The sequence below is a fragment of the Coffea arabica genome, chromosome 2e (assembly GCF_036785885.1).
Source record: "Coffea arabica cultivar ET-39 chromosome 2e, Coffea Arabica ET-39 HiFi, whole genome shotgun sequence".
NCBI lineage: Eukaryota > Viridiplantae > Streptophyta > Magnoliopsida > Gentianales > Rubiaceae > Coffea > Coffea arabica.
Genome location: NC_092313.1, coordinates 64,065,144 through 64,137,232, shown reverse-complemented (window position 1 = coordinate 64,137,232; position 72,089 = coordinate 64,065,144). Strand labels below are relative to the sequence as shown.

At 34.9% G+C, this 72,089-nt stretch overlaps 4 protein-coding genes, 2 long non-coding RNA genes and 2 pseudogenes across 6 annotated transcripts; 3 read left to right on the top strand and 5 right to left on the bottom strand.

The window, feature by feature from the left end:
* The first annotated feature begins 6,919 nt into the window (after positions 1-6,919).
* On the top strand, positions 6,920-7,429 carry LOC140036397 (uncharacterized). Its single transcript, XM_072077786.1, has one exon. The coding sequence runs from the start codon at positions 6,920-6,922 to the stop codon at positions 7,427-7,429; it is 510 nt and encodes a 169-aa protein (XP_071933887.1).
* A 13,138-nt stretch (positions 7,430-20,567) lies between these two features.
* On the top strand, positions 20,568-21,136 carry LOC140036396 (protein FAR1-RELATED SEQUENCE 5-like). Its single transcript, XM_072077785.1, has 2 exons — positions 20,568-20,689; positions 20,809-21,136. Exons 1-2 carry the CDS (start codon positions 20,568-20,570, stop codon positions 21,134-21,136), a joined length of 450 nt encoding a protein of 149 aa, XP_071933886.1.
* Positions 21,137-25,212: 4,076 nt separating this feature from the next.
* LOC140036395 (protein FAR1-RELATED SEQUENCE 5-like) lies at positions 25,213-28,857 on the top strand. Its single transcript, XM_072077784.1, has 7 exons — positions 25,213-25,512; positions 25,575-25,901; positions 26,064-26,403; positions 26,839-27,233; positions 28,342-28,407; positions 28,492-28,587; positions 28,771-28,857. Exons 1-7 carry the CDS (start codon positions 25,213-25,215, stop codon positions 28,855-28,857), a joined length of 1,611 nt encoding a protein of 536 aa, XP_071933885.1.
* A 2,722-nt stretch (positions 28,858-31,579) lies between these two features.
* On the bottom strand, positions 31,580-35,189 carry LOC140037333 (uncharacterized). The gene is made up of 5 exons (XM_072081466.1): positions 34,747-35,189; positions 33,227-33,364; positions 32,893-33,109; positions 31,954-32,768; positions 31,580-31,844 (listed from the first exon to the last, which is right to left on the bottom strand). Exons 2-4 carry the CDS (start codon positions 33,322-33,324, stop codon positions 32,163-32,165), a joined length of 921 nt encoding a protein of 306 aa, XP_071937567.1. The 5' UTR covers positions 33,325-33,364; positions 34,747-35,189; the 3' UTR covers positions 31,580-31,844; positions 31,954-32,162.
* Positions 35,190-36,654: 1,465 nt separating this feature from the next.
* LOC140037332 (uncharacterized) lies at positions 36,655-39,062 on the bottom strand. Its single transcript, XR_011841259.1, has 3 exons — positions 38,894-39,062; positions 37,460-37,549; positions 36,655-36,906 (listed from the first exon to the last, which is right to left on the bottom strand). It is a non-coding gene; the product is annotated as an uncharacterized lncRNA (long non-coding RNA).
* A 3,554-nt stretch (positions 39,063-42,616) lies between these two features.
* Positions 42,617-46,066, bottom strand: LOC113732649 (uncharacterized). The gene is made up of 3 exons (XR_011840879.1): positions 45,246-46,066; positions 44,648-44,723; positions 42,617-42,891 (listed from the first exon to the last, which is right to left on the bottom strand). It is a non-coding gene; the product is annotated as an uncharacterized lncRNA (long non-coding RNA).
* A 5,751-nt stretch (positions 46,067-51,817) lies between these two features.
* Positions 51,818-54,844, bottom strand: LOC113729290 (perakine reductase-like; annotated as a pseudogene).
* LOC113733600 (U2 spliceosomal RNA) lies at positions 52,275-52,385 on the bottom strand (annotated as a pseudogene).
* Positions 54,845-72,089: the final 17,245 nt, after the last annotated feature.

The following is a 72,089-nucleotide window of genomic DNA, read 5'->3' as shown; positions in this document are numbered from 1 at the left end:
AATTTAAAGTAGAACTATTGCCGGTTGAGGATCCTAGAAACTAGTGTGTTAGGACTACTCTCAACTCAAGATGGGGACACTTTGAACTTTCAATTATGCCCGTTGGGTTGACCAATGCACTAGTAGCAATGATGGCCTTAATGCGTCAAGGTTTTAAATCGTAATTGGATTAATCTGTGGCGGCATTTATTGATGATATATCGGAATAGTCTAATGTTTGAAAAGATCATGGAAAAACACTTGATGATAGTTTTACAAACTCCGAGAAAGCACCAACTTTCGTTAAATTCAATAAATGTGAGTTCGATTGGAAGGAAATAGCCTTTCTAGGTTATACAATATCTAAGGAAGGAATTGTTATTGACTCAGCTACAGTGGACGTTGTTTAAGAGGAAACGACTAGAAAATCCTACCGAAATTTGGAATTCTTAGAGGTAGTCGAACCTTTCCTTTGGTTTGATCAAGAAATTTTCCAAGAGTGCAAGACTTGGCAAGTTATTTGGGATTTTAAATGTGAGGAAGAATTTTAAAAGTGAAAGGTGTTTAACCGATGCACTTGTGTTAGTCTTACCGAGCGGAAAAGGTAGCTTTATGATTTATCCAGATGCTTTAAAGGGTGGATTAGAATGTATACTAACGATATAGGATGAGGCGATTGTGTATGTCTCTAGAAAGTTAATATATCACGAGAGAAAGTAGCCAACTCATAATTTGGAATTAGTGGCTGTAATAGTAGTATGAAGAGTGAAGACGTTACCTATGTGAGGTAGACATAAGGCCGATTATGTTGCCCTATGACCTGGAAATTAAAATATCTAATGAGAAAAATCAAGGTTTGATTGCTAGTTGAATGAATAGAAATTGTGAAGCATGGGTTGGAAAAACGTAAATTAGTGATTGATCTGGTAGACTTAACCATTAAGAGAATGATATTGTCCCAAGTGCGAATTTCGAGGACGAAATTCCTTTTAAGGAGGGGAGGATGTGAGAACCCGAAAATTTTCTTATTTATCAAATATTACTAGTTTACTTAAATATTTATTTACTCATTTTCTCCAAATTATTTATTTCGACTATTTAAAATCTATTTATATGGAACGATGCCTCTTTTATATTTTTAAAGCATTTTGTTGGAAAATTCACTTTTCGAAAATTCGTTTAGTTCGGAACAATGAATGCACATCTTTCGAGGCTATACTTGAATTGGGAGTGTATTAATATTAGAGAGTTAAGAATGATCAATGGTAGATTAAGAAAGGTTAATTGAGAAATTAATACTCGACTCATGTGAGGACTCGCAAAAATTTACCTATTTTAAACTCCTATTACAAGCTCATTTAATTATTTATTTGGCCAATTGCCCCGAATAATATTTTCTAACCTTTCTAGACCTAATTACATGGATCTATAGCTTAATTATATTTTTAAAGTGACTTGTTTCAAAATTTATTTTCTTGGAAGCTCGGTAAGTAAGAATAGTGAATACACGTTTGGAGACAATAGCCGATCTGAGAGTACAATGAGGTTGAAAAATTGGAAACATGTACATTAGTCTCAAAATAGGTATTTTTATGTTTAAGTACTCAATTATTAGTTAGTAATGCTATCGTTATAAGAATTCTTTAGAAATTTCGTTTCATCGCGCACAAATTGGAACTACGCATTTTTACGCGCGCGATTAATTGAAGGACTTTAGACTTTTATTTTGGGACTAGTAAGAGTGAATAATGATGATATGAATGTAAGTGCATTAAAGTTTTAGTGCACTAGTGCAACAAACTTAAGAGGAATCGAGTATAAAACGCGCGCGTACGCGCACTATTCGCGGTTGACTTTTGTGCACAAAATACTTAACCATTAAGCTTCCTTTAAGAAGCTAGCTTCATCAGATTTTTGCCCTCTCTCTCCTCACTCAAACAGCCGAACAACAAGGAAGAAAAACAGCTCCAATTTCTTCCTCATTTCTTCATCAATCTTCCACCAAATCACACCAAAATTCAACCACACTTAGCTAATCACTTGGAGACCACATCAAGCTAGGAAAGAGGGCTGCTTTCACGATTTTTCTTGGACTAAGAAGGGCCGAAAATTTCTGTCTTGATCATCTAGCAAAGCAAGTGATGATCAACCTTGGTAATCTTGATTTATGGAAGTTCTATTGTACATCTAAGCTTATGCATGCATGTGGGTAACCTTATTTATGTTGAAAAATGTTGTGTGGGCTCTATGCACTCCCACTATTGTTGGATGGAATGATTTGTTATATTTTGATGATATTAATGTTGGTTTAGTGCTTAATTTAGTGGAATAATGTTGTGTTGTTAGTGGAAACTCAAAGGGGAGTGAAGGTGAAAATTTTTCATTTCTGCCCCTGTGTTGTCTGTGACCTTTAGAGTGATTTTTCGTGGTTCTAATGACTTGGTTATGATATATATATGTTGTGTGGGTAGTGTAGAAATTTTTATCAAAAAATAACTTGATTTGGTTGGCCAAATGATGTGTTTTCGGAAATCAGCAAAACTGAAAATTTTTCCCATAACTGCGCTGGCAGTGTTCTTGTTTTGGCTATAACTTTTTACCCCGATGTCAAAATCGAATGTCCTTTGCTGCACTGGAAACTAGACATTCCCAGTTTTCCAACAGCATTACATTCGGATTCCACCTGAGCAGTCTGTACCAATCATTTAAACATGACTGTCCTGTTTCACGTCTACACTGAGAGCTCTGTTTTGAGCAGCGAATTGATGCTCAAATATGAGCTAGTTGTGAACAGATTTTGAAAATGATTTCTTCTAAAAAATTGAAGCCTTATGAATCTAGTTTTCAACGCCACTGACCATGCACAAATCCGAGTTGAATTGAGCGATTTGTGGCCGAAATCCAAAACTGACTTGGTGAATTCAAACCCTCTTTTGGTTAGTTTAAAGCTTTAATCTTTATTGGGACTTGTTGTTTTGAAATTCTTGGTGTTAATCATCTACCGAATGTATCTCGGACATCTCTTAGACATTACCTACTGAAATGGACCGTGTTTGAGGTGTTTTGTTGGCCAAACGTTTTAAAAATGGAAAAACGGAACGTATAAGGCAGATTTGTCTTGAAAATTTGGAAACTTTCGTGATTCGGATAACTATCTTCTCGTACGTATTTTTCTACAAAATTTTATAGAGGAATAACCCTTATATGGTAGTGTATTCCTAAAAAATTTGGTGCCATTCAAAGTCCCAAAACGAATGATTTAAACCTGGAAAACGGTCAAACGGGTTCAAATTTTCAGCAATTTTGAGCTATCATATCTTGTTGCTCAAAACTCTGATTCTTGATCCGCTTGTTGTGTTTTAAACCTTGTTTGCAATACTAATTGAGTTCCGAATCTTAGAGGTTGGTTCACATTGTGTAAATTCTACCGAATTTTTAAAGTTGGCCAAAAACCAACCCCGAAAACTGCCTTAGTGTTAAAACAACAACTTTGACCCAATTTTTGGATACCTTTCATTTGGAATCCTGGAAAGGTGTCTTCTAGGAACTTTTAGTACTTTGGAAAAGGATTCCAACGGTACCAAGTTTTCCAATTATGGACTTGTAAAAAGTGAGATACGATTTTTCAAAAATCTCATATCAAAACTGAAATTTTCAAAATTTAAGGAAATGGAGTTTTTCGAGTTCTCCTTTTTCCCTTGATATCATTTGAACGTTTTATACTTGATTTCGAAGATGAAAACTCGATTTCTCTTGTACTTTAAAACCCCTCTTTTGAGTCTTAATTCGCGAGTAATTTAGTCTCATTTTAGTGAAATTTTCTAGGATTGTACAAGCGTGCAATCTTTCTTGATAATTGGGGTTTATAAGTGATTGTTCACTATTAATTGCTCAACCTCGCCCGAGGACCTTCAAGAGGATCCTACGGTGGACGCTTAAACTTCAAATAACATTTCTCCTTGGTTGACTTGGTGAGTGTCAAGTGCATAATTACTTGAACTCCTGTGAATTTGATACATGCTTACTTGGTATCCATGACTTGAAATTTTGAAAATGGAGTCGAGTGTGCACTTTGTCGCACTCGTTCTCATTTGAAACCAATAACTCATGATTAACTTGCTTGACATGAAATGAATGATCTGCTGGACATGACATGAATGTTTAAATATATCACATGCTTGCTTGACTTGAAATAGTATGCTATGGCTGCATACGTCGCTGGAGTGAATCTCCTCGACACTCAAATGTACATGGGGGACGCCCAAACTCATAGGCAGACCTTGGAACTCGAGCCGACATTTTCTTGGTCGGGAACCTCGGTGAGTCATGAGAATCACATGATAAACTTGATTTATTGGAGAGATCTTGCTTGGCATACTCGTTGAATATCGCCTTATAAATGTCGTATGGGTTCGGAGTGGTATGTACGGTGGACGAACATGAGAAGTAAGTGAAGATCTACGGAATGGAAATACCGACCCGGTTAACGGAGAGTCATCGCGGGAAGGTATACGAATGACCGTGGCAAAGCAAGTGGAACTTAGCTCCTGAGAGCTACCATATCCTTGAATTGTTTCTGTTTACATTTTATTAGAATTGTCAATTACGTGTACTTTATCTATTGACCTGTTATTTGGGCTTGCTACTTGGATTATGTGCTTGCATGTGTGTTCTTGGTCTCACGAGCGTTTTTGCTCACCCTGTAGATTTGTTTTCCTTAACAGAATTGGTTTTGAAGTGAATTTGGAGAAACCATCTTTTGTACTTTTGGTTTAGGGTTCCTAATGTATTTTGGGTCAGACCTCTTCTTGGTTGTACTTTTGGGGATCTAATGTATGATTGGGACATTTGATGTATCTGAATGTCGTATATTTTGGTTATTGATGTAACTTTTGAAAATCCGATGTAAGGATTGAATGATTGATATATTTATTGTTAAGTTCAAACGTTTCCGCATTTGCTTACTTTATTTCGTGGTAACGACTAGTATTGTGTTAAGTTTGAATGGATATTGTCTTGAGTCCTGACGAGAGTTGGGCAGGCGTCCCGCGGATACCCTCTGGTTCGCCTTAGGGAGAAGTGGGGGCGTCACAGACTGGGCCCGCAATTGAAGAATTTAAAACCGCCCGTCCATGAGAGATTAGGCAGCAAAAAACAAGAGTACCAAGTCGTCAAGGAAGAAAATCTTACTCCAATGAAGAAGAATGGTCCGAGGAAACGAGTTTTCAATTTCTTTATGCATTATGAAAACTTGTTTAACGTAAAAATCGAAACCATCTTTGAAGAACTGGGTCAAGAAAGTATTGCTTCTTGCCATCATATTACGATCAGTGATCCTGAAAAAGAAGAAGAAGATGCGGATGACGCTCCTCCTGAACTTGAACAAGGAGTAAAAAATACAATTGATATGGTAAAAGAGATTTACCTTGACACAAGTGATGACCCTCGCCCAATTTACATAAGTTCTTGTATGACTCCTGAGGAAGAGAAAGAGTATGTTGATTTGCTGCTCGAGTTCCAGGATGTCTTTGCCTGGAATTATTCAGAAATGTTTGGTTTGGATCCAAGGATTGCTGTTCATAATTTGTCTGTCAAGCGAGGAACAAAACCTGTCAAGCAAACTCAAAGACGCTTTCGGCCCGAATTGATTCCTCTGATAGAAAATGAGATAAATAGATTGATTGAAACAGGATTCATACGGGAAGTGAAATATCTAATATGGATTTCAACCATTGTCCCTGTGAGAAAGAAGAATGGGCAAATTCGAATTTGTGTAGATTCTTGAAATTTAAATAAGGCTTGTCCCAAAGATGATTTTTCACTTCTCATCACAGAATTGATAATAGATGCTACAACAGGACATGAAGCATTATTGTTTCTCGATGGATCGTCTGGCTACAATCAAATACGCATGACAGTTGAAGACGAGGAGCTCACTGCCTTTCGCACTCCCAAGAGAATTTATTGCTATAAAGTGATGCCGTTCGATTTGAAAAATGCTGGAGCGACATATCAAAGGGCAATGCAAAGAATTTTTGATGATATGCTCCATAGAAATGTGGAGTGCTACGTTGACGATCTTGTGGTGAAATCAAAGAAAAGCGAATATCATATTCAAGACCTTTGAAAAATTTTTCAACGCCTTCGGAGATACCAACTGAAGATGAATCCTCTGAAATGTGTATTCGGAGTCACTTCTGGTAAGTTTCTCGGTTTCATCGTTCATCAATGGGGAATAGTGGTCGATCGATCTAAAATTGATGCCATTGTAAACATGCCTGAACCACGAAATATCTATGAATTGAAGAGCCTTCAAGGAAAGTTGACTTACATTCGGAGGTTTATCTCTAATTTGGCTGGGCGATGCCAATCTTTCAGTTGACTGATGAAAAAAGGGGTACCCTTCGAGTGGGATGAAACTTGTAGAAGTGCTTTTACAAGCATTAAAAAGTACCTGATGAATCCCCCTGTATTAACTGTGCCAATTCCAGGAAAATCATTGATCCTCTATATCTCTGCTCAAGAACGGTCGGTTGGGACCTTATTTGCTCAGGAAAATGATGAAGGTAAGGAGAATGCGCTGTATTATTTGAGTCGGATGATGACATCTAATGAGTTGAATTATTCACCCGTCGAGAAGTTGTGTTTGGCGCTTATATTTGCCATCTAGAAGTTGAAACATTATTTTCAAATACACACTGTTCGACTCATATCCAAGTTTAATCCCATTAAGTATGTCATGGCAAAACTTGTATTGTCTGACCGGCTTGCGAGATGGTACCTTCAGTTTCAATAATTCAAAATTATTTATGTACCTGCGAAAGCTGTCAAAGGACAAATATTGGCAGACTTTCCAGCCGATCATCCCATGCCTGTCGAATGGGAGTTGACTGATGAACTCCTCGATGAAGAAGTGTTTATGGTCGAATCTTCGTGATCGATGTATTTCGATGGAGCTGCTCACCGCGAAGGAGTTGGAGCGGGAATTGTCTTTTATACTCCTGAAACAAATATATTTCCGTATTCTTTCACTTTAACACGTCGGTGTTCAAATAATGTGGCCAAATATCAGGCATTAATTCTCAATTTTGAAACGGCTGTAGATATGAAGCAGTTGCATTTTAGAGTCTATGGTGATTCAAAATTAGTGATAAATCAACTTTTTGGTATTCATGGTGTCAAGAAACTTGAATTGATCCCATATTATAAGTATGCAAGACAACTCATGGGATATCTGGACAATGTCACTATAGAACACATCCCTAAAAATTTCAACCAACAAGCTGACTCTTTGGCAAGGGTGGCGTCCATGATCACTCTACCTTCTTACCGAAATCAAATTTCAATATGCCAAAATTGGGTCATACCTCCGATGTTCGATGAAGAAGATAATGGTGGAGAAAAAAATGCTTATCACATTTTTGTCCATGAGATTGAAAAGGAGGATTGACGTCATCTCATCATTGACTACCTTAATCATGAAAATTTACCCGAAGATCCCAAGAAAATAGTCGATATACGTCATCGAGCGCCACATTTTATTTACTACAAAGGGACGTTTTGCCAAAGATCATTCGATGGAGTGTTTTTACGATGTCTTGGAGAAGATGAGCCTATGCAAGCAATGGAAGAGACTCACTCCGGAATATGTGGTGCTCATCAATCTGGTCCAAAATTACACTTTCGCATTAAGAGAATGGGATATTACTGGCCAACGATAGTGAAGGACTGCATCAACTTTGTTGGAGATGTCAAGCTTGTCAATTCCATGGCAATTTCATCCATCAATCTCCTGAACCATTGCACCCAACTGTGACTTCTTGGCAATTCGATGTTTGGATATAATTGAACCGCTTCCAAAATCTTCTGGCGGACACATTTTCATTTTAGCGGCGACAGATTACTTCTCGAAGTGGGTTGAGGCAGTTCCTCTAAGGGAAGTCAAAAAGGAGAACGTAGTAGATTTCATCCGATTGCACATCATTTATCGGTATGGAGTCCCACATTATATCATCACTGATAATGGTAAACCTTTTTGCAATATAGTAATGAGTAAACTTTGCGAAAGTTTCATTTCAAACAGTACAACTCTTCCATGTACTATGCTGCTGCAAATGGACTCGCTGAAGCATTCAACAAGACATTATGTAATTTATTGAAGAAAATCGTGGATAAATCGAAAAGGGATTGACATCTTCAAATTAGAGAAGCGTTTTGGGCATACAGAACTACTTTTCGAACTTCCACACAAGTAACCCCATACGCGCTTGTTTACAGTGTTGAAACTGTTCTTCCACTTGAGTGTCAAATACTTTCACTAAAAATTACGATTCAAGAAGGGCTCAATGAAGAAGATAATGTTCGTTTTCGCCTTGAAGAGTTAGAAGAACTCGACGAAAAAAGATTTGGAAAGTCAATAACGTATTGAGTGCTATAAAGCCCGCCTTTCAAAAGCATTCAATAAGCATGTCCGGCCACGCTCTCTTCAAATTGGAGAGTTAGTACTCGTTGTTCGGAGATCGATCATTCTTACTCATGATGGACAAAAGAAGTTTACTTCTAAGTGGGATGGTCCATATGTTGTTCGAGAAGTGTATACGAATGGTTCATATAAATTGGTTGCTGAGGATGGATTAAGGGTTGGCCCCATAACGGCAAATACCTGAAAAGGTACTATGCATAATCGGAACAACTTATTGCTCCTGGCCCGCATGAGCTAAAACTGTGGATGGCAATCACCAATAGTGTAGTATGTGGTTAAACTGCTGAAACACTCCATCAAGTCTAAGGTGGTAAACAAATAGATACTCCTGCCCCGCAGAGGTCAAAATGTGAACAGCAGGAACTACGTGTGACTTGATTCCCTTGTTGGGATACGTAGGCAGTTTGGAGAGCAACTTCTAAGTTCAGTTACACCTCCTAAATCAAACCTTTTTTTTCCTTGCAAAAAAGTCTATTCTTTTTCTTTGAAGATAAAATGCTAAATTTAGAAGTTCTTTTCTCTTAAAAAAAATAATAACAAGAGATAAGGGACGAAAAACATTTTATTATTCATATAAAACAATTTCATTACATAAAAAAAATGAAAAAGGAATAAAAAAAAAAGGGACATGGTGGAAAGTCTAAATGTCAAATTTGTAGTCCACCATAGCTATTTTACATGATTCAAGTGCGGATTTCATGTTTTCAAGTTCCTTCACTGCGTCATCAGTCAAGATGCTAGTATTTTCAAGAGAAAAGAGCTCATCATGTGCTTGGCTTATCTCAGTCTGGATTTCCTTGAAAGTTTTATGGTTTTGATCGATAGTTGAGCTGATTTCCACGTTTTGTCTCTCCAACTCAATAAGTTCCTGTTGAAGAACTTTCTTCCTATCTTCAATAAATTGTAACTTTTCTTCCAGATTTTGCAGATGACAAGTTAGTTCTTCTTCCTTTGCCTTGGCTTTTCCATGTTGGGCAGTCACTTTGGAACGGAGTTTTGCATGTGTTTCTCTACTCATCTTTTTCCATGATGAAAATGGCAAAATATCATACGTCTCTGCTTTGACAAACAATTCTATCAAGTGATTTTTTAAAGGAAGACCATTGGTGGGATCCGTCCTTGTGATTTTTGCAATAATTTCCTCTGCACACTTTTTTAAAGAAGAGATTTGCTCAACAGGAGTGTCAAGAATCTGTCCGCGAAAATCCATCCACAAACTCTGTAAGTACTTTCTTCGATGCGCCTAGATCAATTTTTGGCCATGAAATTCTGAGACCAATGCTACCTTAGGTTTTTTTCGGATTTCGTGCGAATTAGTCAGCTCTTTCTTATGTATTGATGAGGTACCTCTATTGGAGGCAAGTTGTTTTGGAATGCTGATAATAATTTCGTCACTTTTCTTGTTTGAAATTGTAGCATCAGTTTGAAGTTCAATTGGTGAATTGGTTCCAACATCTTCTTGGTGGAATTCAAGAAATGGGGGTCGAAAAAAAAAAGAAAAAGGAAAAATATTACGAGAGTTAAAAAAAAAAGGGTTACCAAAAAAAAAGAAAAAGAAAAAAAATGGAGAGATGATTACCTTAAGTGGCGACACTCCAACCGATGGTGGTGTAAAGAAAATCTCCTCCAAATCAGAAAATGTCCTCTTCTTTAATCGGTTCCAATGACGATCTTGACTGCTACTGCCGCTCGCCAATAAATGGGTTTCTCCTTCGGTAGATCTGGTGCCTTGGGTTTGAGCTCCATCTTTTTCAATGGGCTTAATAGAATCGTAATCGTCCAACATTTCAATTTTAACGCCTTCTCCCATGGAAGTCATGGTTAAAGATTTTGGAATGGTGGATGGCACTTTCTTTATTGGAGTCGCTAGATTCATCTCTGTAGGAGCCGTTGAGAATTCTTTGAAAGTTTATTTTTTGTGACAACACTTTTCAGATGAGTGCCTGTCATTTTGCCTTCCTGCAAGGTAGATACAGTAAAACCTGTTCCAGTCTCTATGGCGCCATTGTGATGTATCAGCTCATTGGTAAAAGTAACCTTGCCCTTTTTCGATGACTGCTGGGGGATCTTAACCGTGAATTTAAAGGAAGTTGAAGAGACGCTATTTGACCGCGTCGACCACCAAGCATCATAGTCTTTTGTGATCAATGGATGCTTTCTATGCGTAGGTATAGTCATCCGAGATTGCGTCTGTGTGCGAACTAAAGAATCCTATAATTGAATAGTCTCACCAAAAGTATGAGTGTGAGTGATCTCTTTCAAGTTATTTGGAATATTCAGACAGAAGCCGAATTGTCTGTTAAACCTACAAGGATTATATTTTTCGATAATAATGGTATTATCCTTGCGTAGAGTTAAGTGGCAAGAGCGTTGACTGATAAAGTTGCTCGTAAACCTTGATGATAAGGATCTATCGTCGATCAATACCTTTTCTTCATTCTCAGTCCAACACAATTTGGGAAGCATTAAAGGATTCAATTCTTTGAAGATTTCCTCAACTTCTGATTTGTCATAAAATATTGCCATTTTCTCACCACTAAATCTTGTCATGCGCGCGTGGTGGCTACTCACTTGATTGTTTTCATAATATACATCGAAGTGTTGACCAATCCAAGCATAGACATAATGGATTGGAAAAGTTACCCCACATTCTCCAAGGTTAGGGGCGTGGACGATCTCCCTCAACTTGTGAATATGCTCGCAAGAACGGGAATTGCAAGGCAAGATCTTTTTTCTGTAGCCATTAAGCATGCAACCTTGAAGACACTTGGGCGAATACGATTGATCTTTTTGCTTGGCAAAAGGAACTTGCAAATCCAACACGCTATGAATGCCGCAATATAGGTTTCCTTTCTTAAAGACCCTGGAATATCCAGTGTGTTGAAAGGGACGTTGAAATCCTTCGATCAGCAAGGTCGTGAGGCTCTACGCTTCCAGAAGGGTTGTAAGTCATTTTCGGTTTAGATGTGATCGTTCTTCTATTCGCCCTATTCGGAGGAGCTCTATACCTAGCCTCTCCTTTGAACCAGAAGCGAATCCAGTTTTTCATCCATACCCCTTGGTCATTCATCCAAAGGTGATAGTAAGCGGAAAAGAGATGTCTGCAACTCTCAGGGAGAAGTGGCTTCCCTTCTTTGTCACGAGTGAGAAGCTCCTGCGCCGAAGGAACAACTTCATCAAATGATCCATCGATCGAAAAGCTGCCAAGTCGATAAAGGTCCCAAAGTGTGATGGACAACTCCCTAACGGGCGTATGGAGTGTATTTATCGAGAAACACCAATATTTGAAGAAGGCTCGTAAGATATTTTCACGGCGGTCTTAGGAGCATCTCGACGAGTAAACGGCTTCAAATACGCCAGCACGTGTGAGCACCTCTTTATACCTTCCGAGGATGTCTTCGACCCATTCCCAATAACGAGAAGTGAAGCACGCCTCGCTAAAGAAGGACGGAGGGATCTTCCATGTAGTTTTGTCAATATTGAATCCCACGAACGGAAGCGTGAATTTGGCTATTTCAGGATTTTCATTATGAAGTGACGAGTTTAACGCGACCACTTCTTCTTCTCTCGACGTAGTGGAGAAAGTCGACGGTGCCACGACTTCTTTGGTCCACTTGCTAGTCCAATCTTCAAGATGAAAGCATCCTTCAAGAGGTATAAAAGATTTAGCGAGCGCTCCAATTGCTGGTTTATGAACATGTAGTGACAAGCTCTTTAATTGATGTCCACCCCGTTCGTCCGTCAATAAAATATGTAGCAATGGCATGACGTAGTCCTTAATTTGCATGATTGCTGAAATTTTGTAAAAGAAAATATTAGATGATAAAGGGAACTTCTTGCAAAATTGTGATAATTAAATTACCTATTTGCTTGCACTTTTCTCAAATCCCTGAAATTGTTTCAAGCTCCTCTTTAAACACGGTTTTGGTTTTCTATGAAGAAGCAAGTTAATAAAGTTGAGATCGAAATCATGCATGATAGTAATATTTGGGACGCAAAACGACTGGTGCAATAATTGATATCAAATTTCCAACCATAAGGAATAGCTCAGAAATAATATTTTGAGCCAATCTTTGTTCTCAAATAATATTGAAAGGGCATACATGATTTCAAATAATATTTAAAGGGTATCTCAAATTATATTTTGAGCCAATCGTCATTCGGTCAATTTCAATCTTCCAGCCAAGACCCAAGCTTCATTCTCAAATAATATTTTGAGAATTTATTTGGTAAGGTTGTGAGGCTCTAAGCTTCTCAATTGACCGAAGCTCCTTGTAACAATTAAATATTGCGAGAAAAAAAAGGGGGCTTCAAGTACCTGGTAAGCGAAAAGAAAATTATTGGAGTGCAACCAATACATGATGATCGATGCTTGCGGCTCGGCAAAGGTGATAACCAGCTTCAAATTGTCTCTATTAATCAAAAGACAGCAAAGCGGACGAACTGGCAGATAACGAGTAGTGGCTGTAGCGAACAAAGAAAGCGGCAGTGAACAAAGAAAGCTGCAGAAACCTTTGTTGAATAGACTACAAAGTACCGGCGACAAGCAGTAACTAGAGCTTCACAATTTTGGGTGTTTGTGAAATCGCGGCCTTAGTCTTGAGTCTTTTATAGCAGGGGGTCTCACTGAAGGCTGACAGGAATTCAAGTCCAAACACAAGTAGAGTTATGGTCTGTTCATGGGTTTTCTTCAATCCCGAATCCTCTATTGATAAGAGTTTGTCGCGGGCAGGTCAAATAATTCTTTTAGTTCGCACAGGAAGATTTGGCTGCGGGAATTACACAGGCTTATTAGAACTCCAATAAATAGAATTCAAGTCCAACACGGAGTCCTCCTCACTTGCATAGAGAATCGAGTACTGATATAGCTTATATCTTTGAGGGATGAAGGAATACAAATTCCTTTTATAATTGAAAGTTTGCACCTTATCGGAGATAAGAATCCCGATCAAGCCTTGAGATGTCACGCGTGTATCCTAAGGAGCAAAGGAGAACCTGGCAGGTTAATATAAAAATATCATTTGGCCTTGGAAATTGACGCCACCAGATGATGCATGCATTTAATACCGTGGCCGTGGAAATTAAAATGCCTTGCATGACCATCTTATATTGATTCAAAAGCCACGGCATGCAAAGCTTTAAGTAAATCCATCCGTGGACTTTATTCCAACAGTAGACACAAGGCTTTGGTATGGATTAATCGGCTCTCGGGAAATTGAAAGCACTAGTGATCTTGGAAATTGAGGTTATTAAGGGATGTATTGGTGGTATGTCACGTGGAGTTTGGGGCCACTAAGTCATTGGACTTTATTTGAAGATCACTAAGCCACTAAAGCTCCAAGTTTAGTCTATTTATGGACTTATTTAAAAATTAATTCCGACCGTGCTCTCAAAAAAAAAAGTGTCGAAACTTGTTTACTCAAATCCCGCTTCAATTTTTAGCATTCATGAACAAGTTTCGAGGGGGCATTTGTAGACAATGGAATTCTAATTAATTCTCAAAATTACCATTGGTCTATAAATTATTTTTACGGCTTATTTTATCCAATTGGATATTGCCATGTGTCATGTATACTCGAAAAATTGGTTATTAAATGGCCAATTATATTTTGCCAAGTGTCAAGTTGAGGTGATTGCGGGGATGTCTCCACCAACCAAATCATATCTACATGACTTGGAAATTTTTGGATAGATATCTAAATATTTATTTCTTATTAAAGAGATAATATTTAGAGTCGTTTAGTCCATATATATTTCTTATATACTGCAACAGCTTGTCTAACCAAATGGCGCCACATCACGTGTCCCTACAAGTTTGGCTAATTAAGGAATTATTTACTAGTATTATTAGTAAATACAAAATAAAGATATAATATTTAAATTGCCACAGTCCTAATATGACTGCACGTCTTGCAAGACAAGTAGAGTGGCATACATGTTTTCAATCTCTACCTCATACTACAGCTATAAATAGAGGTCTCTTTACCAAGTCGGAGGACACACAGAAACACACACGAAGAGGCGTCTCATACATTCAAATATTGAAGCTCTAAGTTACAAAGGTCTGGATCTTCAAACTCTCCAAGTCTCCCATATATCAAGACTTGAGTCTTCAAATATCTTCCAAGTTCTTCAAATCTTCCATCTCAAGATTTGAAGGAATCAGTGGTGGATCCAAGAATAAGCTGCGAAGCCCTTGGATTGGCGTTCGAGGAGGAGAATCGAGGGAAACTCTCTACAAGTTCAAGAAAACCCCAGAGATTGTACTCACATATTTTCTTAAATTTATATATTGCATATTTGTCGTGTATTTTTCTTGTCATTTTGCAGACTTGAAATTTTATCGCGTACAGACACATCAATTTCAATGAGCACCCTTGTAATCGAAGGGCACCGAAGATCTCCAGTCGCTGCATCACTTTTCAACAGCCTCCCCAGCATTGAAGCCAATTTGGTAAGTTGCTTCTTCCCAAAAAAATGGTACTAGTAATTCAGGGGAACTCACCCAAACAAGTGCAATCAACACTTTCTTGGAAGCTTGAAAATCCAATGACCATTTTGAAATTAACATGGGCGAGCTCTGTATATACCAGGTTCTACGCACGAATAAACGAGTGGAATCTTCTTCAGCCGATGGACAAATCAAAACATGGTTTGCATCTAGTAGTCCTACCTTGCACCACCCCTTATGCCCTAGTGAAAGGAAAAATTTCCTAATAACGTCCATAGAGGGTCTACTAAATGAGAATCTACCAATCAAGACATTATGAAACGGTTGCGCTAATTGCATGATGTCTTGCTTGGACATCCGAAGTGCTGGTTCTCCACTGTGAGTCGATACAATACTTGAATCGAAATCCCTAATAGCGCTGCTCAAAGACAGAATTGCTGCAAAGCTTTTTGTTGGCATCAGTGTTGCACCGTCCATCAAAGGCTTGAGCGGCATACAAGCCGCCATGGCCGAGACCCAAGTCTTGTCATTGTGTTTTACTCTTGACTCAATTTCCTATCTGTCCCTGCTGATTAATAATATTGGTGGAGTAGATAATATTGGTACAGTGAAATTCGTGAGTCTGATTGATCTGCAAAGTGAGATGTTGGTTTCTAGCTTTCTTGAGGACCATGAATAGAGTTAGACGTTTTCAAGAGACCTTGAGCAGGAAAATTTGGAAGAGGGGGAAGGCTTTGAAACTGAGTCCTTTGAGGAACAGACTTTTGCAAATGTGTTTTTGGATGATTTTTATGAAAATGATTCAGAAGAAGTAAGTGAAATGGAAATTGAAGAATCACCACCTGCTCCAAGGGGAAGAAATAGGAGAAGAGAGGAGAAGGAAGGGGGAAAGGAGAGGCGATGATAGTGGAGAGGAAGGAAGGAAGGGATGGGAGGTGGTGGGTGGTGAAAGATTTTTTTAAATTTTAAAAGATGCCCCATTAAAATTTAAAATTTTAAAAATACCTCAAAATACATCCTTAAAAACACTCTAAAAAATATCTAAACATTTACAGTAATTTTTTTTATATACGTCGCTGTAATAAAATTTTTAAAATATACTTCCAAAAACACCTATTCATATGTGAAGCCGACAGTAGTATAATGGAGACCTTTTCACTTTTCTTAATGTTTGGGCAAGCATACAAGGAAATTTAAAGGGTTATTATTACTTTACCCCCTTAATATTTGGTGTCACTATCATTTTCCCCCTTAACGTTATCTTTTAGTCACTTTACCCCCAAAACTAACAGTCAAACTTAACGGAGTTTGTTAATTAAAGTGAAAAGACATGTTTAACTCTTAAAATTATTATCACTTTACCCCCATAAATTATAGTCTCATTATCAATTTACCCCATAGAGTTATTTTTTAGCCAATTTATCCTACCATTAAACCAACTTAGCAAGTTAAAAAACTTTAGAAGAAAATACCCTCCTCTTTGCATAATAAAAATAATAAAAAATTTAGAGTGACTCTTCTACTTTTTAGTATCAAGGAAAAATGTCAAAGTATTAATTTCTTTCTTCTTGACAATCTTATTAATATCAAAAAAGAATAGAAAGATGGAGAGGAGGAGGGGGAGAGGGAGAGAGCTCAATTCTTTTTTTAAAATTACAAATAAGAAAGAATTAAATATTTTATTATTTTAAAATTATTTCACTAACCTGTTTACTACCAAATTCCAATCCTAATCCCGACAATTTTAATGTAATACGATAATGTTAGACTTTTCTTTATTTTTTTTCTTTGCAAAATCTGATTTTCTTTCTTCTTCTTTTCTATCTTTTTTTCTTTTTCTAATATTAATAAGTGTGAAAAAAAATTGAGAAAACTCTTTTATTTTTATGTTTTTCGATTTCTTAAAGTGAAAACAAGAAGGAATAACCATTCCAACTTTTTTATTTTTAATTATATATAAAAAGGGTAAATATATTTAAATTTTTTTGACCATACTAGTTAGATTAACGATGAAGTAAAATGTATAGAAAATAATGTTAGGAACTAAAGTGACTGTATCACTATAATCTAAACGAATAAAGTGATAATAATAATGTAGTAATGCCATAAAATAAAAGGGAATTTTTGTCCAAAATTTCTTAACATGTTGAGTTGAACTAATTATGGGGGTAAAGTGATTGAAAGATAACGTTAGGGGGTAAACTGATAATAGTGATATAGTTTAAGGAGGTAAAATGATAATAACCCAAAATTTAAATAAGCAGAATAACTACCACATAAATGATGGGATCTGCACTAAGCATAGCCACCCAACAAATATGGCATATACCAGTTGAGGTCACCATCACTTAACAAAATATGGCATATAGTTGAGGTTGCGATCGTTAGGTGGTGCTTTTGATTTGTGTCCTTTGCAAATAAATTGGTGATCAAACTTTTTTTGAATTCGAAAAAGACGTAATGGTATAATAAACAAATCCAATTGGAGTATGTTTAGTAATTGAGTCAATTATGAATCTATTCACAAGCCACCCGAATAGATCCCTTAATTTCCATATAATTTATATTTATATGCATTAAATGGCATTTTTTTATGAGGAGTTTCCACAAACATTAGAAATCTGAATCCCTTTTTACTATAATTTTGGATTTATTTTAATTCAATAATCTTTATCGCCTCTCCTTATCCTTTCCCACTTTTCAATTTACTTGACTCACCAACCTACAAAATCAAAACTCCAAAAGTTTAACTAATGGATAAAAACCATCCTTGCAAAATCGCTTCTACAAATTTAAAAAATAATGGATATTTATCATGTCTGATCGTAATAACTAATTGATAATTGAAGAAACTCACTACTATGAAAATTACATATCCAAAATTTAGGAGCTTGTTTGAATTATAATTCCTATAATTCTATGTAGCTTACTGTCATAACGTATTTTACTCTCATAATTATTCACAAAACTGACGATCACTAACCCATTTTCATTTGTCATCTACACAAACCAAATGTAGTGAGAAAAAAAAAAGACTACGTATCATACTCTCACCATGGACGAATTTAATGAGGAGTCTCCAGAAGCGTTAGAAATCTGAATCCTTTTTTATTACAATTTTAGATTTATTTTAATTCAATAATCTTTATTGCTTCTCCTTATCCCTTCCCAGTTTTCAATTTATTTGACCCACTAACCCACAAAATTAAAACTCCAAAATTTTAACTAACAGATAATAATTACCCCTGCAAAATCACATCTGCAAATTTCATATCACATCTGACATTTGCCACTGACACTTACTACATGACTAATAGCAATAACTAATTGATAATTTAAGAAACTCACCACTATGAAAATCATATATTCAAAATTTAGGAGCTCGTTTGAATTACAATTCCCACAAGTCTATGTATTTTATTATTATAATGTATTTTATTCTCATAATCATTCACAAAACTGACAATCACTAATCCATTTTCAGTTGTAATCCACACAAATCAAATACAGTAAGGAAAAAAAGACTACATATCATACTCTCGCCATGGATAAATCTCACCTACATGCATTTCAAATTTTCAATGGTGCCTGAATTCCAAATTTGCAAGATTGCAAGGAAGAAAACAACTAATCACAAAATGAAACTTGCACCACAGTGATCCTACTGAAATACTTCAAAAGATTTAGCAAGTTCACTTTCAAGAAAAAGAAATCTGATTGAACATTCTTTTGTAATACAAACTTCACAAAATTCAACAGAGTCAATTAAATCAGTAATATTGGTTTTCATACTGAAGGTTGATTAGTATGAAAAATGTTTGCACCTTCGTACAAGATTATCAAATTGAATGCATAATGTTTGTAAGTATTTCATTTTGAAATCAAATAAAATATATGATTACATTCATTTCTATTCACATATCATTCATTTTCTAATATAAATTTCTATTATTATTTCAAGATCTATTTGTCACGAAACCGCAATTATTGAATGATGTACACATTTTATCATACTTTGAACTATTGTTAGACAAATCTTAGATTTTAATTATATTGGTACAATTTTTTTTCTTTTATTAATTCTCCTTTTCTTTTAATTTCTTTCAATAATGTCAGTATTGTGTGTAGCATGTGTGTTTACACTAATGATATAAAATAACACAGAAGCCTCCAGAGGGGGGAAATTCCCTATCAAGGACAAGTTGGAACAGGCTGACACTCGATGCAATGCTTCACAGGTGTTTCTTACAAAATTGAGGTTGTCTAGGTCTAGTGGGACAAGGGGCTGGAGCGGTTGTCAGGAGCGGTTGTCTGACAACCGCTCCCAAACTTTTCATGGTCAAGATGTGGTGGGCCCATCATCAACGGCCAAAACGAAACCGAACAAAATGGAGATGAGTATAGAGGATTGTTGCTTTAATACAAACTTGACTTTTAACTCCGTTTGGTTTGGTCGTTAAGGGTATGAAAAATTCAAAATCAAAATTTGAAAATCAACTTTTGGTACGATCGGCGGGCTTTAAAACTCTTTCAACTTAAAAGATGTGGGAAGAAAATGGCGGTAGTGGCTTTTGTCTAAATACAATACATTGTCGCTGTAGCTCATTTTGTTCTTCTCCTCTCAACAAGCTCCTTCTGTTCTTCTCCTCTCAACAAATTATTTCGCATAACATAGACATAAATTTTTGTCTTCTACTCTTCCAACTCTTAAATAAACCTTATCAAAACGGACATCTTGTCTGAGGTCTGCACAAGATAATTGTGAAAATCCGCTGCAGCAACAATACACGTCGATTTAACTTGTGGATGACTGAGATAGATATTCATCAAGTAACAAATGCATAGCCTAAACTTGTGAGCGGCCCATCTGAAATTCACTGCTTGGTGAACTCTGTCCAAGGTAAATGCTAATATTATATGTAATTTGATTGTAATAAATGTGTTATTTAGTGAAGCATGATTTAAAAATTATAAGAAGTATGCCATTATCCATCTAGAGAGAATACTTGGGTTCTCCCAATAACTAGAAAGTGTAGCATCCCTGAATCTAACTGGTTAACTTGTACAATAAAGATGTCGTACAGAATTTCAAAATATAAATGAGGATGTGTACAAATAAAATAACATAAGCGTAAAAATAACTTAACAATGTGACCAACTTGAATAACTACACAAACGGTATAAATGACAATGTATAGATTTTGAAAATTCTGTCAAATCTTACGCTATGTAAAAGTGTATTTTACATACATGAATTTGTTATGTTACAAGTTGATATAAAGGGTGTACACATTGTTATAAAGTGTGTACATATGATTGTAAAGTATGTAAATACTGATATTATACACAAATTGATTATATTATTTGTTTGAAATGTATATATTATATAGTGAAATATGCTTTGCAAATTATTAGAGTTATGTGATTACCTATTACAGAGAAGATACATATCCATATAAATTATTTTACAAAATGTTGTAAAGCGTGTACACCTTGTTATAAAGTATGTACATATGTGAATACAATTAATTAAGTGCTTATGATGTGAATAAGGAAATAAAAAATAAATATAATAGTTTGTCCTAAAAAACAATAACAAAAAATGCTTTTGTCGAATACAGCACAGTGGAGGAAGCATTGTGTCCTAAGATCGGCATGGAGTTTCAATCAGAAGATGAGGCATACAACTTCTACAATAGGTACGGATTAGTTGTTAGGTTTAATGTTCGGAAAGACTACTTGAACAAGGATAAAGACGGTGTAGTTACATTGAGAAGGTACACATGTTGCAAAGAAGGTTTCAAACGACGGTAAGAAGGAGATGTAAAACCAAAGAGAACTCGGGCTGAAACAAAAACCGGATGTGTGAAGCTAAAATTGGGATAATTTTGAACAGAGAAATAATGAAGTATCAGGTTCGAGATCTAGTAATCGAGCATAATCACACACTACGCATTTCAGAATGTGTTCATATGATGCGTTCGCAAAGAAAAGTAAGTATTTCTCAAGGAGCCCAAGCTGAGATTGCAAATGATGCAAGAATATTCTTGAAACAATTCCATGAAAAAGAGGCAGGTGGATTAGGCAATATTGGCTACACTCGTGATGACTTAGATCGCTATCTACGAACAAAAAGAGAGAGGGGATTAAAGTATGGTGAAACTGGTACAATGCTACGATACTTTGAAGAACTGGTGCATTATAGTTCACTATTCGTTATTTAGTTGTTACAAATTAATGTTTTACTTGTACACATTGGTTATTAAGGTGTACATATTAGTGATAGAATGTTCATCACATGTTATTTATTTTTGACATAGTAATATCACATTTTGTACATTTTTTTTACAGATTATTGATTTATTTGCTCACATTCATTTTTTAAATCGTACAAGTTACAATTATTTATCACCCATTGTTTAGTTTTGACATCGTGTTATTATTCTGGTACACGGTATATTTTAGTTGGTACACATTACGGCGATCTCTTGATTTAATAGCATTTACATGTTGTTGTTTTATGTGTACAAACTAATATATATGTTGTACACATTTATACATACCATGTACCACTGGTTACTTTGTTTTGAAATATCGTTATTGCATTTGAACACATGATTACACCTTTGGATAAAATTTTTTACAAATTATTAATTTATTTGTTCACATTCATTTTTTAAATCATACAAGTTACAATTATTTATCATCCGTTGTTTAGTTTTGACATCGTGTTATTATTCTGGTACACGGTGTATTTTAGTTGGTACACATTACGGCAGTCTCTTAATTTAATAGCATTTACATGTTGTTGTTTTATGTGTACAAACTGATATATATGTTGTACGCATTTATACATACCATGTACCACTGGTTACTTTGCTTTGAAACATCGTTATTGCATTTGGACACATGATTACATTTTCGGATAAAATTTTTTTACAGATTATTGATTTATTTGCTCATATTCATTTTTTAAATCATACAAATTACAATTATTTATCACCCATTGTTTAGTTTTGACATCGTGTTATTATTCTGGTACACGGTATATTTTAGTTGATACACATTACGGTAATCTCTTGATTTAATAGCATTTACATGTTGTTGTTTTATGTGTACAAACTGATATATATGTTGTACACATTTATACATATCATGTTCCAATGGTTATTTTGTATTGATATCATGTTATTATTCTGGTACACGGTGTATTTTATCTTGTACACACTACAAAAAGACCTTTGCAAATCCGTTGCATGGTTACTTTTCTGCGAGCTTTCAACCCAATACTTATTTGGCTTTGAAAACCTAGCACAGCATCACCATCCTGAAAATGATAGCAATGCAGCTTAAGTTCTCATTTTCATTCTCTTTCGGCATCTTCACTTATAATTTTGTGCTCAGGTCACGACGGTTTTAGATAGAGTTTAAGTTGATTTAATCTACTACTCGAAAAATTTAAAATTTAATGAACAAGACAACAACGGCAAAGGCAAAAGAAACTTTTCGAGCTTCTGGAAACCTTAAATTCAGCTTGCCCATCAACAGGCGAAAAAGCGAAATATTTTAGCATATCATGATTGCCAAAAGAAAAAAAAAACTTACAATTAGCTTGAACAGAATATAATGCAAAACTTAAACAGATTTTTTTTTTACAATTTCTCATCTTTTCCTTTCGTTCTTCTAATATTGCGGATTCTTTTGACTGATTACTAGATTTTCAATAATTTTGCAATTAAATAAATTAATTAAAATCAAAATTAAACCACAACAACTTAGGCAGAAAAGAATTGACATTAAAAATTGAAAAATTCAATCAACATAATTGAGAGAGGTAAAGAAAAACCCTAGTGAAAACGGAGACATTACAAGAGACATTATAGAGAAATTATTAGTTTGTTACAAGATAAAAATAAAAAAGCAGGAAGAAGACATTACGAACCTATAATTTCTAGTTAACAACGAAATTATTACTGATTACGAACTAGTAAGCAGAGACATTACTAGTTCGTAATCTAGTAACAATGAAATTACAGAGACATTACGAACCTCCTCAAAAGGTTTGTAAGCAGGAAGAAGACCCAAAAAATAAGTACTAAACTAACTAAGTTTGCAACCTAAAGAAGAAAAATAAAAAAGATAACTTTTTTACAAGCATAATTTCAACAATTTTGTCCTGCGCAACTGAGCTACCCAGCTCGAAATAAACAGAGCTCCAAAATTTCTTCAATCCATCCCACGAAAACTGATGTGAAACTTCAAGACTCACTAAAATAAGAAATTAACTAGAAAATCCCAGAAAATTTTGACCCCAATGAATTAAAAAAAATGTCAAAAAATGAAGAATATCAATGTTGCGGATAAACATTACAAGGGCAACATAGGTGCAGAGAGTGTAAAAGATCCCATCTTGCCTTGGATTATGCAATTTCTCCTCCTCCAAAAAACACCGTGGGTCTTTTTTAGGAGAAATTCAGGTAGTTATTTTAGAAATTAGCAGACAACGGGGAGTGAAATGGGAGTGATTTTGTGGAGTGAAATGGCAGTTCTTTCGTGGAGTGATTTTTTGCATTACCAGACAACGGGGAGAGGGTTTTGGAAATGAGGAAAGTGAAATGGGAATTTTTGATAAAAAGGAACTTTTCATTAATAATTTGGGCGGGATAAATTTGACACCGTTTGACGATGATGCTCCATCTGTTTCCAAAATTTTTATTTTTTTTATTTGCCACTCAATAAAACGACGCCATCTTATTCAGCTGATATAATTTGACGACGTGGCTTCGTTTTGTCCGTTGATGATGGCCCATTACATCTTAGCCATGAAAAGTTTGGGAGCGGTTGTCAGACAACCGCTCCGGCCCCTTGTCCGGTCTAGTGGGGACCAGGGGCCAGGCGGTTGCCAGGAACTTTTCATGGCAAAGATGTGATGGGCCCATCATCAACAGCCAAAAATATGGGGAACAAAATGGACATGAGTGTAGAGTATTGTAACTTTAATAGAAACTTGGCTTGTAACTCCGTGATGGCTGCCGTTAAGGTATGAAAAATTCAAAATCAAAATTTGAAAATCAACTTTTGGTAGGATTAGGCGGGCTTTAAAACTCTTCCAACTTAAAAGAGGTGGGAAGAAAATGGCGGTAGTGGGTTTTCTCTAAACACAATACATTGTCGTTGCAGCTCCTTATGTTCTCCTCCTCTCAACAAATTACTTCGCATAACATAGACATAAATCTTTGTCTTCTTCTCTTCCAACTCTTAAATAAACCCTATCAAAATGGGCATCTAGTCTGAGGTGTGCACAAGATAATTGTGAAGATCCGTTGCAGCAACAATACACGTCGATTTAACTTGTGGATGACTGAGATAGATATTCATCGAGTAACAAATCTATAGCCGAGACTTGTAAGCGGCCCATCTGAAATCCACTGCATGGTCAACTCTATCCAAGGTAAACGCTAATATTATAGGTAATTTGATTGTAATAAATGTGTTATCTAGTGAAGCATGATTTGAAAATTACAAGAGGTATGTTATTATCCGTTTACAGAGAACATACATATAGATGGTTAACTTGTATAATAAAGATCCCGTACAGAGTTTCAAAAAATAAATGAGGATGTGTACAAATAAAATAACATAAGAGTAAAAACAACTTAACAATGTGGCCAACTTAAATAACTACACAAACGGTATAAATGACAATGTATAGATTTTGAGAACTCTGTTGAACCTTATGCTATGTAAAAGTGTATTTTACATACATGCATTTGTTATATTACAAGTTGATATAAAGGGTGTACACATTGTTATAAAGTGTGTACATATGATTGTAAAGTATGTAAATACTGATATTATACACAAATTGGTTATAATATTTGTTTGAAATGTACATATTATATAGTGAAATATGCTTTGCAAAATATTAGAGTTATGTGATTACCTATTACAGAGAAGATACATATCCATAAAAATTATTTTACAAAATGTTGTAAAGTATGTACACGTCGTTATAAAGTATGTACATATGTGAATACAAATAATTAAGTGCTTATGATGTGAATAAGGAAATAAAAAACAAATATAATAGACATAATTTTTATAGAGAATATGAAAAATTACTTGAAATCACTTAAATAGGTATTTAAAAATAATAAGGTAATAAATCATATAACGAATCAGACCAGGTAATACCAAGATTTATAAGCTAATTATATGCTGTATGATAATATGCTACTAATTCACCTTGAGTTTGTCCTGAAAAACAATAGCAAAAAATGCTTTGGTCGAATACAACACAATGGAGGAAGCATTGTGTCCTAAGATCGGCATGGAGTTTCAGTCAGAAGATGAGACGTATAACTTCTACAATAGGTACGGATTAGTTGTTAGGTTCAATGTTCGGAAAGACTACTTGAACAAAGATAAAGACGGTGTAGTTACATCGAGAAGGTACACATGTTGCAAAGAAGGTTTCAAACGACGGTACGAAGGAGATGTAAAACCAAAGAGAACTAGGGCTGAAACAAAAATCGAATGTGAAGCTAAAATGGGGATAATTTTGAACAGAAAAACAATGAAGTATCAGGTTCGAGATTTGGTAATCGAGCATAATCACACACTACATATATCAGAATGTGCTCATATGATGCGTTCACAAAGAAAGTAAATATTTTTCAAGGAGCCCAAGCTGAGATTGCAAATGATGCAGGAATATCCTTGAAACAATCCCATGAACTCATGGGAAACGAGGCAGGTGGATTAGGCAATATTGGTTACACTCATGATGACTTAAAACGCTATCTACAAACAAAAAAAGAGAGGGGATTAAAGTATGGTGAAGCTGGTGCAATGCTACGATACTTTGAAGAACAAAAATTGGAGAATCTGTCATTCTTCCACGCTGAGCAGCTTGATTGTGAAGAACAAATTACAAATATGTTTTGGGCTGATGCATCAATGCTGATGGATTATCCCTATTTTGGGGATGTAGTTACATTTGACATCACATAAAAAACTAATAAGGAGTACAGACTATTGGGCGTATTTGTGGGATTCAATTAATTTAGACAATTGGTTATTTTTGGAGCAACCCTATTATATGATGAGACAATTGAATCATTCAAGTGGGTGTTTAGTACATTTATACAGGCAGTTTGTGGAAAGCACCTAAAAATCATCTTCACAGATCAGGATGTAGCCATGGCCGCTGCAATTTCAGCTGTTATGCCTTCAACATACTATGGTCTGTGCACTTTTCATATTAGAGTTAATTTCATGAAACACCTTGGAAACTATTACAAGGATGGTAGTAATCTCCCATATAGATTTACTAAATGTATGTATGAGATAGAAGATGAAAATGAGTTTATCATGGCCTGGGATGCAATGCTAAAAGAACACAAGGCCGAAACAAATGAATGGTTGCTTGGCATTTATGCGTATAGAAAGAAATGGGCAAAATACTTCATGAAAGGAGCTTGGACTGCAGGTATGCGTAGCAGCCAACTAATTGAGAGTCTAAATGCTTTCATAAAAAATTATCTGAAACTTGATCATGATTTGGTTCAATTCTTCAAACATTTTAATCGAGTAGTGGATGAAAAAAGATATAATGAACTAAGAGCAGAGTATCACAGTCGATAGAAGCTGCCAATGTTAGGATTGCAATAGACTCCCGTACTAATCCAGGCAGCTTCTATATACTCCCCATGCATGTTTGTTGCATTCTAGTATGAATGCGATCAATCCACTACAATGGTGATCTTGGATCAAAAGCATACTACAATGCATGTGGAATACAGTGTCAGTCAGTATGATGGAGGAAGGGAGAGAAGAGTGTCATTGAATCCAATAACTAAAGACATTACTTGTAGTTGTAATATTTTTAAGTAGGAAGGAATCCTATACTCACATGCTTTAAAAGTGTATGATATGGTTGGAACAAAGTTTATTCCTGATCAATATGTGACAAAGAGGTGGACAAAGACGGCAAGGTCCGGAGGCAGTGTCGATTACAAGGGTAGAGAAATATCATTAGGTCCGTCTCTCTCTATTTCCCATCGATATAGGCTAGTAGCACCCGAAATGGTAAGACTTGCTACGAGGGCTGCCATGTCAGAACCCGCTACAAAGTTAGTTAGTAGCGTAATGTCTGAATTGTTAAAAAGAGTCGAAATGCCATTTTGTGGAGAAATAGATGAAATAACACAGAATAGTGCATCAATGGATCTATGTGAGGAAATACAAGTGCAGAATGTAGCTGGCCACTTTGTGACTCCAACGGGCTTGAAGAAACAAAGTAGCAGAAAAACTAAGAAAGTATTGCATAGTTGGGTGGACAGGTTTCATAGGCAAAAGAAGAACTCTAGATTGTCTTAGGCAAGCACTCCTGAAATGGTTAGTACTGAATCTTTGATATGGACTTACATAACTATATCATTTCAATTGACTCTACTATCATAAGCCGACTCAGTTGTTGTATATTCTTCTCTTGTCAGTCATCATAATCCTATCAATCTATCCAAAGCCAAACATCAAGCAAATGTTTGTCATCAAATAATTCTGTGGTAGTAAGTAGCTATTTTTACACTTTACATAGTATGCATTATAGTTCACTGTTAGTTATTTAGTTGTTACAAATTAATGTTTTACTTATACACATTGGTTATTAAGATGTACATATTAGTGATAGGATGTCCACCACATGTTATTTATTTTTGACATAGTAATATCACATTTTGTACACATTAGTTGCTACACATTACGGCGATCTCTTGATTTAATAGCATTTACGTGTTATTGTCTTATATGTACAAACTGATATATATGTTGTACACATTGATTGATACCATGTACCACTGGTTACTTTGTTTTGAAATATCGTTATAGCATTTGGACACATGGTTACACCTTTGGATAAAATTTTTTGTCAAATTATTGTTTTATTTGCACACATTTATTTTTTGGAATCGTACAAGTTACAATTATTTATGAGTAATTGTTTAGATTTGACATCATGTTATTATTCTAGTACATGGTGTATTTTATCTTGTACACACTACAAAAAGACTTTTTCAAATCTTATGCATAGTTACTTGAATTTAAAGCATTGGTTATGTATTATATTTATAGTAGCCCATAAGTTTATAGTATAACTTTACAATGTATTCATTTAAAATGCTCACGCACAAACTGAATTTTGATTTTTTATAGATTACTTTCTGTTATTTTTTTTTTTACATATTGTTAATTCAGTTGAACACATTGTTATATATTACGTACACATTTGCATCTTAGTTTTCATACATCATAGCATCTTAAATTTTGGACACAATGTATATTTAATTTTGACATCTTATTATTTTGTTGTTATACACATTGTTAGTATGACGTTGCATCTAATGTAATGTGCTACTCATGATAACAGCCATTCAGTGAATCAAATTTTGGATCATCCCCAGTTATTCACTCAGATATGCAGTCTTGTAGGATGGTAAGTGAGTTTTCACACTTGTGTGGATAATCAAGATTTTGTTAAAATTTATAGTATCTTATTCAGTACAATATTGAAATCTAGTCTGGTGAACCTGTAATCACTTCTCAAATATTGGGTGTTAATAATATCCGTATTCAAGGTTGTAACAATCTCCCACTATTGATTCTTAACGATCCCGTGAGCAAGCCAAAGTACAACTCATTCACCGAATTCTTAATATTGAGTAATTGTTTAAATTTTTTTTTAAAGTTGTTGTTTAGAATTATTCTAACCTTGCTACAAGATTATTGGTAGGGCATGCTATTATGAACAATGAATATTTGATTTAAATAATTTAATAATTGTTTCAATGATTGCCAGACCCCCATTGTGGCTTCTGTGGAAAGGCCAAAAAGCAGTGCTCCCATACATATAAGCGACGAAGAAGTGGAACTACCTACAATATAAATGAAAATCTCCATCAAGTTTACAATATTTACCAATTTCAAAAGTCAATATTAGAATGATTATGGAATATGTATATAAAGATGATGTATCTGGTGACCCTTCGAAACTGGATTGGAACAATGTAAGACTAAAATCATGTGTTTGTCTTCTTTTTATATTAGATAGTAGTTTGAGAATTGCAAGTAATGTAGAATAGTTGAAGACCATTTACATCTCTTAAATTGATTACAACAATTCAAATATTAATCATGGTGTGCCAACCCTGTCTACCACAAACAAAAAATTATGATCACTAGTAGTAAAAACTTCATAACTAATGAACTTTGCTCCCAACAGTTACTCAAAAGGAGATAATTCTACACAACACAAGTACAAAATTACTGGGCATCTATGATGTTGGTTTGCACATAACTACAAATTACAAGATATTTGTCAATCATAAATTACAACTGATTTTTCTATCGGGGAAGGATATTTAACTTCTGAAGGATAGATTTGGCCTATTTGTTATGCTCAGTTGCAACCAACATAGAAGAATATTGCACTCGATACTTCCACATGTTATCCTATCCAAGCATTGAAATAATAAGTGACACATATACATAAGTCATCGTAAAAATACTATTTACCAAAAAAACTCTATAAATCAAAATAATATATATATACCTTCGTAATGCATATACCTAATCTTCCATTCCAGTGCTCAAGAAATTTCATTGTGAACACACCACAATCATAGCTGAAACACGATTTTTACATTGTGGTGAGTTGAAGTAATTGAACATACAAGTTTTACCTTACTATCATAATATTATAACTTAGTATACAATTATATTCCAAGAAAGAATATAAATAATGCATATTTACACTACATATACCTATTATGTGGAGACTGTTGAGGCACATCTGTGACTTGCAATATAAATTCCTTGAAATCCACCGACTTATCAAATTGTTTTGCCATTATTAATCCCAAGGTTCGCTTCTGCAGCATAAAAATATAATTTTAAAAATTACACTTTCACACTAGTTATTTAATAAAGGCATGGAACAGATGCATTAAATTTGCAACTTATAAATAGTATTTAGATTCCACCAGTCATCGTAGGATGTTAGTCTCTCGAACCCGTGACGAATCAACTCTTGAGTCAAGAAGATGAACAAGGCCTTGTGCAATATCAAATGAGTATACAAACCAGTGACTTTTGTTCAACACTGGAACAAGTATCTGAAGGATATGTCATGTGTTAGACTTTACAAATGCAATACGTTTGATATAAAGTAAAAGATATTTGTTTGAGGAGTTATAAGAGAATACTCACGATATCGGCATTTGCTAGACTTGAAGCATTATCTGTTCTTATTTTGAACCATTTGTTCAATTGTGAATATAGGTCATCATCAAGCATTTTCTCAAATCGATCTACTCATTGAATAGCAGCCTGTCCAAGAAATCAATGAAATTGGATCGAAAGTGATAGGATAGTTAGAAATTGCACGAGTAATACACACTATATATTAAACATTGGTACAAATTTTCTAACAAACTAACAATGAGTGAAACTGTATATGCATGGTGTTAGTTGGTGATAAAAAAACTTGGTCATTATACTTACAACAACACATGACTCGACAATATACCGCTTAACCTTCATCAATCTTTTACTCATATCCAAATTCAATAACCTTGCATACATAGTCAATGACCTAAAAGAGGAGTGAGTATAACAACAAAATTTTTTAGCATTCCAAAAGGTTAAACTATCTCCACAACTACAATAAGTAAATTAGTCAAATAAAAAAATTTTCCTTTCACTCATGGCTTACCCTATCTGATACCCAATGCTTCTCCAACAAGGATTGCATATCTTTCCGGTTAAGGCAAAATTCGAACATAGACACTAATATCTCACTACATTGAACATTTGAGTCAACAATGTTAAGTTGAATTATCAATGAATATGAATAAAAATAACATATAACTCCAAATATTATCGCACAAAAATGATTTTACCTCTCATCTCCCTCGTCTTGCCATGTGAAATTCGCAATCTTTCTTTGGCATTGTGTCAAAGTAGCCTGGATTTGGAGCTGATAATCAGTAGAGCTAATGAGGGTGTTGCGCCTTGTCGTCTGCAATGTCTTGTGCATTCGGCTATCTTCCGCATCTATATTAAGTCAAGAATAGCATATTTTTTGTAATGATTAATATCCATATCATTTACAAAGTGCAATAACAAATGAAAGATTAATTTCAACTACACCATATATAACTTGCCTTCGGACTTTCTTTTTTTATATCTAGACTGGCCTTTCCATTGTGTTGCAGCACATAGCAAATGTTGCTCGACTGCAGCTTCTGATGGAGAAGTTATGGCTGTGTCCAAGCAATGAACTTCTACAATTCTGCTATCCCCAACATGGGCTGCCACAACTGATGTGATGCTGTTGCAATTGCCATGCCATCATCTTTTTCTTCTTTATCTTCGGTTTCATTTGCCTCATCTTCACCAAAATCATCATTCCTATCCCTAGCACATTGTCTCGTCTTGGTTGTTTTCATATTCAGATTTGTCTGTATTAGACTCTATAACAACCTTTGTCTTCTCATCATGGATCATTCGCTTTTTAGCCTGTTTCCTTGTGGATCTAACAGCTGGCTAGGAAGATTATGGCATGGCACTACGTTGCGAGCAAAGTATATTTGATATATTCATTACACTTTGTTGACACTCGATTGCTATCCGCTCAGCATTTGCTGCTTTTGCATATCGAGTGGCTAGATGAACTTGAATATAAAAACTAAATGCAATTAATCCTCATATTGGTACAACTTGGGACATATTTGCATTCGTATTAGATTTAATTTGATATCTTACAGCAATTTCTCCATATCCATTATTCACCATCTAGCTAATCATATCCGCTGCAAGCTCAGTAGCTTCCTCTTCCTCATCTTCTTCTCTGTCCGTTTTGTTTGACCCTACCTTTGTATAAGAAAAAATATATTCTAAGTTTGACAAAGTAGTTAGCCGTATAATATAATGTCTTACTAATCCAAGGCCCACAAAATATCATTGTTTCAACAATACTTACTAGCTTTCCTTTGCCAAATTTTGCAAGACCATCCAATTCTAGTGTTTCTCTTTCCATTATATTGGCATCAGTTCATGCTTTTGCAATTGGGCAGGTCCTTTGAATACAATGATTGAGTATACTTACTTGATCATAATAATGTAGCTGCAAAATAATAACAACTTATCCTTATTAGATATAAGGTAAGATCATCCAATAATTGAGATTTCTTAACTTACCAGTAAAAATAAGATGCAACCTCCAACATTTTTTTGGGCATTGCTCTGCATATTCAACAATTTTTTACATAAATCAGCTCTAATGAACTTAGTCCAATTAAATTTAGCTATTTCCGAAGTTGATTGTAAACTCTCCCATAAATTGGCTTTAATTTCAGCTTGTGTTTTTGGAGCACGCAAGCACCCACATGCAAAAATAACAAACAACCTCTTGAATTCATCCCCGATCTCCACGGATATTAGCTCATCTACTATATCATGCCAATTATACTTCTTCTTCCTAGAATAATGTGGATCGCTTTCAATTACATCATCTCTAGTATCTTTAACTGGCACTGGCCCCTCACCAGGAATTTCAAGAGCCTTTACTATATCCTCTGATGTTACATGCAGCACACGTCCACTTTCAAGTTGTATATATGAGTGAGTTGGATTGAAATTATTCACCAACCACGTGCATATATCCTTTGGAAGGATGTGGCATTGGATCTCCAGTAATCCACCAAAGCCTATTTCTTTTATTGCAGCTATTTTCGCCCCATCAATACGACCCACAAACTTTAAGAATTTAGCTGGTGTGCACCTAAACCTGTATGCCTACAAAAAAAATATAACAATGTTGATAAAAATTAATAAATAACAGCCCAATAATTGCACTTGCGTTTTGAAACTTCTAAATCATTTAATTTATGCAAAATAAAATTCGATGCTACATCCTTACTTGTTTCGCTACATCACTCTCTATGCTTTCTCCCTTGTCCGCTGTAGATTGCTTGTAGATTTTCATCAGCTCCTTATATTTCTTCATATCTGCTTCATTCTTCCATACAAGTTTCTCCTTATCACTTAGTTTGTTCCATGCATTTCTAGCAGCTATGTTTAGCTTCTTCATTGTTAATGCCTTTCCTTTTGCTTTTTGCTTGCGTGCGAAGTCCATCCTAGCATGATTTAATATGATTAGATCCATCATATAGACTTTTGATTTTATCATGAGTTTTTTAACTAATGCAAAGCCCCAAATGTAGATAATAATCCTTCTAAAAAGCCATATTTACCTGTATGCAATGAAATCACTTGGTGGCTTAATCGGCTTTACTAGATTATTGTCACAATGTTCCTCAACCTGCTTGCATTTATCTTTTGTACGATTCATCTTCTTGGTTCACCGACGTCCCATAATGTATTCTTTCAAACTGCACCAAAATAAATGACATGACAAAAACATAAGAGATAATTTAAAAAACCTCCCCTGAGGTTTCTTCACAGAACTGTATTATCACACTTCTATTGTAAAGATGTACAAGAAATTTACATAGAGTTACAAAATGTTCAAAAAATGTTACACTATTTAGAGATAGTTGATCTAACAACTGTTCCTATCCCACTCCCTAATATTAAATAGTCATGGAGTTTCCAATGATGTTAACAACAACAATGGACATTATGCCATTGTCAAAATTGCAATTCCTAAGTAAACAATCAATTACCATCAATTGAATAATGAACATTATGCCATTACCTAATGAAAGGAACTCCTAGATAACCAGAAAATCATCAATTGAATAACCATACTTAGAGTTTGTTCTTTACCATGTACACTATACACAAGTGAAAGAACACTGTTTTTTTACCATGTTGTGGGTTTGTAAACTATAATAACTAATTTGTACAAGAAAAATATCAATTGATACAAACAACATAACAATATGTCATGCCAAATTTATTTTCCTAAACTCTCAATCCAAAATCATATAACAAATTAATAGCAATAACAGAAGAATTGCTGCTTAACTGTGAATATTGACAGTTATTGCATTCTCAGAATAGGTAGAGAAAAAAAGCAAGCAACTAATAAACTCTTTTGTCACCTTTCACATTATGTTCTTATACTCCCTATAAGAATTTCTTTTATATGCATTGAAATTTCTATTGTCCAAACAAATCGACAAATTGTAAGTCCAATTGCACCACTTGTAACTTAACCCTAACTATCAATCAATTTTGTGATTTCAAATAAGAGACATTCATGGTCACCTATATTCCATTCATGCCCAATTAACTAAGTATTCCATCACAAAATTTTAACTTTCATGTGAACAAAATATGATAATGAGAAACTTGTGTAGGATGAAATTTTCAACAAAAGAAAGAATATCTGTTCAACTGTGACTATTGACAGTCATCGTATTCTCAAAATAGGCAAAGAAAAGAAGTAAGCAACTAATAAAATCTTTTTTCACTTTTCACATGATTCTCTTATACTTACCACAAGAATTTCTTTTGTATGCATTGAAATTTCTGTTGTCCTAATAAAGCAATAAATTGTAAACCTAATTAAACTCCATGTAACTTAACCCGAACTACTAGTCATCTTTTTTTCAAATAACAGACATTCACTAAACTTATGTCCAAATCATGCCCAATTCATTGGGCATTCCATCTTTCTTTCTTTTTATTACTCAAAATTCCATATTAAATAGTGTGTATATTGTCTAAATAGTGTTTAGTTCATAGCTCGGTACATCTGACAAAAGATAAATTTGTTCGATCATTTCAACAAAATAGAGTTTCTTACCTCTATTAAATCTGAAATCTCCAACTATTGCAACACCCCAAGGCCTTGGATTATGCAGTTTCTCCCCCTCCAAAAAACACCGTGGATCTTCTCTAGGAGAAATTCAGGCAGTTGTTCATCCACCAGATAAGCATCCAGCTAAGATCCAAGGAGGTTTTTTGGAGTTGTCCTCTCTACCATCTCAAAGCAGTGTCGGTCTTGTGGAGTGATTTTGGCAATTAGCAAACAACGGGGAAAGGGTTTGGGAAATGGGGAAAGTGATAAAAGGAACTTTTCATTAATAATTTGGGCGGGATAAATTTGTACTATGCATACGCCGTTTGACGATAATGCTCCATCCGCTTCCATAATTTTTATTTTTTTAATTGGTACTCAATAAATCGATGCCGTTGTCTTTAGCTCATTTCACTTTGCGACGTGGCTTCGTTTTGTGCATTGAAATTAGCTCATCCAATTTGGGCCGTCAAAAGTTTCTGAAACGGTGGCCTGGTAACCGTCCTGGCCCCTGGTCTGTCTAGTGGATCCGAGTATAAGAGGTAACAATCCGGTCGCACACCACAAGCTGAAGTCGTAGCATGACTCTTGCACGCTTTTCTATGTTTTATTATTTTAATCTCAAACTTTAAACACATATCTTTTACATTATACATGCAAATCAAGTATATAATATGTCATCGGAAACCTTATTTAACATACTTTCAAATGAGATTCATATTTACACATTTTTGGATAACATATCAATGCAAAAATTTGGTTTAAAGAAATGAACTTAACTTGCAACTTGGAAAAAATATAGGGATAATTTAAAAAAAAACTCCCTCGACGTATGTAACAATTTCACTTAGCATTTCTAAGTTTTAAAAAATATCACTTATCTCCATTATTTTTAACTTTTTGTAATGTTGTCAGCCCATTTCAAAATATATTATTAAAAAATTCATTTGTGGATAGAGAATATATTTTCATTCCAATATTGCCCTTCTTATGAACCATTTTGTTTACATAACAAATACAGTTAATCTATTAATTTTTTATCACTTGGCCAATGTGATTTTTTAAGGAATTATAAAGTATTAACAAGATTGAAAGAAAGGCCTATTAATAATTTTCATGTCATTAGTCTACACAAGAAATACGATAAAAATTTAAAATTCTAAATCAATTTTAAAAAATTGGCCGAGAATTTTATAATGAAGATAATAACATTTTGCACTTTGAGAATATCTCTGGTGAGTTTTAAAATTTATAGGTAAGAATTTTATCTTATTCAATTTTTCAAGCCATTGATCCGGTCAAAGAATTAGAAAACTCAAAAAATTTGTACACAATTCATAAACCCTTAATTTCATCCATAAATACTTTTGAATTAAAAAATAAAATTTTGTCTTTGACAAAACCTCAAATGAGTTTGTGAACATAAACATTTTGTCTTTTTAATCATTTACAAGCCATCAATCCAGAAAAGAAAATTAGAAAATTTTTAAAAAGTTAAAAATTCGAAAAAATCCTCAAATTGACCAAAAACAGTTTACAATAAAGGAGTAATCTTTTTTGGTCTTGAAAAATCTTTGAATATATTATTCAAATAATATTTTTGTATGTTAAAATATCCACTATTATGTTATGCCCATCAAATTTATATATTTGAATAGTTTGTCTTTATTTTAACCTTTTATTACATGCTTATAAATTTGGAAAAAATGTAAGACAACAAAGGGCACTTTTGGAATGAAAACATCTCCTCTATACAACAAATGAGTTCTTAAAATGTATGTTTTGAAATAGGTTGACAAATATTACTATAAAAAGTTAAAAGTAAGGGAGATAAATTGTGACGACCCCACCTTCCCCTAAGACGAACCAGAGGGTTTAGCGAGTCGCTTGCCCAACTCGCGCCAGAACTCGAAGTCAAAAGCAAATAAAAGCTAAAAGTACCAAGTATTCACATTATATACATTGGCAAAAGAGTTCTATTTACATCCTCAAAAGTAACTACCCATACCATTACATCCTTATGATTATAACCAAAACCAAAGAGTAGACCTTAAGAAGGGTCCTTACACGGATCACTATAATAGGGGAAAACATATTAACTATTCGGTTATTACAAACAAAACCCAACTATACTAGTGATGGTGCCAAAATTTCCCGCGTCGGCCCCTGCTAAGGAAAACAAAAGAAAAGAAAAGGGGGTAAGCTATAAGTTTAGTGACTAACTAGGGGTAAAAATGTAATTTTTACATGTCAACACTTGCACAGTGAGAGCAAAGCAAAAGCAGAAAAGTAACACCACATGGTAAGGATACGGGTGGCTCCCAAGCCAACTCATTTGTCGAGCTTGATCACTGGTTGACCCTTGAGATCCTGAGCCACACAGCTCGCTTCTCTTAAAGGATCCCACATAGCGAGACCATGAGTCTCAGCTCAAGTCACGAGCAATAAATGCTCTAAAATATTATCAAGCAATAAATGCTCTAAAATCGTAGTTCAAGCAATAAATGCTCCCAAATTGCGTCACAAGCAATAAATGCTCCGTAAATGTTTCACAAGCAATAAATGCTCCATAACAAATCACAAAATCATATTTCACAGGTATCAATAGCAACTAATGGGGTTTAGATCGAGTGCGATAAAGTATACTTTCGCCTAAGTGCCCATTTTTCATAGTAAACTCATATTAGTATTGAGTTACACAGAAACCCTGATTACTCACCTAAAAAGCAAGTATAACGAGAGAAAATACGGAAATAAATTCAAGTCGTCAGCTAGTGGGCCCCACCGGCTCCGTCTAGCCCGTCACCACCTGTAGCAGAAGGTTGAGCCATATTATTACACAAACAACTACTAAAGTGCGTAAATTAAGTAAAACGGCAAAATTGGCACATGCATGTGCGGAATCGGCAAATGGAAATGGAAACGGCCGGCAAACGGAAATGGGCATAGTTACTGTCCCAAACTGTTTTGACCATAAGTTGGGCTAGGAATGTCGGATTAAAGTGTATGAGATACCGTTTCGAAGCTAAAAGAAAAGGCTACAACTTTTGTGAAGACACCTAATTCCGGATCTGAACAGAAATAGGTCGAAAGTATGGAAAACAGTGCCAGAAGTTCGCACTTTAGGGTGACGGACAGGGTATGTTTGCCGGACCATAACTCACAGCTCACAAACCCAAATCAAGAAATTCCAAAGGCATTGGAAAGATAAGACATAAATATAAAACTTTTATGTTATGGCCAAGACCTGGATCAACTCATAACAGAACAAAAAATGAGTGCCAAATTACCTGTCAGAACTGTCCAGTGTTCAAGGCAGTTCTGACTCACAATCTTGTTTTGGCTATAACGGGAGCTACGTAGCTCGGATTTGGACGCACTTTATGCCATTTTGGATCTGAAACAAAGCTCTACATTTCTCATGAAGACACCAACACCCAGTTCCATCGTTATCCATGCGAACTGAGCATGGTCAGAAGCTAATTTACAAAATGTGACCAAACCAGAATTTGAAAGCTGAGTGAGGGTTTTGGCTATAACTCAGCCTACACACCTCCATTTGACCTGAAATTTTTCAGGAATAACAAGGACTTAAGAAGCTACAACTTTCGTGTTTTGAGCGGCTTCCAAATCAGCACGCAGCATGAATAAAAACAGAGCCCAATTCGGATTTGTGGACTGCCCTGTTTCCAGTTTTGCCGGTTTTGTGTATTGCAACCGTGTGATCCGTTTCTCTAATTCTTATACAAGTCTTCTAACCAATTTCATACCAAATAATATTACATATATCAGATTCTAAAAGACCTAACAGTGGTCCGAAATTTGTTCCGCAAATTATCATAAAATTACCAGATACTAACCACCATTTAGATTCCAATTCCACTAGTTCTTTACTAACCAACCAAGGATATCAAGGATTCCATTTACAAGCTCAAAACCAACCAAATCAACTTAATAGCTCATGAGACCAAAAGCCCTAATTCTACATAGCTCAACCGAAATTTAAGCAACCAGAAATCAACAACATAAACCATTAAACCACACCATAAACACCATACAAACCATACAAGTTCATATCCTCAACAAGAAACATCACTTTCATGGCTTCACAACTCAAGCACCCAACTTTACCTTTCAAAGAGAGATGATTTACCTTTCAAATAAGCTTTGTGGATGATCAAACCACACCAATCAAGTTCCAAAGTTGTTGTTCTAGGCTCCAAGCTCAAGATTAATGGTGAAACTTGAAAAATTGTGGAAGAAATCTCCCCCCTCTCTTGCTCTCTCACTCTCTCGGCCTTCCCTCTCTCTCTCTCTTTAGTTTTTTATTTGGTTTATGTCTTGTGTTCTCTTGGATGTTCTAGAATTAATACTTAGTCAAGACCATTAGTAGATATTTTCCACCAACCAATCACATAAAAGATGATTATTCACTTCCTAGTCCTTGCAACTTCCTTTTTGTTTTCTCACACTCTTGCCCACAAATTTTTGGAACTCTTGCACTTAACTCCATAGGATACAACTTATTCTAATCCAAAATACTTTGCCACACTTAATCATTTCACTAATCACCTTATTATCTTAATCACCCATCCTTAATTATTCCTTATTCCACATAAAAGCAACTAAACCACAATCTTTTTACATTAGCTAGATTAAGGGTTTTAAACCCAACTTATGGTTGTTCAATTAGCAAAACACTAGGGAATTTACTAGTGTAAGACTTTTTAGCTTTCTAATCCTACTTAACTTTTATAAAAGAAATCGAATCCGGTATCTACTCATACGAAAACATACATTAGCATGCATAATATTTACTACCACATAAACTTATGATTAATACGTAAACTAGGGTTTTGTGTAAAAATATCAAAGGTGTAAATCCATTAGGGTTTTAATAAAATTCCAAATTAAGGTTTTTCGATTCTAAAAAGCAAAATCACATGTAAAGAATTACCATCATCCTTAAAATCAAATTTTATAGCAAAATTTAGCACTAATATTCCTTATTCAAAATTAAGGATGAATCGGGATCTCACATAAATGATACTTTTCAGAGTTAAAAGGTGCTAAGTAAAATTATTAGAAACCTCAAAGGAGGTTTCTGAAATTATCTCAAAAAATATGTCACATTAATTAATATGTGGTAGTTGCATTTCTATTTTTTTGGTTTTCAAGTGTATACATATTATACATTATTCATAAAATTGTGCTCATCAATTAAAAATTGAAATTACAAGCTCAAGAAAAGGATGTATATATATGCAATTGCAGGTATATTTTAAAGATCGATTGATGTACCTTGTAGAGTTGGAACTTCAAATTTAGGCCTTCCTATTGTTGTATGTTTTTCCTCACCATGCAATTTTCATATTTTGTTAAAAAAATAACAATTATTCTCAAATTTTGTTGCAAAATGAGTAAAAATGTGACAAAAAAATTAACATTGTAAATCACTATCAGAATGAGTAAAACTGTGACAAAATTAAACATTTTGTGGCAGATTAGCCGTAGAGTCGGTGGGCAAGCCAAACAATATGTCATCAAGGACGTTGCTCCAGAGAATGGCTCACAATCCCGCCCAAGTAGAGGAAAGTCAATGAAACAATGGAAACCGATAATTGACTTTAGGAACCTCTTGACACAGGATAGAGATGTTCCATTTTTTTTATCTTCTTTCATTTAGTTGTTGTACCATTATGTATTTTTAGGTGGTTATGAATAAGTGTATATATACAATTTAGTAAAGTTCACCATTACGTTGGAGGAAAATACTGACTTCACCTAAATTAGTCATTTAGTACAAGTTCAAAATGTTTAATGCCCTCTTTGTAATATCCCACATCGGAAGCCAAGAGCAGAAATGATATAAATATAACCTTTGACCCATGGGCTACTAAATAACTTGGATTTACTATTTTCAACTTCGTGATTTCATCTCAAAAGTTAATTAGACCAATCTCAGGATTTGGGACGTTACAAATGATATCAGAGCAAGCCTCGTGTGGTCTCTGCATGTCGGGTGAGACTAGGACCAAGTACCCTTGAGGTTTCAACTACACAAGGGAGAGCAAGGAGACAAGTGTTGTGCCAGAAAAAGTACTTCGTTCGATAGGGATCACATCTAGATCCTATTGGATTAAGTGCCATATTGGATGGGAGTTACCTTTAGACCCTGTATGAGCCATGTCTAAAGTCCATTCACAATAGAGTGGATAGTTTGGATTAGAGTTTGTGTTATTTTGGATTGTGATTAGATTTTGCGAGTATGCTAAGTGCTTAAGAGGGATGAGTGTGATATCCATCAACGGAAGTCAAGAGCAGAAATTATGAATATAACCTTGGACCCATGGGCTATTGAATAACTCGGGTTAACTATTTTGAACTCATGATTGCAATTCAAAATTTATTTAGGCTAGCTTGTGGACCTAGGGCATTACACTCTTGTTTATGCATGCGATTTACAATTGACCTTTTCACTAAAAATATATTATGAAGTTAGCTTAATTACTCATGTCAAAGAGTACCTTGTTGCATTTTACAATTATCTTATCTTCTTTTTGTTAGTTATACCATTTAGTTTCTTTTAGTAGATATGAATATTACTATGCCATACAGTCTATAAAATATATCACTATATTGAAGAAGGGCACCAACTGCGTTGATATGATTTATTCCCCAACTAATGAAAAAAAGTATTAAAAGTTTCTTGATTATGCATATGGTTGACCTTCTTACATTAAATCTATTATGGTATTAAGTCAGTTACTCATGAAAAAGAACGTGTTATTAAATTTCACACTCATCATATCCTCTTTCTTTTAATTATTGTAACAATTAGTAACTTTTAGTAAATATTACTATTAGTTCGACATACAATATAATAAAATACACCACTATGTTAAATAAGAACATCAACTTAGTTGATATGAATTGCACCCCATATTTGGGAGCAATTTAGTAAGAGTTTAAAGTTTTATGAAACTTGGTTATGCATCTAATTGACCTTTTCATATCAAATATGTTTGAAGTTGAGTTAGTTAATCATGCAAAAGAGTACCTTGTTGCATGTCTCATTTTTCTTATCTTCTTTCTTTTAGTTGTTGTATCAGTTAGTGTCACTTGACAGATATGAATAATAGTACACCGTACAGTATAGTAAAGTACACTATTATATTGGAACAATTAATATCAACTAATTCAGTGCTCCTTTCTAACATAGTGGCGTATTCTATTAGATTGTATGATGTACAAATATTCATATCCACCAGAATCACTACAAGAAAATTGTTCATTAGTGACAACACAAAGTTATCACAAAACATACAAATATCGTCACAAATACCTTTTATTGACGACTTTTTGATCGTCACAAAGTCGTCACTAAATCCCCGTCGGTAAAAGTAAACAGTGACGACCTAAAATGTCGTCACTAAATAGTTCTCATTAGTGACGACTTTAAGTAGAGCATTTTTGACAAAAGATCAAGTCGTCAATAAAACACTTCCAGATTGTCGTCACTAATGACAACTATTTAGTGACGACCTGTCGTCACTAAATAGTTGTCATTAGTGACAACAATCCGGAAGTGTTTTATTGACGAATTGACCTTTTGTCAAAAATGCTCTACTTAAAGTCGTCACTAAAAAGCACCGAAAGCCATTGTATATAACTATTTTACTGACAACAATTGTCGTCACAAATTTAGCTTAGATTTAGTGACAGTCTCTGTTGTGACAAGGAGTTTTTATTTTCTATTTTGTGACAACTTTTTTTGTCATTAGATAATTTCTCAATAGCTTAATAGTCATAATTTGACCTGTAATCATTGCTAAATCATTGATTTTAAACAAACCATACAAATAAATATGAACGATTGATAACCAAAAGTATTTGCATTAGATTACATGGTAATAATATAGCATTCTCAAATGCCAAATTCAAGTGTACATTACCCAACTAATGCCTACAAAAATAACATTTGTCCAAAATATCACTTGTACATAAGGTACATTTACAAAAGCAATCACAGTTTAAGAAATTGAAGAACATCTAAATGAACCACTCCATGAGCAAAAGGCAATTTTGTCTTCAACATTCTTCAACCATAACCATAGATATCTTCCAAAAGCTAGTATGAATAGCATTTATCTGTCATAAAAGAGTAAAAGAAGTAGGTAAGAGGAGGAGTATAATAATAAAGAACAAGTAATGAGACTTAGATTATTAAGACAAAAATTACAATTCATTAAGAACCTCATATAATTTGGGCCCACATATTACAGCACCAGCAAGAAGTTAGAAATGAGACTTAGTAATGAGACTTAGTTGTTTCACTCGAATAACGAAGAGGAGGCAATTGCATTCTGCGAGTCTTCATCCGTTGAAAACGCTGCAATATTTGCTCAATATTTGAAAACGCTACAATTATGGTCTAAATTCCAGAATTAATCTGTCCAAAAAACCACATAAAATATGCAAACAGAGGACTAAGCTTAAAAGAGTGAAATTAGTTTGATTTTTCCAGATTTTGGGCCACGGTGAACAAAGGGAGACTTGGGGGGCCAGAGTGCAATTTTAGAAAGTTATTTTTGCAAAGCACATTTCTACAATCTGTTCATGCAAGGCTACGGTGAGAATTTATGCAACATCAACCTGCTACCTTCTCTAGTTCACTATCAATTCGAATATGTCACTCACAAACATCAGCTTTTTGAATCAAACAATCGCAAGACACACTCCTAATCACCACCCAAGCCAAATATTACCCTTTTGTTGCAAGATCAAATCAGAAAATCTGGTTTGGTGACAGCTAGCAAAAACAAAGGGGTAGCAGTGGTTTTCAAAATAACAAAACAAAAATGCAGCGAAAATGTTTAACTCTTGTTTGAAGTGCCGAACCAAAACATTCAAGAAAACATGCTAAAGATCAGATCTTGAATTTGAACAAAATACTAAACATGCTAATCCAACACCACTTATCTAATCCACCTTTTCAATATAAGACCAATCAGCAGGTTGGATGGCTGAAACTTGGTGAGCAATTGCAGAAAAAAGAAAACAGCAAAGAGGACTGCAAAAATTTTATTCTGCTGCAGATTTGATGCTCATCAAAATGCAACCAAAATGGCTTAGAGCTCTGCCATAACTTCAAACAAACTCACAAGATAAAAATCTTAGGCACAACCATAATCTTGCAATAAAAACTCAGTATTCACAGCAAAACAGCCTCGCAGATCATCGGATGAAGGAAACTAACAGCTTTCATTCAAAAATGGCAGAAATGAAACAACAATAGCCAAACTGAAAAACATATTCTACTAAAGGGAAATTGATACGGGTCAACTTATTCACATGCTAAGTGTAGAATCCTTTGAAAAGAACATACAAAGCCATGAGAAACTTTTCTTTTGAGCAACAAATATTCTCTGCAATAATTTTATTCCCAACCGTGGCTTTCTTCTAATTCATCATTTCAAATCTATTGCACAACCACAAGGGAAAAGCAGGGAGCTACAGCATACCATCAAAACCCAACCTCTTGCATAATTGCCAAAAACGTCAACTACCCAACTCTAGTAAACAAAATTTCTGGGATAAGAACACGCAAAATGCAAGCAAAATCGTCTTCAAGCAAGACTGTCGGTTAGGTATTTCGTCAAACACCACATGAGCATAAGAAATTTTAGCTAATCTCTCGCTCAATTGATGTAAAGCAGCACCCAAAATTATCAGAAATCCCAAGAAAATCCAACCAAATCAACACATAAAACACGTATAATCATAAAATTATGGGCCATCAACAGGGGAAACGCAACAACCAAGTCATGGCAGACCCATTTGAAAAACTTTCCAAAACTTGTGATCAAGGAAAAAAAATGAAATACAAATGAAAGGGATAACTTACGGTGGACTGCTAGCGGCGGTGCTCTTCTGGCAGCAGGACTGGAGGCAGTCGGGGATGGCGGTGTCCTTGAGATCGACTGAGATAGGCAGAGTAAGCCTTAGCGTTTGATTATAGGGGGTTTTCCGGCGGCTTGGGGGGGGGCTTAAGCCCCCACCAGCCCCCCCTTAAATCCGTGGCTGATTGCACAACCACAAGGGAAAAGCAGGGATCTACAGCATGCCATCTTAGCAAAAACAAAACCCAACCTCTAGGATAATTACCAAAAACTTCAACTACCCAACTCTGGTAAACAAAATTTCTGGGATAAGAACAACGCAAAACGCAAGCAAAAATCATCTTCAAAGCAGGACTTTCGGTTAGGCATTTCGTCGAACAGCAAATAGGCACTAAAATTTCACCGACTTTTTTTGCTCAATTAAGGTCATTTTCAGCCCCAAAAGTTTGCCAGAAACACAGCAAACAGTCCAATTAACACATATAGCATGCGTATTAAAAAATCATGAACAAACAACCGAAAATTGCAACCAAACACAGTCACGGCAGCCTGTTTCAAAGGCTTGAACAAAACTGAAGTTTTAAAGAAGAAAAGACAGCTTACCGTGCTCTTGCTTGATGAAAATTGGCCGGTGATGATGGTGGATTCGGTGAAGTGGCGGCGCTGGCGGTGGTCGACGGCAGTGGTGATTCTGGTTCTTACTCTCCTCTGCCTCCGTTTTGATTTTTCCCTAGCCCGAAGCTTCTTTCTTCCTCTTGTTCTGGTTCCTGCTCTTGTCTTCCTCTCAGAAACTCCCCGAAGTTCTCCCTTTCACTTTCGCGTCTCCCTTTTCTCTAACCCTAGCAGTCCATTTTCCTCTTAGTTTTCTGCTTTGTTCCGCCGCCCGTTGTCTTTCCTTTGCTTTGTTCTTTTTAGCCCAAACCTCTCTCGGCCTTCTCTGTTTTTCCCCACCGAAGCCCCCCTCTCGGTTCTCTCCTTTTTCTTCTCCTTGTTCTCAGCCCCTCTGTTTTCCCCTTGCGTTTTTGCTCTTTTTTCCTCCTCTGCCCGTCAGCCGCCACCCTCTTTTCCTTTTCTCTGTTTTTTGTTTTCGTTGAGCTTCCCTCTCCGTCCTTTTCCCTTCACTCAGCCGAAGCCTCTCCTCAGCCTTCAGCCGCTAAACTTCCCATTTTTTCCTTTCAATCTTTCTCTTTCTTTTTCTTTAGCCTCCGATGAAGCACCTCCTTTTTTTCCTTTTCGTTTTCCACGGTTCCTTTTCATCCGCCACCCCCTTGGTTTTTCTTTTACTCTATTTTTTCCAGCCGTCCTCCCCTCCCGGTTCTCTCCTTTCTTTTTTCTCTTTTCGGCCACCAACCAGGGTCCCCCCCTACTCAGCCGCCAAACCCTCCTCTTTGTCTTGCCTTTTTTTTCAAGCCCCGTTGCCCTTTTCTTCTCTTTCTTTTCCTTTTCAAAATATCTATCCTACAAGTGTCTAGAGACCTCACCATCTAGGTGAGGTGAGGTGTTGTCAAATGCAAAAAGGGACACTTGTCTCTATCCATGATCCCCATTTGTCATTTTTTTTTTTTGCTTTTTCTTTTTCTCTTTTTTTTTAGTACGAGACAAAAATAAATAATAAAATAAAATGAATTAGAACAAAATAAAATAAAATAAAATAAAAATAAAAATAAAAGCCCTAGAATTGAAACAAATAAACCTATTAAATTAATTAAACAAAATAAAATTAAAAAAACAAAAATTTGGTGTCTACACATAGTTTCAATAAAAATAATCATTTTCCCAACATTTGAGACCAATCATCATGTTTTTTTTTTATTTTTAATTTGGTTTGAAGCATAGATTTTATTGCTATAGTATTATTCTTTATTTTTTAGTACAAAAACACAAATTTTCGTCAATATAGGTGGCAAAATTTGTTAATTACATATAAGTGAAAATATACTTTTATAATTTGCAAATATTTTAGCCCTGCAATTTTTTATAATTGCAGCACTAAAGTACATCATTAATTGAAAATAACGAAAGTCAAATTCTATGGTTATAACAGACTTTCATTAAAAATAATCAAATGCTATTAATAAGACATTATTGTTAAGTCAAAATCAAAGAAAATTTAGTGATGACATAATGTTATCACTAATTTATTCAAGATTATAATGACAAGAAAAGTCATCACTAATTAAATTGCTAGTTTTTAATATTGTCAATTGCTAGTTTTTAATACTTTTGTGAAAATATTGATAATGGTTGAGAAAATTTTGTTACATTACTGCAAGTGATAAATGTACTTTTGTTCTTTTTCAAACATTTATTTTAATGTTTAATTTTGTTTAAAATTATTGTACTAGTATAGATTTGCAAGACAAAACTTAAGTTCTCAATAGTTAAAAAATTCATTACAGAGAAAACACAAAGTAGTAGTTGCAAAATGTGTATAAATTACAGATATTTTGTTAATTGCTTTGTAGTACTTTGTTATTCCTTTGCTAATACTACTTGGCATGTAGCACAAAGGATAAATCTGCCATAAATTTCTTATTCCATTGATAAAAAGACCTGCCTGCCTTATAACTATTGTAATGAAAGATATATCTTTAGAATTTATAACAAATTATTACTTAAGTTTGAGAAAATTATAAAATATTTATGCATAGTTTATCAAGATACCATTCGCAATTTCCTAATAAAAAAATAGGGGCTAAATTGTAAAAGCTAGGGTGCCATAATAGAAATAATAAAATTGGTGTATTACATATGGGGGTTAAATTGCAAAAGTTAGAGTGCCATAGTAGAATTAATAAAATTGGTGAATTACATATGGGGCTAAATTACAAAAGTTAGGGAGTAATAATAGAATTAATGAAATCGGTGTACTACATATGGGGCTAAATTGAAAAAATTAAGGTATCATAATGGAATTAATGAAATTTATTACAACATTTGGGGCTAAATCGCAAAAGTTAGGGTGGCACAGTAGAATTAATGAAAGTGACTTAGAAATAAGTACTTTAAACAGTGACGATTAATTCTTATCACTAAATCCGAATCGGTAGAGTGACAGTGACGATATTAGAAGTTGTCACTATATAGATCATTTTAGTGACAACTTTTTCAAGGTCGTCACTGAAGACTTAGTTGCTTTGAGCAATTATGACAACTTTCCTTGTCGTCACTAAATAACCACTTTTTGTGACGACTTTTGTCGTCACTACAAAATGTTGTCACTAATGACCATATTTCTTGCAGTGTAGTTTGTGACGAAAATAACGGGTCGTCACTAAACATTTAGTTGCTTTGATACAATTGTGACAACTTTAGGTGTCGCGACTAAAGAAGCCCCTTTTGTGACGACTTATTGTCATCACTAGAGAATGTTGTCACTAATAACCTTTTTTTTAGTGATCAGTGACGACAACAAAAAGTTGTCCGTAACTAGGCCAAGCAATAGTGATGATGTTTTTAATGTCGTCACTATTGTGTGTTCCAAACACTCCCGCGCTCTTGCTAAATCTTGGCGGGAATTTACTAGTGACGACTTTTCTAAGTTGTCACAAATGAGTTGGCTCCCATTAGAGGTTTGTGACGAGTTAGAAAGTCGTCAATAAAGGATCCACTTTTGTGACAACTTTTTTTCGTCACAGAGAAAAGTTGTCACTGATGACCAATTTTCTTGTAGTGAATATACTAAACGGTACAACTAAAAAAATAAATATAAGATGCGTGAGAAATGCAACAAGGTACTTTTTTATGAGTAATTAATTCAGTTTCATAATATATTCTATGAAAGAACGTCAACCACATGCATAATCAAGAGATCTCTAAATACTTTTAAAATCACACTAATATGAGTCACAATTTATATCACTTAAGTCTGTGTTATCCTCCAGCATACTATATACTCCGTACCTAGTAAATAATATTATGTGACATAACAACTAAAAGAAAGAAGATAAAAAAAGTGTGAAATGCAACATGGTACTTTTTTACATGAGTAACTAACTCAACTTTAAATATGTTTGATATAAGAAGGTCAACCACACACATAACCAAACTCCATAATTCTTTGAACACTTACTAAATTACTCCTTGAGTTGGGTGTAATTCATATCAACAAGTTGGTATTCTTGTCCAACATAGTATTGTATTTTATTGCATTGTATGTTGTACCAATAATCATAGCCACCAAAAATACTATATGTTACGATAACTAAAAGAAAGATGATATGATGAGTGTGAAATTCAATAAGACACTATTTTTTATGAGTAATTGATTTAATGTAAGAAGGTCAACCATACATATAACTAAGAGACTTATAAATACTATAACTAAAAGTAAGTTGGAGTGACTCCTTACCCAAGGTAAGTTTCACTTTCGACTTTCCGAGAGGGACCTTATTGGGATAGGTTCTCTATTCATGTTATTATGAAATCTTTTGAGATGTTTTCAAATTTCTTTAGTAGCATAAAATGTTACTTTCTTATAATAGAGTATTGGGTATACCATCTGTACAGAAATGTACATGATATTTTCGAAACTTTAACGCCATGCCCTAAGAAATAATCAAAGTAGGTTACGGCAATTGTCAAACTATGAAATTTGGACATTTGTCTTTCGTAGAAATATCTTAGCAAATTATTTCCTTACCTATTCCTCATATCGACTCTTTTGAAATATTTTAGCATACATTTTTAAGAGAAAAAAGGTCACTTTTTTTTTCACCAAGGTTTGATATGCCTTCTATGTGTACCAAAGTATACCAAATCTATCATATGCGTACATCTATGGCTAGAAAAAAACTAAAAGTAAGTTATAATGACTCCTTATCTAAGTAAGTTTGACTTTTGACTTTTCGAGAGGGCTGTGGTGGGGTTGGCCCTCTAGTTACACTGCATATCAAATCTATTGAAAAGTTTTCAAATCTTTTTTCTAGTACAGAAGTTATTCTCTTAAAATATGTTTTTGAGCATATCCCTTGTATGGCAACATCCACTATATTCTTTAAACTCATAATTCATGACCTAAAATGGAACCAAAGTAAGCAAGTGAAATTGTCCAACTATGTAATTTAAACTTTTCTCTATCTTAGAGGAATTTTAGGAGATTAGTCCCTAATCTACTCTACATATATGCTATTCTAAAGTTGTTTGACATTCATTTTCTAAAGAAAATGTATCAATTTTTTATACCAAGGTACCGTATGCTAAATTGTATCAAATCATTTTAAAAGTATACATTTGATTTTAAGAGAAAACTAAAAGTAAGTTAAAATGACTCTTTATGCAAGTAAGTTTGACCTTCGACTTTTTGAAAAAGACGTCACTAGGCTTAGTCCCTTACTCATATTATTTATCCAATCTCTTGAGATGTTTTCAAGTCTCTTTTCTAACACAAAAAGTTTTCTCTTTCTTGTGATAGGGTATTGTTACACTATTTGCATGGCAAATGCACTCCATATTTCTAAAACTCATATGCCACTCGAAAAGAAACCAAAGCAAGTTAAGAGTAATTATCCTACTATAAAATTTGGACATTTGTCTTCCTTTGAGGGACCCTAGGAGATTAGCCTCTTACATACTCCTCAAATCCAAGTTTAGAGAGTACTTCAAACGTGAAACAAAACATAATAAATTGGTTCTATGAGTTTCTTAAAAAGTACCATGAGTCTTTCTATTTTTTGGATACAAGTAAATTAAGTCTTAGGAGCATCTTTTTAATATGTGCATATTAGTATTGAGTCAAAAAACTTTAATACAAAATATAATAGGAAATGGAGTACCAAGGTAGGCAAAGAGTTTTATGTTGGGAATTGTTTATTTAAATTGCAATAAATATTAAATTTAATGAACTTTATCAATCATATTCTTGTAGCAACTAATAGTCTTAAACTACAATTAATGAATATTTTATTCATCAATGCCAATCATAATAATAATAACAAAGGTGAAACATCCCTTTGAGTTATGGTGAATTAAGCCAAAACATATTTTTTGTATAAAATATCAATTTCAAGGAGTACTTCAAAGATGAATAAAAATATATCCAAGTTCAGTTTGACTATTAATAAATAATCTTAACGCCTTACAATTTTTAATCATATAAATTCTACAACCATAAGGTATGTCATCAGTGAGAAATACAAATAAGTTTCACCAAATCAAAACATTTCTCTTCAAAGTTAAGCTATTTAAATTCGAACAATGAAATTTTATTATATTTGGATAGTATTATAATTGCAATAGCACTATAGATTATTTTACAATCCACTGTTACCAAAAAATAATAATAATTAGAAAATGTCACTAAAACTAATGAACAATTCATAGAACAACTTAAAGGGGAGCAACAAATTATTCAAAAAATAAAAATTTAAACTCAAATGGCATAAAAAAAGAACATTTAGGTCATCTAAATTTAACCAAAAGACAAAAATATTGATACTATTACAAAATAAAAGTGCTCTTGAAACAGAGAAAAATTTATTGCTTGTGCATTTGTATTGGTTAGGGCAAACTAAGTTCAGAAAAAATATAAAATTGTATAAATATTAAATAGCACATTTGTTTGTCTCAATTGCATTTATTACTTCAAAATAATTGATTTCCTAAAAAATTTAAAGAAAAAAAATTTAAAAGCATTATGTTCACGTGCAAATCACATAATCCATTACTAGTGTTTTAATGGAGATGAATTTTGTTACACATCTTGACTAATCTAGGTCAATGCGTTTTAGCTCAAACTGGTGAGTGAATCGGATGAGCTTTTGGTTCACGATTCAATTGACTTGTATCGGATCAATATGTAAAATTTTCTAATTATAATATTAATCATCTGAGATAATACTGAAATATATGTGTAAAAGTGTGGCAACTCGTTCAACCATCCAATTTTTTTAGGTTTTGATTATCTCAACTGGTTTCTGGCTGTGTTTGACCTAATTGTATAATTTTCTGGGTTTAATAGAGACCAAATTAAACTATTCTGTGGCTAGTTCATGGTTTAACCAATTGAACTGTTCGGTTCAATATAGTTCTAAAAAACATTGGTCTAGGCAGCTCCTAAGAAAGAATGGAGGACTATTTTGATCATTGCATTACCTCATTTTTTGGTGGTTTCATACCTATCTTGTGAGTTGTTATCTTTAGTAATAAAACTGGGCAATTTCAAGATGTCTTCTATGTTATGCGAAAGAAAAGGGTACTGGCAAGAAAACAAAAGAATCAGCACTTACTGTTTCTTCAATAGGCACTGTTGTGTCGATTCGATGGATGTAGTCCAACATCTAGGCATTTGAGGCTGCCTTCGCAGCACGAGCGGGCATATTCCGGAGTACCTTTGACTATAACATGATCGTGACAATATCCGAGTATGCCGAACTTGGTTGCTAATTGAATCTTTTCTCGGGGTAACTGCTTCAATGCCTCCAATATAACAGTTGTTTGACTATTTCACAAGTAAATGGAAACAAATCATTTTCTGTAATATTTCTATGCAATGATGATGAATGATGAATCTGAAGGGAAAGGTAATTCCATTTAAAGGTTAGAGCAGGTGACTGCATTATTCAACAGCTTATGGTACTTTTCAAGTTGCCTACCAACAGCAATTGCTATTTCGAAGCCTTCTCTTACTAGTTGAGAAGCTCCTATTGATTTAATATCATGCGGGCCGATGGCTCACGTATCAGATATTAAACTGATAAGAACATATACTACACTTGATCTTAGCCAAAAGGCCGAAGAAGGTATAAAACATGTCTGAGCGTGGGTTCAAATCGGGGAGCTCTAGTGTGAGAGACTAGAAAAAATAGCATGATTACCTCTCCGATGAAGTATTCATTAGCATTGTCAATCCCATATCTATTTGAGGTATCAAAAAATGTAACTCCCTTATTGAAGGCTTCCTTGAGGATTGCAATTCCGTCTTCTTCAGGGATTGGATCATTCAGAATTCCAGAAAGCCCCATGCATCCGAATCCTAATTTTGAAACCTAAGGATGAAAAAGAAAATTAATATAATTTAGAAAGTGGGACAGGTACCGACAAATTCAATAGGCCTGTTCAAGTTTTAGCCTGCTACACAAGGACAAAATGAATTAATTTGCACACTCTAGGATGTCTCCTTAGAATATCTGAATATTGTTTCCACTAGAAGTGACAAAATGGATGTATAGTTGATAAATGGTTTTAGTTAAATGAATAGTAGATCAAATTGATCCAATTCAATTAAAGCAATTTAATAAATGAATCTAAATGGATGCCATTTAAATGGATAGTGTAAAACCATGATCCATCCATTTATCAATTCACTCTCCCAAGTTCTAAATTTAAGATTCAAATGTTTTTTCTCAAATAATACAAATCCCAGAAGTTCTATGTTCAAATCACCTAAAAATCTTTTGGTACTAACAAATGCTTGTGCTTTTACTCTATTTCAATTCTTTGTAAAGCAGTTTCAAATTATTATTTTCAAGAAAATCTAGCTATTGTGGTCAGTTTAGCCTTTCATCATTACTTTAAGTATCATCCTACAAAGTAATGAACAATTAAAAACTTGGCTACATTATTATAACTTTTGGATGAATGAATATAGTTTGGGTAAATTTTTTATACACTTACAGTGTATACACTAGCGGGTCTAGATGTATGACACATATACAAAATTTGATATTTAAATTCAAATTCAAATGATGTGGCATTTATCCAACCCCTTTAATGTATACACTGATAGAGTTGGAAAAATTAATTCATATAATTTTACAGTGGAAAGGTGCCATTATGTATCTTAACTAGTGTCATGGGGACACTCGTTAGAAAAATCCTTTATATAAACAAAAGAATAAAAAAAATTACTTTGATATTGTATGATGCATTTTGCTTTTTCCTTACTTAAGAATGTGCAAGTTCGTGGCCATTACTATATGAGAGTTTAAACAAAAAGAAAAGAAAATGAGTAGGGACTAAAATATATTTTGAAAAAGGTCGAAAAAGTCTAGAAACTAGAAACAAAGAAAATACAATTAACGCCATTAGCAACTTGGCATATGACGAAATTATGAAGGAAAAAATAGGTGGTCTCACCAAATTCGATTCCACTTTTCTATAAATATTTGGAGTCACAATGTTCTTTTTTTCTTTTTAAGTTAAGTGGATGTATACGGATGATATGGATAATCCATTTAAATCTACCAATATAATTGAATTTAGATAGTTATCCATTTAAAACCATTGAATTTATATGGATTATCCAAATCCATTTAAGGTTGGTTTATATGGATGGATTCGTGGATATGAATCCATTTTGCCGCTTCTAGTATCCACCACCATTGACTAGTAATATGCCTGATAACTCTTCTGGATTGAAAATCAAGGTCCATAAAAATAACTACCTGGATTTACAGTGGAGTATGAGTACTATTGTCTGAACATACTACCCCATCCACTGAATTACATCATTAGAGTTTTATGTAGTTGAAATTGAGGAACAAATATGTGGTTCCTGTTAAAATGTAATAGCAGATGAGGGGCCTTTGTGGAATTGCATATGCAATTACAGAGTGCAATTCATTGTAGGAATTAAGTTGTTTCTACATAAGCTCAATTCTTGAAACTGAATTTAAAACACAATTCCTACAAATTGTTTCACACTCGTTGTTTAAGTGTGTACATTTGTTATACCTGTAAATACACTTGCTGTGTATATCCATATATTTGACTTTTCCAAAACAGAGCACATTTGGATTATTTTATTTGGGCTGGCTTTCTAAAAGATGCACCAAGAGCTCACACCCAACCATCCCATTTTGCTGAAAATAAATAAATAAATAAAAAGAGGCAACTTTCCCAAACAATTTGCAACACTTATCTTCTTTTTTTCTTTTTCTAATTGTACATCTAGAAAACACAATTCCTGATCATTTTCATTCCTACAATTAAAAAAAAAAAAAGAATGAAAACAAAAGTCACCAGTAAAATACATTTGAAAACATGAGAAAGAAAACTGAACACAACTCAAAGGGGACAAACACAAACAAGAATGGCAATGTAAATAAAATTGCTCAACTCAATTCTGCTAGAACGTTGTCCTGAGAAGCCAGGGAAAAATTCGAAGAGCCAACGCTTTTTTATTGTCTTTCCGAATCCTCATAAATTACCTCAAGTCCTTGGCTGCCCAGCTTCACTCTTGGAATTTCTACTGGCTCAGCCATTGTTAAAAATACCACCACTTGAACCTTTGCTAGAAGCTACAGTAGCACTAGATGAAGTAGCAAAGGGAAGACAATAGATTCTAGTTTATGCGCTCTTAAACTTGGAAGACAGTTCAAAGAAATGGTTGCTACATTGAAGATCCTAACACCAACTTACAGTACGATTAGTTGAGCCTAGCTGTGCGTAGCATTAATAAACTAGGTGTTGGCACGAAAAATCTCCGTGCACACAGCGAAAGCAATTCTAACACATATAAAAAAGGGTTAATTCCACTTTGTCTCCCTAAACTTTGGATGATTACCCACTTTAGTCCTTAAACTTCAAAATGGGACACTTAAATCCCTAAACTTATAAATACCTCCCACTTAAGTCCCTAAACCCTTATAAAACGGGACACTTAAATCCCTAAACCCTTATAAAACGGGACACTTCGACCACCAACGACATTCAGGATTTGTTAACAATTTTCCTTAAGTGGGAGGTATTATAAGTTTAGGGACTTAAGTGTCCTATTTTGAAGTTTAAGGACTGAAATAGATAATCGTCCAAAGTTTGGGGGGACAAAGTGGAATTAACCCTATAAAAAATATGTGAGAAGAGGAGGAGAACAAACACTCAATAATTTATTTAACTCAAAACAAATATTAAGTCGTAACCTTTTACTTACGACAACTCACAAATCTCAATTTTGAGATTTTCTTTCAAGTCTAATCTTTAGACTCAACTCAACTCAACTCTACACACCACTTCTCTTCACTTCTCTTCACCTAATAACCTACTAGACTAGTAGTATTTATAGGTTCTAAAACTTTCTAAAATAAATATAATTGTAAACCAAAACTTATTTGGAAATTGACTTGAAATTTCCTAATCTAATGTGGAAACTAAACAAACAAGACACCAAAAAAAATTAGGAAACTAATACTAAAATAACTTGGTTTAATTTCCTACATTGCCTCCCTTAAACCAAGCTCTTGATGTTGTCATCTCCAATGCCATCACGAGCTTGAATCTCCATGAAAAATTGAGTCACAGTATAAATGACATGGAGCTCTAACTTGCAATTGACCTTCAATTTCATCTTCACACGTGGTAGTGGATGAAACTTGTACTTCTCAAACAGTTTCTTGGCTTGATCACTCTTGTCAAAAAATTCAAATATATTCACCCATACTCAATTAGATACTCCATAATTTAATTCATCCATGTCACCAAGAAAATTTCCCAGAACCAGAAAGTCATAGTTGACGCTACCAATGTTTTTAACATTGCCATGTTTTTCCTTTACTTTTTCAATACTAACAACTGCATCAACTTTAGCAGTATCACAACCTTCAATTAATTTGTCCATCTCACAATTAATTTCAATCAAGTCCATCACTTGATTTTTTTCTTCGAAAAATTCATCAACCTCGATAAAGTCAACAATTTCTCTATCATCATGATTTTCAATCACATCTTTAATTTGATCAATGATTTCACTTTCTTTCTCAACTACTTGCGAAATTTCTTCTTCAATCACAATTTCTTCATCTTTATGTGGATCCACAATTGCTTCAATTTCTTCTTTCTTTGCCTCATCAAAAACTTCTTTTTCTTCTTCCTCGTCGCAAATTTCTTCTCCACCATGACCATAGGAATTTGTTAAAAATTTCCAAGCCTCCTTGTGAGGACTCGCAAAATTTACTTATTTAATCTCCTATTTCTAACTTATTTAATTATTTATTTGGCCTTTTACTCCGAATATTATTTTCTAAGCTCTTGAGACCTAATTACATGGAAATATAGTTTCATTATATTTTTAAAGTGACTTGTTTCAAAAATTAATTTCCAGAAACTCGTTTAGTGAAAATAGTAAACATGTCTTTGGAAATCTTGACCGATTGAGAGTACAATAAGTTTGGAATATTGGAGACATGTACAATGGACCTAAATTTGGTATTTTAATGTTTAAATACTCAAGTGATAGTTATTAGTCCTATCGTTATAAGAATTTCTCTGAAGTTTCGCGTTATCGCGCTTAAATTGGAGATACGCGTTTTCACACGCGCGATTTAAATTGAGTAACGTTAGACCCTTATTTTGAGACAATTGAGAGTGAATAATATTTATATGAATATAATTGCATTAGAGGTTTGGTGCACTAGTGAAACAAATGCGAGAGGAATCGAGCATGAAACGCGCGCGAGTGCGCGTGGTAGTAGAGTTGACTTTTGCACAAATGGGCCACACACTTGAAGCTTCTCTTGGAAGCTAAAATCTGATCACTCTCTTCTCCCTCCACAGCCGGCCATCCCTCTCTCTCAAACCACCATTGCTCTCTCAATTTTTACTTCACAAAACCTCACCAAATCTTCACTCAAATCCTACCAAAATTTCACCACACTTAGCTTAACACTTGAGGAGTATTTTGAGCTGCAAAAGGGAGCTGAAAAGCCACGGTTTTCTGGAGCAAAGAGTGACCGAAATTCTGCTCTTGAGCCTCCAACCAAGTGAGTGATGATCCAACCTTAGAAACTTGTTATTTGGAGGTTATCTTACCTAATTAAGTTCATTTATGCCATTGGTTAGCTTGTTTATGGTGTAAAATGAAATGGGTGGGCTCTATGAACTCCCACCTTTGTCTTGGGGACTGATCTCATGCTTGATGATGGATTTAATGTTGGTTTAGTGCTAAAAATGGTAGATTAATGGTGTATAACTAGTAGAAACTTCAAGGAGTGCATGGCGTAAAAAGTTCCGATTTTGACCCTGCTTTGATCGTACCATTTTCTGCAGAATTTTGAGGGTTTAATGGCTTGCATATGATGTTTATATGTTGTATAGATGGTGTATAAAATTTCATTGAAAAATATTGAGGTTTGGTTGGTCAATGAATTATTTTCGTGAAGCTAGTGAACCTGGGAACTGTTCCCGTAATGCTCAGACAGCTTGCTTGTTTCATCCATAACTCTGTACTCCGACGTTGAAATTGAGTGCCGTTGGTGGAATTTGAAACTAGACATTCCCAGCTTTCCATTGGTACCAAATACACGTTCTGGTTCCACTTGAGTGAGCCACACCATTCGTTTGAAAATCACTGCCCTGTTTCGTTGCTCTCCAGGAGACAGGACAGAAATTACTTCTTGATGCTCAAAAACGAGCTGTTTGTGGATAGAATTTGAAAATGGTTTCTTCTGAAAAAATTCAGCTTTATGAGAGAGCTTTCCAATGCCATCAACCATGCCCAATTCCAAGTTGAATTGAGTGATTTGTGGCCAAAGGTTGAAACTGCTACAGTGATAGAATTTTCCACTTGGACAGATTTGTAACTAACAATGATTTGGGACTTGTTTTCTGAAGCTTCTTGGTATAAATCACCTATCAAATGTACCTTGGACATATTTTAGACATTTCTTACTGGAATGGACCATGTTTGAAATGTGCCCTGGCCAAACGTTTGAAAAACGGCAAAACGGAAGTTCAAAGGCAACTTAGCCTTAGAATTTCTTGTGGTTTCATTAACCGACTTCCCGTGCATATTTTTCTATGAAATTTGGTAGAGGAATAACCCTTATATGGTCGTATGTACATACCAAATTTGGTCCTATTCCGAGGTCGTTTTGATGTTTAATAAAACTTCCAAAGTTCATGATTTAAGTTTGAAAACCCTTGTTTAACAAGAAAATTTTGGTAACTTTGGGTCACCATATCTTGGTGCTCGAAACTCCATTTCTCATTCTGCTTGTTTCGTTATACTCTTGGATTGGAACACTAATTGATTTCCAAATTTCAAAGGTTAGTTCAAAACAAGTAAATTTTGCCAAATTTCCAAAGTTGGCCAAAAACCAACTTAAATCTGTCTTGGTAATTCAAGTTACCAACTTTGAGCCAAAATTTGAGTGCCTTTCACTTACATTCGTGGAAAAGTGTCTTCCAAGAACTTTTAGTACTTTCAAAGAGGTTTCCAATGGTACCAAGTTTTCCAATTTTTGATATGTAGAATGTGAGATACGATTTTTCAAAGTATCGTATCAAACCCGAAAATTTTTCGAATTCCAAGGGAAGGGAGTTTTCAAATACTCCTTATTCTTTCGATATTACTTGAACATTTTATACTTGATTTCCAAAATGAAAACTCGATTGCTCATGTACTTTAAGAAACTCCACTCGAATCTCGATTTACGAGTAATTGAGGTTCATTTTCATAAGATTTCCTTAGATTGTACTAGCGTACAATCTTCCTCGATAATTAGAGATTTGTAGTGATATTGAGTGGTAGTTGATTATTGTTTGCTCAGGCACTCGAGGGGACCTTCAAGAGGATCTCGAAGCGGACACCTAAAACGCTTGTTTGAGAACTATTCGCTTGTTTTGACTAGGTGAGTGTTCCATATAGGAATACATAATTGAATAAGTCTAGGACATGCTTATTTCATGATTATTAAGTGTTAAGTATTTACCATACTCATGCCTATATAAATAATGTATACTTGCATTGCATATCGACATGAATTGGTTAAATGATTAACCATATCAAAGGACCATATGAACTCGATTCATACTTAACTTGCTAGATTGCTTGCTTAGCCTACTTGGTTTTGAAAAATGGGGTCGAGTGTGTACTTTATCGCACTCGTTCTCTTTTGAGATGAATAACTCATGCTTGGAAATGCTCGAATAACATGACTTGGTATGTTATGGTTGCATACGTCGTTGGAGTGAATCTCCTCGACTCTCACATGGTAAAAATGGGATAACGGCCAATGATGGCCTATCAATATGGCAAATGCCTGTCAAATAACCGTCACTACTCAACCGTTAACCGTTAACCGTGAACGGTTTACCAACCCACATGACTACCTGATTACTTGACTATTTGCTCACATGATTTCCAATCTACATGACTATTCGATATCCGTGAATTATATGCTCCCATGAAATCAACTTGTATTGCTTACGTGCTAAGTATCCACTTGATTACTTTTTTTTTTTAATAGCTTCTCTTTTTATTTATTAAACGGAAAGAACCAAAGTTACAAGCGCCAATGCTCAAAAACACTACCCATCCCTCATAACCTGGCGGAGGGATGGCATTCCTAGCCTATCTAGAACTAAAGCTCCTCGCGCTAAACGGGGCAAATCCGAAGATACCAAATATATATCGTCACGGGCCTGCTGACAACCAGTATTTGCCAATATATCCGCGACCTGGTTCGCCTGACGGTAGCAGTGAAGAATCCGAGAAAAATGATGCGCCACCCCCATCAACTGCTGCACCTCCGTGTGAATGCCCCAAGGGCAATGTACTAAACGATTCAAGATACGAACTAAAATCAACGAGTCCAGTTCAACGTCCAAGGTATCGATGCCCCTCTGGAGACACAACTTGACCTCAAACAATAGGGCGCGGGTCTCAGCCTGCATGCTCGAAGCCAAACCGAAACTACAGGAAAAAGCCAGCACCATCCTTCCCTCCCCATCACGCAGCACCCCCCCTCCACTCAAGCTAGGGTTACCCTTCGAACAACCGTCCGTGTTTAACTTTAGACTTCCAAGGAAAGGACGGACCCATTTCACCAACCTATGTGAAACCGCCGGTTTCCATGTTGATATGGCCAAATGGAACTGGATCCACGACCACGACGGAACCCGGCAATCCGGAAACTGGATCCTGAACAACTGTAGCATCTCTGAGAATATCAATTGACATACCTGTGCCCCTACAATCCTCTTGCCCTCGTACTTCATCCCGTTGCGAGCCTTCCAGAGATGCTAGCAGATCATCAAAGGGACAACCTGATGGGCAAACCTCAAAAACTTATTCCGTTGCCGTCCCTCCCACCAGGCTGCCATATATACGTGAAACGAAGACCCTGGCCAACCTACTCCAACCGGAGCCCCAAAGAACCTCCACACATACTGTGCCAACACCCCATCACCAAACAAATGCTCCGTCGTCTCAATCTCAGGAGATGGACAGCATGAACATCGGGAAGGTCCCTGAATCCCCAACTTCCATACTGAACAATCCAAGGGGAGGCGATCTCGCAGCAGGCGCAAGAGGAAAAATGAAACACATGTTATATGAAGCTGTCCATCATTGTTAGGCGAGTGTGTACTTTACTTCACTCGACCTACTCAAATGATGAATTTTACTTTTTGTCGAATTACTTGGTTACCTGTGCATGTTGTAAGCTCTAAGCTGAACTTGGGCCCTACCCTTGGTTACTGACCTACTCGAGCCAGGACTGGGCTCAGTCGGGTAGGTTGGAACCCTGGGCCACCGTTTCGGTATACTCGAGTATTACCACTGGAGGGATAAGGTGATGGCCAGTCAAACCGAGGGGATCCGGAAGTCATAAGGTGCAGATGACCGACAGAGTTCCACTGGAACACCGTATCCTACCGTATATGTTTACCTTGTATCATGATAATTGTTTCATGCTAAAATGTCAACATGAAATCCTGAGCCATGCCTGTGATATGCTCCCTACCTGTTACCTGTCCAATGTACTCATATCATGATACCTGTTTCATGTTAATGCTCCATACCTGTAACATGCTTAATTACTCGCACCTGTAATAAGCTCCAATCACTCATGAACTATACATGCCAATGTCTTGAACCATGATAACTATCTCATGATAAATGTCTCAAATTACCCGTACAATGATTATCACCTCATGATAACATGCCATTGTGTAACCTTGAACCATGCATATGATATGCCCAATTTACTTGATTTATTTGAACTGTTAGAGTGTCTTGGAACCTCGCTGGGCTGTGTAGCTCATCCGATGTTGTGGCTTTCTTTTACAGGGTTCGAGACCAAGGGTACTCGTGAGTAGTACTAGATTGTTTTCTTTTGAAGACTTTAAGTTATATTATAACGGATGGCTATTGTACCCTTTTCCGTTGGGTTGTATTTAAGCTTGAAAGCTACATAATTGTAAGTGTAAGATAATTGAAGTACTTTAATTATGTATTGAAGTTACCTAAAGTATTTCGAACTTTTGAATAATGGATTGTAGTAAGTCCTGGCGAGAGTTGGGCAGGCGCCCCGCGGATACTCTTTGGTTCGCCTTAGGGAGAAGTGGGGGCGTCACACTCTTTCGCTGTCTTTACATGTATGAATTTTTTGGCTACATGTAACTGGACTTGGGTATGGAGATAGTATAATGCCTTATAGTTCAACTGTCTATTCCTCTCTAATTGTTCAACTGTATCCTTTGATAATTTTGTGCCTTCTATAGGTTCCATGAACCCCTTTTGGATAATATTCAAAACTCTAATATTTTTGAAAAAATTCTTCATCATCGACCTCCAAATCTCAAAATCGTTTTTACCATCAAAGATAAATACACCACAACGTGGTAAATAATACGAATCCATATTTTAATTTCCCAATTTTGCGAACAAGCCCCAGGATTAAAACTTAGAGCTCTGATACCACTTGTTGGCACGAAAAATCACTGTGCACACAACGGAGGCAATTCTAACACATATAAAAAATATGCGGAAAGAGAAAGAGAATAAATACTCAATAATTTATTTAACTCAAAACAAATATTAAGTCGTAGCCTTTCGCTCACGACAACTCACAAATTTCAACTATGAGATTTTCTCTCAAGTCTAATCTCTAGACTCAACTCAACTCTACACACCACTTCTCTTCACTTCTCTTCACCTAATAACCTACTAGACTAGTAGTATTTATAGGTTCTAAAACTTCCTAAAATAAACAATTGTAAACCAAAACTTATTTGGAAATTGACTTGAGATTTCCTAATCTAATATGGAAACTAAACAAACAAGACACCAAAAAGAATTAGGAAACTAATACTAACATAGCTTGATTTAATTTCCTACACTAGGCAATAGCCTTTCAGTAGTTGCAAACATATTTTTTGAAGAGATTGACAAAGTGTTCAAGTAAAGAAAAAGTATAAGGAAAATTTGATTTAATAATAGCCCAACAAAGATCCAAAGGAAACGATTTATCTAACAATAGCCCAACAGCAATTGCAGTAATAAGTTTTTTTTTTTTTGAAAAAGATGGCAAGATGTTATTTGAAAAGAACACCTTTAATGACAAAAAGGAAAAAGAAAAAAAAAGCAATCTCAAGAACAAAAGACAGCAGCTTCCATACTTCATTTGACGGATCGATCACCTCAATAAATACATTCTATGGCACTAACAAGAATGAGAATTCCTGCAAAGCTAACTAATTACAGCTAATAAAAGTTCAGCGAGCAATGGGCTACTGTGCTTGCTAATTTGCTGCACTCACTTAAGATAAAAACTTGCAATCATGACTTGTACAGTAGAAATCATGTCTTTTAGAATCAGTTTGTGGTTTCAAGGCAAAGTATGTTCAAAAGAAAATCAATGGCAGTACGCCTACAAAATAAATTCACAGATTAATAATACTACTCCATTGAGCATCACAATGAAAGTAATTATTGATACAGAGTTACATATGCCTAGTTCGCAAAAAGATACAAGTTCCTCTGTGAGAACGTTGGAATTGGTTTGTTTGCATAAAAAGACATTTAGTGCTAAGTGCAAAGTTTGTTCACTCTTGTACATAAATGGCGGTTATTAGAGAAAGTCTTTCTACCATTTGTCTAGCTTCCGACCTGTAACTGAGACGCGCTCAATAAATGTCTAATTGACAAAACTGCCTCATTCACATGTTGTGCTTCCATTTGTCTAGCTTCCGACCCGTCATTGAGATGCGCTCAATAAATGTTTAATTAGTACAACTAATTTCATGCATATGTTGAAAGCCCTCAAAATAATATTGAATCAAACAATTCTCAATGTGATGAATTCAGGATGCTTTCTGCTATAAGAAAAGATGAATAAAAGGCTCAAGCAAGAAAAGGACAAAAGAAATCCTGAGGCCAGAAACGACAAAAGATGCAAAGCTGGGAGGCAATTTTGTTGATACGAGAGAAACTTTCTGATACATTAACGAAGCAGAAAAGAGGCCTATATATAAGATCATTCACTGCCAAAATCCTATTAGGACTAAACTTATCGAATCACATTAATAATCGGACAACATAAGTTTTCTATACAATAAACCTAACATTAATTGGAAATGGATTTGGTAAAATCCTATATTACCTCCCTTAAATCAATGTTTTCAAACTGCATCATACTAAGCATATTTTTCAGCTTGAAAAACAATTCCACCTTCAATGGTTTCATAAAAAAATCCTGACACTTGATCTTCACTCTTGCAATTATCAATGACAATATCTTGATCTTGAACTATTTCATGAATGCAATGAAATTTGATGTCAATGTGCTTGATCCGTCTGTGAAATACTAGATTTTTTGACAACTCAATAGTAGACTTGCTATTATAATAGATTTTGGTTAGATCAACTTGTTCATGCCATAGAAAACCAAACATTCTTCTCAATTACAATGATTGAGTAGTACTATAAGTAGCTGTCATATATTCCGTTTCGCTTGTGGATAACGCCACCACTTGTTACTTCTTAAAACTATGAAAATGCATCACTACATAAATAAAAGGTATAACCTGATGTGCTCCTCTTTTGAATCATGTCACCAGTCCAATCACTATCTGTAAAACGAACAAGATTAGAATTGTCCGCATATGGAGAAAAGATACCATTAGATTGCCTACCTTTAATGTATTTTAAATTCCTTCTGACCGCCTGCCAATATGATTGGTACTTAGACTCCATAAACCTGTTAATTAAACAAACACTGAAAGTGATGTCAAGCCTTATCAAAGTTAAGTATCTAAGACTTTCAACCAAACTCTTGAAATTAGTGGCACCAAAAATTCACCACTGTCATCTTTCACCAACTTTAACATCTCTTCAACTAGAGTCAATATAGGTTTGATAGTATCCATTTTAAACCTCTTTAATATGTCACTGCATACTTCTTCTGTGTAATAAATACTTCTTTTGTTTGAGAAACCTCAATGCTAAGAAAATATAATATTATTTCCAAATCAGTCATTTCAAAGTGACTAATCATAACCTCCCCGAACTTAAAAATCACATTGGAATTATTTTCAATAAAAATTTGATCATCCACATATAAGTATATAATAAGAATATCACTACCAGGATTGAATTTGATTTGCAAAATATGCTTATGTGGACATCTATGAAATTCGTGTGAGCTCCCATGTCTTGTTCTTCTCAATTGCATGGAACTCCTTATCCATTACTTGATTCCAGTGATTATTTTTGACAGCCTCTTCAAAACTAATTGGATCACAATTTGCAAATAAAACATCAGACAAATTATTATCATTACTAACAGCATAATCATTCAAATGTGCTACCATGCAACATTCTCATTGCGGATGACTTAATAATTGTACAGCACTTGATTGCACCCTGGAAGATGAAAAATTGCTAGTAGATTGCCTGGACTGCTCTATTGGTTGATCAGAACAATTTTTTTCAACCAAATATGACAGTGTTGGTGGATGCTTTGGTATAGAATCTAATACTTTCTTAAATCGATCCCACACTCCTTGCTCATCAAACATGATATCTCTAATAATTATCTTCCCGATATCTAGATTGAATAATTTGTAACCTTTAGTTTCTTGACTATAGTCAAGAAAAATGCACTTTTATGCCTTGTCATCTAATTTTTTTCCTGACAGCATTTGGGACATCGAAATAGGCAAAATAATCAAATATTTTCAAATGAGAAATATTTGATTTTTTTTTGTCAGTCCATAACTCTTGCTATGTCTTCCCAAAATTGCATCATGTAGGATACGTATTAGAAACATAAACAGCACAGGAAACAACTTCTGCCCAAAAACCATTAGACATATTTTTAGCATGTATCATTGATCTCACCATATCCATCAGAGCGTGATTCTTCCTCACCACCACTCTATTCTGTTGAGAAATGTATCTGGCTGTCAACTAATATTTAATCTTATGTTTCTCCAAAAAATCATCATAAACACTAAAATCAGTGTCTCTGTCAGTTCTCAAAATTTAATAAGCTAGCCACTTTGCTTCTGAACATACACTTTAAAACTTTTAAACATATCACAAGCATCGAATTTATTTTTCAAAAAATATACCCAAGTTTTCCTGTTAAAATCATCAATGAAGGTAATAAAATATTTACTACTACCATTGGAAGGAACATCAACTGAGCACACGTCAGATCGTATCGACTCTAATGATTGACCAGTTCTCCAAGACTTGTTTTTGGGAAAAGAATCTTTGTGTTTCTTTCCCAAAATACAAGACTCATAGTAGTAGAAAAATCAATAGAAGACAGCCCATGCATCATATTCATTGAGGCAAGAAAACTCAAAATTTCAAAAGTCAAGTGACCAAAATGCATGTACCACAACCAAATATTATCAAATACAACAAAAATAAAGTAAATCATGATAATTAAGTGTATAGGCCATAAATGACTAGTATTTATATATATACCTTTACTATTAGTTTCAAATGATCATTAGTGATAGTGCTAATGCCATATCTAAACTACAAATCACATCCCTTCTTAGAATGTCATCCAAAACTTCGCAAATTATGATAAAAATTTGGCACATAGAAAACATCACAGGTAAAATTAGATTTACCATACTTCAAAGTAATACCAATTTTGCATTCCCAGGCACAGGCACTCTTTCATTATTATTATTATTATTACTATTATTATTATTATTATTAGTATTTTCTTGCTCATTATTGGGGTAATTACTGTTACCTCTCTGATAGTAAAAATTAGCTCCGTCACGACCTCTAAAATTGCCTCTACTATGGTCTCATCCTCTTCCTATGAAATTTTGGTTCTGTTAATTTAAAGCATTACGCTTCTCTTTGGATTTATTTGTTTACACCTGTAACGCATTTTTCGCCATTTCTTTCCCTCTATCATCTTATAGCTTTTTGTTAATTTTTTGTTCATCAAAAATTAATGAACCTTGCAATTCTTCAGCTGTCATAGTTGAAAGATCTTTCGTTTCGTGAACCATAGCTACTACATTATCAAATTTCATGGGCAAGTATTCAGGGCTCTTTCTTCTAATCCCTTATCACCGAGATCATGACCATTGAACTCCATCTCGGTTTTTACGTCAATCCATCTGGAAAAATATGATTCAATGGTTTTCTGATTTTAACATGGTGATTAACTCAAATTTCCTCTTCAACAACAATAGAATATTGACGGATTTTTTATATAAGTGCAAGTTTAATCCAAAATATACCCGTTTGACTGCAAGTAAACATGTCAAATAGTAGTTTAGAGTATATATCGGGTCGATCCCACGAGCAGCAACTATTACAAGTACTAGATCCTTTACTTATTCTATTATTTAGGCTATCCGTTAAATGAAGACAATAGAAAGAACAACACTTACTATCTAACTATTTTAACTAAATAACTTGCAAGATAACAATGGAGAGATTTCACTAAATACTTGAGTCTAGAGAGATAGAATCCACTTATGACACCAAAGATACAAGTGAATAGATTATCTCTTGTTACTACTCTTGTTTAACTAGAGATTCATTTCTAAATTTACCAAAACTCACTCTCATGATGTACTAGTTTAGAATAGTCAGGTTTTCCCTATTCTCTTGATGAATAATTAGAGCTACTCTTTTGTTCTTCATGAAATGATAAAATAATTCACTTAAGTGTACCTCTATTCTCATGGGTCTACTCCTTAAGCTCCATTTATGTTGTTCCATCATTATTACCAATTTTCATTAAATAATAACAACTAAAAACTTTCTATTAGTGATCAAGCAACAACAAGCGATAAGCATGCATAAATGAACAAGTTAATGCAAGATATAACAAGTGTAAATCATATTCACTACATATCAAGTAGTCATACACTTCATCTACTCTCTAGATTTAGAAACTTAGCCGCACATGCGAAATAAGACAATAAAAAACATAATTTCATTGCATGCAAACATAGTGAATCACAAGAAAAGAAAAATATAGAGAAATCTTAGCCAAGGTGATGAACAAGCTCCCAAATCTTCCATTTCTTCAACAAATTAATGATACAATGAGTTCTCCAAATTTTTCTTACAAGTTTCTAGCTAGAGAGAATGAGAAAAGTACTAAAACTAATGTCTACTAAGAACTACTAATAATCCCGTCTCTCCTCAATGATTCTTTCATATATATTGTTTAGAGAGTCAAAAAAATGGTTAATGAAAAAACACAAAACTCCTTTTCTTTTCCCTAAGGAATCTTGAGCATGTGCAGCCGAAATTTTGAGGTAAAATTGAGCTGAAAATGTGACAGCCCCACCTCACCCTAAGGCGAACCAAAGGATTCGGTGGACCGCCTGCCCAACTCTTGTCAAGACTACGGAGTCGATTCATACAAACCCAATATAGTACGCGCGATAGGACTCAAAGAAAACGAACAATCGGAAACTACTAAGGTGAGAACATGCTTACCAAACCATAAAATCATAGTCTCAACGGAATACATTTAATAGACAAGGTTAAACACTGATACATATATTTACATTGGGGTATTAACATACAGTGCAATCCAAGGTATTCATACTACACAAAATACAAAATACACTTAGGGTTTCGTTTCCAAAAGAGCTTAACAACATGACATATATACTAGCTTGACCATTTTCTTCCAAAACAGTGATTTTCAAGTTTGTTCCCTGTAAGGAAAACAAAGGTAACAGAAAGGGGTGAGCTTACGCTCAATGAGGTACCAAACATATAGGGGTAAAATCATGGCCTTTCACGTTTATCCAATCAGATACATATACCAGATATAAAGGAAAGCAGTTAGACATAGTGATTCAAAGGGAAGGATACAAGTGGCTCTCAGGAGCCCGATTTCCATTTGCAGTACTTGATCCGAACCCGTTGACTCTCCGTCAACGTAAATAGAACCAACATATCCGTAGACCCCACTTTACACCAATTTTTCGTCCACCAAACATACCCCTACCGGGCCCGAACGCCAAACAGGAACAGTAATGGTAATACTTGAGTATACCGGAATCAAGAGTCTCAATACCCAAAGATTCCCAGAGCAGACTACCGTGGTTCGTTATCTAATCGACCAGGCCCTTGCCGGCCCGACTTGAGTAACTAGCCACAGGTGTTGAACTTAGATGTCACAGAAAGGTCGTTGGATACCAACCTCCAAACGACGTCCGAACTGACTCAGATACAGTTAACAAATTATACACAGTAAATAGGCATACGGACAGACAAGAGAACGAGTGTGATAAAGTACACCCTCATCTCAAACAAAATAAACAGAGAGTGCAGTCATTTAAATCGCAGATTGCAGGGACAGAAACCAAGTTAAGCAGTAAATGAGGGGAGTGGTACACTCACCGGTTCCAGTACAGATATTTCAAAAGTTTTTTACCCAAAGTGGCTTTAATCGCCAAGAAACTTTAAAATAATCAAGATAAAATAATTATAGTTCGCACATACACAAACCCAGTAAATGGAATGCATAAAAGAGCCTTGACTACATGTCGTACGCCTTTCCAGATTAAGTACTAGTACAGAAGAATAAAAATATGACTTTTGAGTAAAAAAAATAATAGTTCGTCCTAAGGTTACAAACAACCCTCAAAACCCTTCATTTTTACTAAGATCAACTCAACTTGAAGGAATCGCATAGTCCTAAAATTTTGTGCAACATGTCCTCTGTATTTTGCTATATTCCAGCCATTTATGGCTTCATTGTTTTCTTCAAGTCAGTCCAATTTAACACATAAGAATTCTCAATACAATAGCCCTTCAACTAGGCTCAAATTCGTCCAAATACAAAGCAAGTCTAGGAATACAATTAGAAATCAAGTTTTAACGACAAAAGCTAACTAGCAGGTTTGATGTCTCTTAGCGGAACAGACACTGTGACGCCCCGAAAGTATGAGTGTGAGAACCCGAAAATTTTCTAATTTTCTAGGGTTTATTTTATTTAATCGCCCGCCTTTTCTACATTTTCTTTATTAGAAAAATTCTCCAGATAAAGTTTATGAGCAAAGATAGTTTTAAAATGATTTTTCTAGTATCGGTTAATTTTTGAGAAATTAAAAGCGTATTTTGAACGTGGGACCCGCTAGTGCGGTAAATGCATTATATTTTTGACAAATTGTTGGCATTTTGTATTAAGTGATATTATTTTACAAAGTGTTAAGATATTTGTATTGGAGAGACAAAAAGATAAGTTTTAAATCAAAAGGTGACAAGTGTCACCATCCTATTCACTATTGGACTTTTGACCATCTTACCTTAACTTTACTAAAACCAAAATTTGACCAAAAATCAAGCCATTTCTTCCTGGCCATCCAAATCCAAATTGTACAAAACATCGGCCATCCAATCACGTGCACAAGTACTACAAGTCCTTCCTTCGCCACGATCCCTGTGGAGGGGAATAAAATAGTTTTGGGGTGAGCTAAAAGCTCAGCGAGTAACCAGAAAAATCAGTAATCAAATCGGTTTCACAATAGTTCATTTCAATGATGTCATAAATCAATGATGGAGTATCAATAATTCAAGAAACATTTACAATGGAAAGCGATAGTAACATTCATTAAAGGATACGTTCGTTCTCTTGTCATTTCCCCTTATTCCTCCAATCATTTGAAAATTTCCATTTTGAGAAGTAAACCCTCGTGCCTTCGTTCGTTCATTCATCCCCTTTCCGGACGTTGACCGGACTCCACCCATCCGGACGTAGCCGGACTCCACCCATCCGGACGTAGCCGGACTACAAGGTAATACTCGAGTATACCAAATTCACCCAGGGTCACCATATCGCCCGACCGAATCCGCTTCTGACTCGAGTCGATCGGTAACGAAGGGCAGCGGCCAGTTCAGCCAAAAGGTTTACATTCATGCACAAGTAACATTTAATCCTTAATCATTGAAAATTTCACATTTATTTAGGTCAAGTGCAATAAAGTACACACTCGCCCAGAAAACTCGTTTTAACAATCATTGAAAGCACTTAACACATTATCAATCCATAATAACAAGCCAATAAGTCAAGGAAATATATCAAACAAGGAACACTCTCATATAAGCACGCATGATATGCAAGAAAACAGTTCAAAAGTAACTTTGGAAACAGTTCAAAAGTAAATATTGCAAGAAACGTTTCACAAGTACTTTGGAAATAGTTTAGGGTCACTCACCTCCATGGCTCAGAAATCATCCATCATATAACATTGCCTTGCTCAAATCCAAGTCTTAGATCACAAACTTTGTGAAACGTTTCTTGCCCAGGAACACCATTGCCCAAGAAGAAATGGCTTGATTTTTGGTCAAATTTTGGTTTTAGTAAAGTTAAGGTAAGATGGTCAAAAGTCCAATAGTGAATAGGATGGTGACACTTGTCACCTTTTGATTTAAAACTTATCTTTTTGTCTCTCCAATACAAATATCTTAACACTTTGTAAAATAATATCACTTAATACAAAATGCCAACAAGTTGTCAAAAATATAATGCATTTACCGCACTAGCGGGTCCCACGTTCAAAATACGCTTTTAATTTCTCAAAAATTAACCGATACTAGAAAAATCATTTTAAAACTATCTTTGCTCATAAACTTTATCTGGAGAATTTTTCTAATAAAGAAAATGTAGAAAAGGCGGGCGATTAAATAAAATAAACCCTAGAAAATTAGAAAATTTTCGGGTTCTCACACTCATACTTTCGGGGCATCACAGACACAACCGAAACTACGCTTATCGGATTGGGGTGCAATTTATACCGAAACTTTGATGAAAATCACTCAGTCCAGTTCGTAGTGTATCTAGGTCAAAATTTCAAATTACAGAACCAGCATCTCACAATCAGACCAGTTAACCGCACTATAATTAAACAACAATAACTCAGGCTACCGAAGTCCGATTGAGGTGTATCTTATAGCGTTTCGAAGCCAAGACATATACTTACATTTCTTATGAAGGCCTCTAAAGCTAAATCATGCGTTTTCAGAGTCAAAAATTGAAATCCCCACGAAGACAGAAAACTGTCCGCGAAAATAGGGCTTATGGGCAGTCTAGGGTATTTCAGTCATTTCATATGTTACAGTGCTCTGATTGAGCTTAAATTTTGTAGTCAGCTAGTTAACATCATTTCCTACAACTTTCATGTTTTGTCCTAAGTCTAATTTAGCCTCTAACATGGTCAAACAGAACCGGGCAGAACAGGGCAAATTGGAACCCTAAAACTGGAATTTCCGCACAAAAC

Excerpts from the sequence above, each read along its gene's own strand:
- LOC140036396 (XM_072077785.1), top strand. The coding sequence starts at position 20,568 with ATGGAGTTTCAATCAGAAGATGAGGCATACAACTTCTACAATAGGTAC. Across the intron at positions 20,690-20,808 it reads GGTGTAGTTACATTGAGAAG|AGAAATAATGAAGTATCAGG; the intron begins GTACACATGTTG and ends AATTTTGAACAG.
- LOC140036395 (XM_072077784.1), top strand. The coding sequence starts at position 25,213 with ATGGAGGAAGCATTGTGTCCTAAGATCGGCATGGAGTTTCAGTCAGAA. Across the intron at positions 25,513-25,574 it reads AGTATCAGGTTCGAGATTTG|AAAGTAAATATTTTTCAAGG; the intron begins GTAATCGAGCAT and ends GCGTTCACAAAG. Across the intron at positions 25,902-26,063 it reads ATTATCCCTATTTTGGGGAT|GCAGTTTGTGGAAAGCACCT; the intron begins GTAGTTACATTT and ends ACATTTATACAG.
- LOC140037333 (XM_072081466.1), bottom strand. The coding sequence starts at position 33,324 with ATGAATCGTACAAAAGATAAATGCAAGCAGGTTGAGGAACATTGTGAC. Across the intron at positions 33,110-33,226 it reads AGTGATTTCATTGCATACAG|GATGGACTTCGCACGCAAGC; the intron begins GTAAATATGGCT and ends AAATCATGCTAG. Across the intron at positions 32,769-32,892 it reads AGAGTGATGTAGCGAAACAA|GCATACAGGTTTAGGTGCAC; the intron begins GTAAGGATGTAG and ends TTTTTTTTGTAG.
- LOC140036397 (XM_072077786.1), top strand. The coding sequence starts at position 6,920 with ATGTATTTCGATGGAGCTGCTCACCGCGAAGGAGTTGGAGCGGGAATT.